The following is a 72,089-nucleotide window of genomic DNA, read 5'->3' as shown; positions in this document are numbered from 1 at the left end:
TTGGATAAGACATTTGGGGAGGCTCACATCGATGTTGAGATGATCTGAAGACATGACCAGCAATACAGGACAAGCATCAATATCCATTCCGCTCTGTCAGAATAAGTGTCACTGTATATTCTCACTGCTCCCTCACACTCACTGTATGTCTCTTATAGCACCTACCCTTCGACCAAGGCTCACACTCTAAATCCAATAAGGTTCAAGCACGACCACTCTCACTGTTGAATTCAGCACCTTCCCTCCCCCAGATTTTCTGTCCCTGACGTAATAGTCCCACACACTAATAGCACAACATGGATACAACACTATGGACAGACTCCCTCCGGCCACCTCACCATGTCACACCTCACCTAGTCCAGCACTAACAGCAGGACCATCCACTTCCACCCACACTCCTTCCTTCCCTTTCTCCCATTCCAGGAGAACCAGCCTGGAATAGGACAGAACGGGCCAAGCCGGGTGGTGGAGTGCCAGATATCCGTTCCCTCATATCCCTACCCTGATATGTGGGGAGGAACCTGGAGAGAGCCGGAGAGGACCAGGAGGCCTTGTGTGGAGATTCGGAAACATCCACGTCCCACCAACCGAATAAGGAGCAGTGTTCAGTAAAGAGCAATTCTCAATTCAAACCTACTGTCAGTTCCAACCTCATCTCTCTCACTCGTAGAAGAACAGATACCCCATTGCACAGAGATGCAGGCATTGAAATACACAGACGCATTGTTAAATACCCCAATATAATAACATGCACAATACATACAAGGAGATAAGCATGCACACACGGAGAAGCACACAAAGACATAAACAGTCACACACAATTGGACACAAACACAGATAGAAACACACAGGCTGATACAAAGACAGACAGACATAGTCACACAAATACAAAAGTAACAAGCACATGGACACACACACACACACACACACACATAAATACACATTAAGACACAGACGCGAGTGTCATTAAGACTCAAATAAATAAGTTTTTGATTTATAAGGAGATCAAGGATTCTAGGGAGAAGGTAGGAGAATGATGTTGAGGAACATATTAGAAATGACTGAATGGTATATCAGACTCGATGAACCAAATGGTCTAATTCTGCTCCTTTTTTTAATGCCCATGTGGTGTTATGCTATCAGGTATTCTCTTCCTGAGACAGCAGCAGCAACATATTTGATTGGAAACAGTCAGTGATAACGTGGGTAAAGATTGGAGGGCAGAATGGTTAATGTCTATTCCTAGTTAATGTACCACTTTATCCGAAAAGGGGCAGTGATTTGATATGAGGTTAACACGGTTTTTTAAAAAAACTGTGTCCCACAATGAAAGAAGGATGTCCCTTTACCTTTACTGTTGTGCTGTCAGTGGTGCCCTCATCCTCAGGGAGCAGTGGAGACTCGGTTAATTTAGGTATTTTAGTTTGAGCTTGACTGATCTTTGCCGGGCAGGAGACACAATGTTTATTGGGAACTGACGGGAGACGGATGGTCAGACACACCCGGATCAGCCATGAGCATTCTGGATGGTGCCGCTAAATGGCCAACTGCTGCCACTTTCCAATCTGTTGTTCCCTCAATCCACGCTCACGGCCGTTACAGAGATATACTGCTGACCATACCCCATGTGTTGTTCCCTCAATCCACCACTGAGTGCGATTACAGGGTAGAGGACCATCCCATTCAGCCTGAATGGATCATTACAATGAGACGGGAGGAGACCATTCTGCTCCTCCAAAGAATTACACAGGAATATAGGATGAAGTAATTCAGCTCGTTGAGTATATTACACAGCCCAGGATGAGGCCATTCAACCCGCGTGAACTGCTGCACAGGAACAGGGAAGCTGTCGCTAACAGGAAATAGTAGAGATATATGATTTTTAAAAATAAAACTGTAACTAGTTTTGACTCAGAGATCACTGTAGGGTCATCAATGATCAATAATCTATGGAAAATATCTGAATGAAGGGACTGAATGGATCAAAGCTGAACTATCTTGTACACCAAAATGATCATTCAATAGATCTTCAAATGGAGGGAGTGAATCTGCATTATGATGTCGACAGGGAAGGTTAGTGAGCAAACCCTCAGCAGAAATAATATAATGTGAGTTGTTTATTGCAGTCGGGAGCAATTTAAATGCAGAGAGATTGCAGAACTCTTTGATGCAGATGTTTTTCATATTCTTGTTACATGACTGATACGAAGTCTGTCTGCAGATGCAGCAAGTGATTCGGAAGGTAAGTGGAATGATGCTGTTTTTAGCAACGGGTATTGGGTTTAATTAGGAATATTTCACTGTATCTGTACAGGGCATTGCTGAGACGACATCAGATACTCTGGGTGAAGTTCTGATCCTCTAAACTAAAAATACAACCGGATATAATTCCTTTAAAAAATGTTCAAAGATGTTTCCCTTTACTCATTCCTGAAATGAAGGCCTTTTATTATCAGGGATTATCTGTTTTGATCTTAAATGAGAAATCTTATTAAACCACGATTTTCAGAGAAGTTTTTCAGCTGGATACACATTTTCCCTTGTTAAGAAGACTAAAGATCGATAATAATTTTTTGAATGAGATGCATTGGTATTAACACAAATACTATGAAAATATCAACCCATTTTTTAAAAATTACGCAGATGTATATAAACATCTCATCAAATCATAAAACGGGCACATTACTTTCTTTGTAGAGACGCTGATAGGGGAGGAGAGGGAAATATATCCCTGGTGGTGGGGTCCGTTTGGAGGTGGCGGAAATGGCGGCGGATCATATGCTGTACATGGAGGTTGGTGGGGTGGTCGGTGCGGACATTATTTTCTTTTGCTAATGAACAAACATTGTGCACAACAACAGCAATGATGCTGCATACAGCATACAGTCTATTATCATCCATTCCAGAGAATGTACATGGAGAGCGCACATGGTCCAGTTTTGTTTTCAGTTGACATTCTTGTATTTTTCCACACAAAGACGGAGAAAAATATTATTTGCTTCAGAAGCAGCAGCCAATTGGTCTCTATCTCTTACTTTGTTCTGCCTGAAAACAAGGTGTAAGAGCAGAAAAATCCTGAGTCATCTTTACCATTCGTGGAGGATTCCTGATGAGGATTCATAAGAATCTCTGTACAGCTCGAAACAAAGGGAATTCAGCCAAATCCAACTGTTCCGGGAAGAAATCCGCATTCCCAGACATTTGTGTGAGCAGAATAAGTTGAAAGTCAGAAAAAAACACTTGGGACACTATCATTTTACCATTTGTTCACAGTTCAACTTTCTGTGTCTCAGATTTTTGAAGAAAAATTACCCAGTCCGATACCTATATCATTGGACACAGCACTCAACTGGTTACATTTAAAATTTGCTTTCACCAATAGAGGAGTGGGAAAAGACATGTGTGACCCTCCAACACTGGTCAGAACACGAACAAGAGATTCTCATAGGGTTGTCAAGGTGTGAATTCCCTTCCACAGAGGATTGTGATATTTCCTAGATATTTCCATTTGTTCAAAATTGTCTATGTAAGACATTTGAAAGACAAATGAATGTAGGAAAATGGTACACTGACAGAAAAGTGCTGCTGAGACCTTAATCAGATCATAGTGCATGGTAGAGCCTCACTCAGAGATGACTCAAAAGTGCTTTGCTCTCTCTGATTGCAACATGCAATAACAGTACATCCAGGAAAATTACAGCCATTTACTTTGAAATTACAGAAAATGAAAACATAAGGAACAGGAATAGGTAATTCGGACGGTCAAGCCATTGTATACGATCATAGCTAATCTACTGTTCGCATTAACTCCTCCTTAATGCCCAGTTATTCAAACTCCTCAGCTCTCTGACAGGTCAACGATTCATGTACCACCCCATTAAATACTTTCAGTGATGTAGCTCCCCTAACGTTCTAGTCCAGATAATTCCTGACATTGATTACCCTCTGTGAGAGGAAAACACTCTCTACACATACACCGTCACCGTGTTGATGTGAACAAGAGGTGAACACAGGGGCTCAGGAAAGAGTGAATGGCCTTGATTTCAAGGCAGTAGTTGACTGAGGATGTCATCAAGACCACCTACTTATCTGAGCTTAATGAGAGTCAGGTCTAACGTCCTCACTGGTTGGGGTCTTTCAGAGCACAAAGGAAGGTGTTTGTGGTCGTTGGCTGACAATCCTCTCAGTCCCAGGACATCACTTCAGGACATCCTCAGATTAACTTCCTCAGCACAAACATCTTCAGCTCATTCGTCATCGTCTATGTGCCCCCATTCCCGGCGCCCCCCATCTATCCCAAGATCAGAAGCGGAGTGATCACTGAAGATCACACAATATTCAGAACATTTTGTCCCCACTCAGCTCCTGAACCGGTATGTGTCCATATTCAGCAAGACCCAAACAACATTCACATTTGTGCTGTTAAAGTGTCGGTAACATTGATGTAACAGAACGGCCAGGCACTGCACATTTCCACAATTAAAAGAGAAACTCATTCAGCACCTCAAGCTGGTTACACCCGGATATGTGGAAACTATTCAGCCCATCGAAATGACTGAACAAGAAGAGGGACAACCCATTCAATCATTCTGCCTGTTCCACAGGAAGAGGAGGCGTCTGGTCAGTACATTGAACTGTTAAACAGGAACAGGCAGAGTTCAGTAAGACCCCTAAACCTGTTCTATGGAACCAAGAAGAGACCATTCACCTCTCGTGACACTTACACAGGAATAGGAGGGTGTCATTGATTCTCCAAACTGGAAAACGAATGGAGCAGAGACTGCACTTATAGACTGCTCACAATGTTCCTCGTGGCTCCATTGCCTGTGGAACAGATGATTCTTTAACGTGTTTTGCTGGCAATGAGGAAGGAATCAAGTGTTTTGTGCCAAGCCTCAAGGAGGCATCTTCCATCTCCAAGAAGACAGACCCATGTTCTCCGTGGGGGATAGAAGCTGGTGGGAATAGTTAACTGTTTTAGAATGAAGGTGTTGTGGCTCCTGTCACGATGGAGGATAACGTGAAGTTATATGTATGATCACACACCAAATGCACTGGATTAATGTTGGAAGAGTTTATCGAAATGGGGAGTGGCGTGGACTTAGAGGGACATTCTCAGAGTCTTTTAAGCCATTGAGAATTATGTAAACCATGTTAAACAAACATGGAATTTATCACCGTATTAGTTCTGTTTGGGATATAATGAGTGACTGTCCATCATCTTAAGTTTCAATGCAATCACCTCTTATTCTTCAAAGCGCCACAGATCCTCATACACTCCCGATGGTACAATCATCCCAATAATTAGTCTGGTGAAACTCCTTTATACTGTTTCTGCCAAGAGGATTATTCCTTATAAAGGAGAGAAAATCTGCGCACAATACTCCAAATACTATCTCAACAACACTCTAGGGTTGATCACAATAATTCTGTTCCCTCACTTAGCTGTCTCAGCTTCTTTCCTGTGGTATAAAAAGCCATTCCTTCTCTCTACCCTGCGAATGATGTGGAATTTTGAAGTTTCTTACATATGTGCGTCAGTCATCACCAGAGGTGTCGATGGAGATGAATATCACGTTCAGAGGGAGACTCAATCAGAAAGAATTCACTTGAAAAAGGGAATGGTCACCTACCTGAATGGAAATGACTTGCAGGAAAATGGAAATCAGGCAGAGAAAGGGAGCTATCTTTCCTTTTGTTCTTCCCTCACGGGATGTGTGCAGCCCTGGTCAGGCCAGCATGTTATGCTGATCTTGAACTGAGTGGCTGATTCAGCTGTTGTACAGGATAATAAAGAGTAAACACCATTGCTTTGAGTTTACAGTCACACAGAGACCTGAACATGAAAGGATAACCCATTGCCTTCTCTAAAGGACATGAGGCAAACAGATATGGTCCTGTTTAAAACTAGTGGTGATGATTTCATTTTCATTCCATCAACTTCTTTCATGAGACACCAAAAGATTATTATTCTGTGCCACTTGATTATGAGTAAACGACTTGACCACCATGCACTGTCTGTCCAAGCTGACAGATTCTGTGGAGAGGACAAATTAACCAGCTCAAGTGATGTAAGCATAGTTTGAAGGGACTTGAAACGGTTATATCTGGATCTACCAAAGGCACAAACGATGGATTATTCAGCAGCTGCATTGAGGCTGAGAAGGTGACTGAAATATCTTGATAGTGGTCTTGGGCAGGATTGGTGAGGGGAGAATAAGTATAAATGTAAATATGAATGAAGAAAAAAGATAATGGAAATTAAGAACAGTCTGGTTTCTCCTCGTGTATTGTTGAGTAAGCTGTGAATAGTAGTTTGCTAGTTATAATCAGTAAGGAATAAAATTCTTGACTGGACCTGAAAATGATGACTTGCAAATTTTAAAATTTGAATATGAACAACAATTCAGTACAACTCAGCTTAATGGTCTGATGGAATGACTTACCAGGAACAGCAAATATAGCGAGGATAGGATAGTAACCACCTTGAATAATCCAAAGGATATCTTCGATCCGTGAGGCTAATGATATCCAAGGCTGAGAAAGGTAGTAAAGACCCTCGGATAAACTCCTGTCTGTTGTAATATTCCAGTCTAAGGTTCTCAGATTCTGATCCATTAAGGGAACATCCCAGTCTAATGTTCTCAGATTCTGATCTCTCCTCCCCCTGTCTCTCAAGCTACTGATCCCTGTTCGTCCAGTCATTGATGCTCCTGCCCATACTGGGATAACACATTGAACCGAGTCCTTAATTAATAGAAGAGGCAAACCCTCCAGTGACACATCTCGGATCCACGGAGACTGACATCAATCACAGTCACTGAACAAATAGCTCCAGCCAACGCCTTTCAATTCAATATTGTTTTATTCATATTCAAAACAATGATTCAAACTGTCATTTTCTGGATGGGCTATGTGAGGGTGACTGATGGAACAAACTTGAGGACGGTTGATCAATTGAGTGTAACCATTCAATCTGTCTTGGATGCAGGAGTAATGCCATAAGTTTATCAGAACGTAAACACGTGTCTCTGATTATAAATGGAAACATCCATCCTGGAACTATTGATCAAGCATCATAATTTCAATTAAACATTGAGACAATTTTTATAATTCATGATCTGAGGTGAATGCGTGTCTGAGAAACGTGGGGTTGTCACAGACAAGTAGCATGGATATGTTAACAGAGAATTGAACGTGGCGAATACAATTCAGATTGTTTTTCTAGGTTTAGAGAGAGGCAGATGAGGCCTGTGCTATTGATGTTATCGATGTTAGTGAACTGTGATGAAATGTTATTTACTGGACTTCAATTACAGTGTGATTATGGCATTGTGGAGGAGACAGGAAACAGAGAGAATTGTGAGACATGGCAGTTCAGACTGGAGGGAGGGACAATAATATTCCCCAGTCATCAGCATTGGAATGTTACTCTTTATAACTCATATGAAGAACAGATTCAAGGATATATCTAAAGTGAGGAATGAGGAGTAAAATCTGTTTATTGAACACAAAGTACGGGGACAAAATAATTTTCTGTCCGTGCTAAACTATGGGTAGTACAAAGAAATAAGATACACTCATGATATTGAGCTTCATAAATTGAAATGTGCATTACAAAACCACAGAAGTGGTGTGTAATCTTTGTCAATCATTTTTTGGCCCACAGCTGAGATGCTGATTTCCCTCTGTCAGTGATCCCCCTCATTGAGATTCGCTGGCGCAGTATCTCAGTATCGAGCACGATTCTCAGTTCCTGCTGCTGTTTATCCAGTCTATTTAAATTAAATCACCTTCTCACTGTAGAGAAAAAAAAAACACTTTGCCTTTTGGACTCTGCTAACTGTCAGCAACTCAGCTCTGTGATATTATTGGCGATAAATGCTCTGGGACCACAGCCAGTATCCGCACAATGCTCAAACCGTATGGCAATAGATAAAGACCTTGCCATCCGTGAGAATTTCTAAATAAAACTTCCATTTTCTGTCCGTTCCTGTCTATCACCCCTCATGCTGTCTTCTGATCTATCCAACTCACCCTCTTTTAGCATCCCTCCAATCACTCCCTGTTTCCAAATTGTGCAGTTGAACAACTTGATGTTTTGGCCATTTTGGAGAAATGGATAGAGCAGGGAAAGGACTGATCGTTGGAGGGTCCGGGGTTTAGATGCTTCAATAAGAACAAGGAAGGTACTAAAAGTGGGGCGGGGGTGGGGGTTGGGGTGGGGGAGGGTGAGGTGTCATTGAAAATCAAAGACAGCATTACGTTGGTAGAAAGGATGTTGATAAGGACTCGTCTACTGAGGATGTATGGGAAGAGGTTAGATACAAACACGGAGAGGTCACTCTGCTGAAAGTTCTCTATTGCCATCTGAAAAGTTCCAGAGATGTAGAGGAAAGGATTACAAAGATGATACTGGATAGGAGCGAAAATAACAGAGTAGTTGTCATGGAAGAGTTTAACTTTCCAAATATTGACTCGAAATGCTGCAGTTCAATTACTTCATATGGATCAGTTTTTGTCCAATGTGCGCAGAATGGTTTACTGACACAGTATGTAGATCGGCCAACAAGGGCCGAGGCCAAATTGGGTTTGGTACTGAGTAATGAACCAGACCAGGTGTTAGATTTTGAGGTAGGTGAACACTTTGCTGATAGTGACCACAATTTAGTTATGTTTACCTTAGCAATGGAAAGGGACAGGTGTATACCGCAGGACAAGAGTTATAGCTGGGGGGAAAGGCAATTATGATGCAATTAGGAAAGGATTTCGGATGCATAGGATGGGGAAGGAAATTGCAGAGGATGGGTACAATTTAAGAGTGGAGCTTTTTCAAACAACAGCTACTGAGTGTCCTTGGTAAGTTTATACCTGTCAGGAAAGGGAAAAGTGGTCGAGTGAGGCCGCTGTGGTTTACTGAAGCAGTAGGATCTCTTGTCAAGAGGAAGAAGGAGTCTTATTTTAAGATGAAACGTGAAGGCTCAGTTCAGATGCTTGAGAGTTACAAGTCAGCCTGGAAGGTCTTAAAGAAAGAGCTAAGAATAGCCAGGAGATAACATGAGAAGTCTTTGGCAAGTAGGATCGCGGAAAACCCTCAACCTTTCTATCAGTACGTCATGAATAATAGAATGAACAAATGAAGATTAATGGCAATCAAGGACAGTAGTGTTAAGTTGTGTGTGGAGTCTGAAGAGATAGGACAGGCTGTAAATTAATATTTGAATCAGTATTCACAATGGAAAAAGAAAATGCTGTCGAGGCCAATACTGAGATACAGGCTATTAGACTAGACAGGATTGAAGTTTGTAATTGATGTTAGCTGTTCTGGAGAGTGTGAAAATAGATAAGTCCCCTGGGCCAGATGGGATTTATCCTAGGATTCTCTGAGAGGAGTTTACACAACCATCTGTTCGGATTTTTACACCGCCATTATCTACAGGAATAGTGCCAGAAGACTGGAGGACAGCAAACGTTGTCCCCTTGCTCAAGAAATGGAGAAGAGACAACCCTGGTAATTAGATGCCTGTCTTACTTTGGTTGTGGGTAAGGTGTTGGAAAGGATTATAAGAGATAGGATTTACTATCATCTAGAAAGGAATCATTTGATTAGGAATAGTCAACAAGGTTTTGTGAAGGGTATGTCATGCCTCACAAATCTTACCGAGTTCATTGAGAAGGTGACCAAACAGGTGGATGAGGGTAAAGTCAGTTATGTGGATTTCATTTAAGCGTTTGATAAGGTCCCTCATGGTAGGCTATTGAAGAAAATATGGAGAGTGTGGTGTTGGAAAAGCAGAACAGATGAGGCAGCGTCCAAGATGCATGCACGTTGATGATTCTCTTGTAAGCCTTTCATCAGGAATCAGTTTTCTGGTCTGCAGCATCTGCAGTCTTCATTTTCTCCTCGTTCCTCGGATGCTGCCTGACCTGCTGTGCGTTTCCAGCGCCACACTCTCGACTCTGATCTCAAACATTTGCAGTCTTTACTTTCTCCAAGAAAATATGGAGACATGGAATTGTGGGTGATTTAGCGTTTGGATCACAAATCGGCTGGCTGAAAGCAGACAGAAGGTGGTAGTTGATGGGGAATGTTCATCCTGGAGTTTAGTTACTCGTGGTATACTGCAAGGATCTGCTTTGGAGTGACTGTTGTTTGTCCTTTTGAAAATGACCTTAATGAGGGTATAGAAGGATGAGTTAGTAAATTTACGGTTGACAGTAAGGTCGGTGGATCTGTCGGCAGTGCTGAAGAATGTTGTAGGTACTGAGCAGTAATGTTCTGTGTGCATGGACCTACAATGGGCTAAGTAGCGTTCTTTTCTGATGTAACGATTCTGAGGTACTCTGGCCCACAATAAAAGCTTTAGGTGCCTGGAGAGACAAGCTTGTCCAGTAAAGGACACACACTGCACAATCATCCATCATCTCTTCCTGTTCTCTGATATACAGCGGCCTCAAAATATCAGTCCAAACAAAATAGATTGATTCAAATTCAAACAGTCAGCAGGACGTTCACCCGAGGGGATTACCGTCAGAGGATTCAATGAATTTTAAGGTTTCAGAATAACTCAAAAAATAAAACAATATCACAGCAGCATAATAATTGGCAGCAGAGTGAAACTTATAGTTCCAAATATTTCCCAGTTCAGCATTGTGTTCAGTTTTGGTCACCTTGCTATGGGAAGGATGGTATTAAACTGAAACTTTACGTGGATTTTGCCAGGATTCAAGGGTCTGAGTCATAGGGAGACGTTGGATAAGCTGGGACATTCCTCTTTAGAGCGCAGGAGACTGAGGGAGGCATGAAGTTCTTCGAGAAGCTCGTCATGGCCCACATCAGTTCCAGTCTCCCAGCCTGCCTCGATCCCCTACAATTTTCCTACCAGTGGAATGGGTACATAGCGGGTGCCATATCCCTGGAACATCTGGACAACAAGGACACCCACATCAGATTCCTGCTCATTGACTATAGGTTCACCTTCAACACCATTATTCCTTCAGACTGATCACCAAACTCCCTGACCTTAGTCTTGGCTCCGCCCTCTGAATTTGGATCCTCATCTTTCTGACCTACAGTACACAGTGAGTGAAAATAGGTAAGGGTGTCTCTTCCATGAAAACATTCTATACTGAAATCCCAAAGGATGTGTCCTCAGCCCCCTAGTATACTCCCTTTTCACCCACGATTGTATTGCCAAATTTTGAACAAATGCCATCTACGTGTTCACTGGTGACACCATCATAGTAGGACAGGTATGTAATGATGGCAAGTCAAAATACAGAACGGAAATAGAGGACATGGTGATGTGCTGCACTAAGGCAAATCTCTCTTTCAACGTCGGCAGAACTAACCAACTGATCAATGACTTCAGAAAGAAATGAGGAGAACATGCCCCCATCTGCATCAATGGAACTGAAGTTGAAAGAGTGGAAAGCATTAAGTTGCTTGGAGTGACGATAACCGACCTCCCATGTAGATGTGACAGCCGAGATGGCACAACAACGCCTCTTCTTTCTCTGGCTGCTCATGACATTTGACATGTCCACAAGGACCCTCACCAAGTTCTACAAATGAACCACTGACAGCAATCTATCTGTGTGCATAATGACCTGGTGTGGCCACAGCCCTGCCCAGGACAGTAAGAGAAATGACAGAAGGTTGTGTACACAGCCCATGCCATCACGGAAACCAACGTCCTATCCATTGTCTCCATTTACACAGCTCACTGCCGTGGAAAGGCTGACAACATTATCAAAGACCCATCGAACCCTGGATCTCCTACAATCTCTTCCATCATGGAGACAATACAGAAGCTTGAACACACAAACCAGCAGCTCCTGAACAGCCTCTTCCGAGCCATTATTCAACTAATGAATGGACTCTCTAACTTCAAATTATGGTGATCTTGCTCACATTGATGTTGCCTATTGCATGTCCTTTCTGGTGTAGCCTGTATGCCTCAGTCTATGTTTTTCCTTTACCCTATGATCTGTATGTCCTTGCTTATTGTAGGAGGGAGATTCCCCAGCTAGGGACAAAGACTCTGGAGGCAGACAGGGCACAGGCACGGAATGGACTTTAATTCAAGCAAAACCTGGCTAATGCTGGGAGAATCCCAAAGGATCTTCCTCGAATCTGACTTTGACATGAGAAGACAATCGTTTCCTTAATCTTTAGCTCAGATCAGACGGCAAATCAATGACACACTTCGAGTTTCCAGTAAAAGGACAGTATTTTTATACTTTCTATGTTGCAATGATCATACACAACTTTGTCAGTGTACACTCCACTCCCCTTCTGCAGAACCAATCTTGTAAAACAACTGATCAATGATGGACACTCCCAGGGACAGCTCGAGGTTCTTATTTGTTTCGGAAGTTTAACAATTGTTATCTCTAGGCCTTGGGATCTTTCTATAATGCATTCCAAAGTTAGTGGCTGTGCTCTTTTTAGTCATAGCCCTCATTGTTTATCTTGAAGGATTGCATAAATTCTATTCTCCAATGGGCAGGCTATCTCTTATCAAATTCCGAGATCACATTTTACATTAAAAAGTTGATTCTGTTACAAAATTCGTATTGTTATTATTATTTCTACTGTTAACTTTTTTCTTAGTGAATTAGACAAGACATGCCAGGCATCTCTTTAAGCTTTTAGAATTACGTTGAAATCTGTGTCCATGATTATTTACCAAATATTTAACTCGGACCTATTACTATTGTAAACAGTTTCAAAGGCACAGCGAGCTTCTGAAAGATAACTTGAGTTGCTGTTTTTGTGGATGAAAAGAATCCTTACTGAGATCAGAATAAGTTACCTTTTGTAATGATTCTTCAAAATTTTTGTTCTACAATTTCATTATTTCATCTGTGTTCTGTTAAAAATAATCGATTCTTTAAAAAAGAACTTTCTTTATCACTATGTTGGCATGTTTCAGAATCTTACGAATCAGATTATCCTTTATTTTGCTTTGGAATAATTCCCTTCTCAAAGGCCCTTTTTTCACTAATGCTGAAGCAATCTATTTTAATTTCTGGCTATTTTGTGGCTCTTCAAAAACAGACAGTTGAAGTAGACTTTTAAATTTTGGCCACTCCATGTCTCTAAAAAAAGGTCAGCTCCAACTCTCCCTATAATCTGCCAGAACTGTGTACAAACAAAGAGTTTCACTCCACTTAGATACATACGACAATGACTCCTATCAAATCAAATGAACCCAAATCTAATGATAGAGAGAGCGAAATTGTCACAAGGTCAATACACCCAGATCGAACTCTGCAGTCTGCCACATCCGGCCAAAAATCGTGATAGACGATTAAACAACTGACTGATGGAAAGGGCTCCACAATTATCCCCATTCTATCAATGGATCAGCTCTGCACATCAGTGTAAAAAACAAGGAAATAATATCTGTACCATCCTAGCCAGGGGTGTTGAGTCGATGATTCAACTCACCGTCATCATGATGCCCACAGAATCACAGATCAGTCTTCAACCAATTCGATTTGCTGCACGTGACATGAAGAAACAGCTGAACACAGTAGAGACGGCAAAGGCAATGGGCCCTGACCCCATTCCTGCAATAGGACTGAAGACTTGTGCTGTACAACAAGCCGTGCCCCTGGGGAAGCGGTTTCCTTCCAGCTCCAACTCTGACATCTCCCTGGCAATGTGGAAAATTACTCAGTGTCGGGGAATAATTACAATCTGACAAATTACAACCCTCTCAGTCTCATCACGATAGTCAAATTGGGAGTTCGTTTTGACAGAGCTGTCAAGCAGCACAGATATAAACTTGATCAGTGTGGTTTCCGATCGTTCCCCTGTGGAGATGGTGCTGTTTTGGAAAAGATACTGGATGAATAACCCAGACCAGGCTAATGCTCTGGCAGCGGGTGGAAGTTAAAAACAATTAATAAAATATCGAGGTCTCAAATCTGGTGTCAGTAACAGTGGCCTTGAAGTCAATGTCGATTGTAAACACCAATTTATTTTTCCAATGAACTTTCAGGAAGTGATTCTCCCGTGCTTTCCTGGTTTGGCTTAAATCTGACTCCAGACACACAGACACGTATCAACTCTTCAATGGTCTCTGAAAAAGCCAAGCAAGACATTCTATTGTATCAAACTGCTCCAAGGTCTTAAAGGATAAAACCGGACAGAACACCCAGCCTCAGCCTCAGTATGGGAAAGGGAACTGGAAAGAAGGTCCTGTTGACCCTGCAGAGACCCCCTTCCTAACATCTGCGAACTTGTGACAACATTTACAGACCTTTCCTCCAGACCGCACAGAAACATCGGGAGTGGAATAGGCCATACAGCACATTGAGCCTGCCCCATTCCAGTTAATGTCTGAACATCTCCTCAATGCACTTTCCCCACACACTGTACACATGCCTTAATGTGATTAACCTTGTGGAGCTATAAAATAGGAACTGCATTGTCCCCTTGGTCTGTCGAGTTTGCTATCCAATTCAATATAATGATGGCTGACCCTTTATTTCTACGACATACTCCTGCTCTCTCCCCCATCCTTTCGGTGTCTAGACATCCTTATTAGTCTTTAGTGCCTTGTCTTCCACAGCCTTATGTGAGAGAGAATTCCCAGGTTCACCAGTCTCTGAGTGCAGACATTTATTTGTATCTAAATGCAATGTGACCCATCTGTATTTAATACCGTGGCCTCTTGTTTTAGGCTTCCCAGCCAAGGGAATTATCATCACTGCTTCCAATCTACCTAACCCTGTCAGTTTTTTTTATATATCTCACTGAGATCTCCACTCATTTTCCTAAACCCCATGGAATACAGGCTCAGTTGTCCCAAACTCTGCTCCACAAAAAGTCTGCCATCCCAGAGATCAGTCTGTTCATCCTTCACTGCTCTACCTCAATGTCAGGTTTGTCCTTTATTAGGTACGGACACCAAAACTGCACACAATACTGCACAATGTTCGAGTTGAGGTCTAACCAAGGGCCTTTACAGCTGCACTGAGACACCCTTACTCCTGGACTCAAGCCCACCTGAAATAAGGGTCAACACCCCATTTATCTTCCTGACTGCTTTCTGCTCCTGCAATATTGCTTTCAGTGACTGGTGTACAGGGAAATCCCAGATTATTTTCAATGTTAAAGCTCCCCACATAATGGGTCTGTGTAAACTGGTCTGTGTGCCAATGTATTCCCTGTATTGGCTTCCGTCTTCAGAACTCACTGCCCTGCATGGAACTCAGATGTCTGTCCAAACAATAACAGAAGAAAAGTGCAATCCCCTTCATAGATGGACATTTCTCAACCACTCCCTTTTCCAATGGTTGGCTGGAATTTAAGTGTTTCCCAACAAAGTAGACAACATCACATCTATCCACACTGGTCTTCATCTGCCACATGTTTACTCATTCACTCCATTTGTTTCAATCACCTTTAAGTTTTTTTCACATCCTCCTCACTTTCAAAATCCTAGTTCCGTCAGCAGACTTGGAAACTTGGCATTTGATTCCCTCAACGAGATGTTTGAGATGTATTGTGAATATCTGGTGCCCCGGCACCAATCATTACGATGCCTCATGAGCCTTCCAAACTGAAACCCATCCATTTATTCCTCCTCATTGTTTCCTGTCCACACTCCCATTTTAACATCATGTTCATATATTACACGCCATCCCATGTGCTTTTACTTTGCACACGAGGCTTGGGACTCTATTAAAATTCTTGCTGAAAATCCAAGTTCAATGCCTCTATTGTATTTTCTGTAATTGATCTACCTGTCAGTTTCTCAAATATGTTTCCCATTTCATCAATCTGTGTTGGTTTTTTTTCTATGCCCATTATTTTCAGTTCCAATAATTTCTCCAAATTAGTTTATTTACTAGTTTCATTCCACATCATTTTCTCATCAGACTCAGGTTTTCTCCTATTGCTGGGAAGGCTTTGTTTATGTCTTTTTCTGTGAAGGCAGAAGTGAAGTAGCTGTGTCATGTTTCTCTGTTCTCCATTCTCCATTCCCTGGTTTCACTCTGTAAGGAAGCTGAAACTTTGACTAAAAAGAACAGCTGTTGTCTATTCACCCTGTCCATGCCCCTTGTAATCTTAAACCTGAATGACTTATCCGCTCAACTTCCTCTGCTCCAAAATAAATAACTCGAGCTTACCCGGCCTCTCTCCACAGCTCATATGGTCCATCCCAGGGAGCATCCTGGTGAATCTCTTCTTCACCTCATCCAGTACAATCACATCCTTCCTGTAATGCGGCTCCCAGAACTGCACACAATATTTCATTTGGCCTTACCGAAGTGCTATATAAAACTCGGATAATCTTTGGGTCAATGAATAAAGGCTTTACCTACAGTCATGCTGAACTCATCAATTATCATATCCAGTCACATTCAGGAATGTGTGGAGAAGCACGCTCTGAGCTTCCTAGTGTGATGCCATTCTTTGGGTACTCCCCTTGTCTGGTTCGTTCTTCCAAACTTTATCCCCTATTTATCAGGGATACATTCCATCTGCCATTTTTCTGTCCATCTGACCATTCTATCTGTATCTTCCTGTAACATAAGACCTCCCTCCTCACTGCCAACCACCCGGCCAATCTTTGTGTCAAACACAAACGTACGTATCACACTCCCCCTACCCACTTCACATTTACATCACTTATGAATACCACAAATAATACGGAACACAGCACTGATCTCTACCGGGTGCACTGGGGAAATTGGGCTCCAGTCACACAAACACCCTTTTACCATGAAGTTGAGTTTGGATACAACTTGCCAAGTCACTAATAGGCCCTACATGTTCCCTGGTTGTTCTGTTCCACCTGATATACGTGAAGAATATCTGGGATTCTCCTTAATCTTGCCCTGCCAACAGGCTTCCACGCCCCTGTGTTCGTCAGTCCCCTCCAAGGGAAGAATGTCCTCCTTATTACGGTCTTAAATGGCAAATCCCTTATCCTGTCATTATTTGCCTTAAATATAGAGTAGACAGCTAGAGAAACATCCTGTTTATTTCCACCACATCACATGAATCATAGATTTTTGAAATTTCACTGCGATCACCTCTCATGCTTTGAAACTGGAGAGGTCGCAAGGCAACTGTCCCCATCAGAAACTCTTGTCATCTCAGGAATTAATCTGGAGAATGTCCATTGCACGTCCTCTGTGATCAGTGTAATCTTTCTTAGATTAGATCACCAACGCTGCACTCAATACCTCAGGTACACTCTCATCAACATTCTATGCCACTGCTTCATGATGTCTTTACCTCTATATTTCAATTCCCTTGAACAATCTCCAACCTAACTTTAACTTTCCAATTACATGTATTCCTCCAAATACCATTCACGCTATTTGCATTTACGAACACACTGTATGAGTTAAAAAGGCATAGAGATGTACAGCATGGAAACAGACTCTTCAGTCCAACCCGTCCATGTCGAGCAGATATCCCAACCCTATCTAGTCTCACCTGCCTGCACCCGGACCATATCCCTCCAAACCCTTCCTATTCATATAACCATCCAAACGTCTTTTAAATGCTGCAATTGTACCAGCCTCCACCACATCCTCTGGCAGCTCATTCCATACACGTACCACTGTGTGTGTGAAAAAGTTGCCCCTTAGGTCCTTTACGTTTAATTACTTACAGTGTGGGAACAAGTCCACAACAACCCGCCGAAGCACAACCCCCCCAGACCCATTCCCCTACATTCATCCCTTCACCTAACACCACAGGCAATTTAGTCTGGCCAATTCAACCAGCCTGCACATTTTTGGATTGTGGGAGGAAACCCACGCAGACACAGGGAGAATATGCAAACTCCACACAGAAAATCCACACGGCCTGAGGCAGGAATTGAACCTGAGTCTCTAGCATTATGCAGCAGCATTGCTAACCACTGTGCCACCGTGCCACCCAACGCCTTCTGCCTCTCAACCTAAACCTATGCCCTTTAGTTCTGGACTCCATGACCCCAGGGAAAAGACTTTGTCCATTTATCCTCTCCATACCCTTCATAATTTTATACATCTCTATCAGGTCACCCCTCAGCCTCCAGCGCTCAATGGAAAACAGCCCCAGCCTGTGCAGCCTCTCCCTGTAGCTCAAATGCTCCAAACCCATCAACGTTCTTGTAAATTTTTCCTGAACCCTTTCAATTTTCACAACATATTTCCAATAGGAAGGAGACCAGAACTCCATGCAATATTACAACAGTGGCCGAACCAGTGTCCCGTATAGCCCCAACATGACCTCCCAACTCCAATACTCAGTACTCTAACCAATAAAGGAAAGCATACCAAACGCCGCCTTAACTATCCTATCTACCTGCCACTCCACTTTCAAGGAGCTATAAACCTGCACTCCAAGCTCTCTTTATTTAGCAACACTCCCCAGGACATTGCCATTAAGTGTATAAGTCCTGCTAAAATTTGCTTTCCCAAAATGCAGCACCTCGCATTTATCTGAATTAAACTCCATGAAGTAAACTGAATTAAACTTCTCAGACCATTGGCCCATCTGATCAAGATCCTGTTGTACTCTGAGGTAACCTTCTTCGCTGTCCACTGCACGCCGATTTTGTTGTCATCTGCGAACTTACTAACGATACCTCTTAGGCTCGCATCCAAATCATTTATGTAAATGACAAAAAATAGAGGACCCAGCACTGATCCTTGTGGTACTCCACTGGTCACAGGCCTCCAGTCTGAAAAACAACCGAACACCTCCACCCTCTGTCTTCAACTTGGAGCCAGTTCTGTATCCAAATGGCTCGTTGTCCCCGTATTCCATGCGATCTAAACTTGCTAACCAGTCTCCCATAGATAATCTTGTCGAACACGTCCATATAGATCACATCTACCGTTCTGCCCTCTTCGTTACTTCTTCAAAACACTCTGGCAGGATTGTGAGATATGATTTCCATGCACAAAGCCATGTTGACTATCCCTAATCAGTTCTTGTCTTTCCAAATGCATGTACATCCTGTCCTTCAGGATTCTTTCCAATAACTTGCCCACCACCGACGTCAGGCTCACTGGCCTATAGTTCCATGGTTTGTCCGTACCACCCTTCTTAAACAGTGGCACCACATTAGCCAACCTCCAGTCTTCTGCCAGCGCACCTGTGACTATCGATGATACAAATATCTCAGCAAGAGGCCCATCAATCACATCTGTAGCTTTCCACAGAGTTCTCGGATGCACCTGATCAGGTCCTGGAGATTTGTCCACCTTTAACCATTTCAAGACATCCTACGCTTCCTCCTCTGTAATATGGACATTTTTCAACACGTAACCATCTATTTCCTGACATTCTATGTCTTCCATATCCTTTTCCACAGTAAATACTGATGCAAAATACTCGTTTAGTATCTCCCCCATTTTCTGCGGCTCCACAAAAACGCTGCCTTGCTGAGCTTTGCGGGGCCTTATTCTCTCCCTAGTTATGATTTTGTCCTTAATGTATTTGTAAAGAAAAACCCTTTGGATTCTCCTTAGTTCTACTTGGTAAAGCTATCTCATGTCCCCATTTTGCCCTCCTGACTTCCCTCTTAAGTATACTCCTACTGCCTTTATACCCTTCTAAGGATTCACTCGATCTATCCTGTCTATACCTGACAGATGCTTCATTCTTTTTATTAATCAACCCCCCTAGTTAGCCAGCAATCCCTATACCTAGCAGCCTTTCCTTTCATTCTAAGAGGAATATACTTTCTCTGGATTATTGTTATCTCATTTCTGAAGGCTTCCCATTTTCCAGCCGTCTGTGAATATCTGCCCCCAATCAGGTTTTGAACGTTCTTACCAAATACCGTCAAAATTGACCTTTCTCCAATTTAGAACTTGAACTTGTAGATCTGGTCTATCCTTTTCCATCATTATTTTAAATTTTATAGAATTACGGTAGCTGGCCCCATAGTGCATCTCCACTGACTTATTTCCCCAAAGTGGGTCAAGTTTTGCACCTTCTCTTGTAGGGTCATCCACATACTGAATCAGAAAATTTTCTTGTACACACTTAACAAATTCCTCTCCATCTAGACCCATAAAGCTATGGCAGCCCCAGTCTATGTTTGGAAAGTTAAAATCTCCGACCGAATCACCCTACTTTCTGACACCCTAGCTGAGATCTCCTTACAAGTTTGTTTCTCAATTTCCCTCTGACTATTAGGGGGTCTATAATACGAGCCCAATAAGGTGATCATCCCGTTCTTATTTCTCAGTTCTACCCAACTAACTTCCCTGGATGTATTTCCGGGAATATCCTCCCTCAGTACAGCTGTAATGCTATCCCTAATCAAAATCGCCACTCCCACTCCTCTCCTGCCTCCCTTTCTATCTTTACTGTATCATTTGTATCCTAGAACATGTGGCTGCCTGTCCTGCCCATCTCTGAGCCAAGTTTCTGCAATTGCTATGATATCCCAGTCCCATGTTCCTAACCATGCCCTGAGTTCATCTGCCTTCCCTGTTAGTTCCCTTACATTGAAATAAATGCAGTTTACTTTATTAGTCCTACCTTGTCCCTGTCTGCCCTGACTATTTGACTTGTTTCTTTTCTCAATTGTACCAATTTCAGATTGATCTGGTTCCTCACTATCTCTCTGCCCACTCCCCCCTCCCCCGCTTTACTAGTTTAAATCCACTCGAGCAGCTGGAGCAAATCTCCCTGCCAGTATATTCACCCCCTTCCAATTTAGATACAATCCGTCCTTCTGGTACAGGTCCCTTCCACCCCAAAAGAGATTCCAGTGATCCAAAAATGTGAATACTTCTCCCATACACCAGCTCCACAGCCATGCCTTCATCTGCTCTATCCCTCTATTCCGGTTCTCACTAGCTCGTAGCACCAAGAGTAATCCAGATATTACTACTCTCGAGAACATCCTTTTAATATTTCTGCCTAACACCCTGCAATCTCCGTCCAGAATCTCAAACTTTTCCCTTCCTATGTCGTTGGTTCCAATTTGGACAATGACCTCTTGCTGGCCCCTCTCCCCCGTGAGAACATTCTACACCCTTTCTGAGACATCATTGATCCTGACACCAGGTAAGCAACATACCATCCACCATTTTTTTCTCTGCTGGCCACAGAACCGTCTGTCTGTTCCTCAGACTAGGGAGTCCCCTAACACAATTGACCTCGTGGAATCCGACGTATCCCTTGTTGCAATAGAGCCAATCTCAATACCAGACACTTGCCTGTTCGTGCTACATTCCCCTGTGAATCCATCACCCGCTACATTTTCCAAAACAGCATATTTGTTTGAAATGGGGACAGTCGCAGAAGACTCCTGCACTACCTGCTTAACTGTTTTACCTTACTTGGAGTTAACCCATCTATGTGACTGTATCTGAGACCTCCCCCCTTCCTATAACTGCTATCCATCACATACTGTTGCTGTTACAAATTCTTCATTGTCTTTAACTGTCTCTGAAAACGATACATTCTATCTGACAGAATTCTCAACCAGAAGCATTTATTGCAGATATAATCTGCAGTAAGCCTTAAATCCTCTTTAAACTCCCACATTTGACAAGAAGCGCATATGATTCTACTAAGGCCATTTGTGCTGTTTCACAATCTACTGACCCAGAAAAACAAAACTGTCTTATTCCTCTACAAAACACTGCTCAAAGTAAAATTAATATTTATGGCTTATATTTTAAGATTAATCAAGAGGCATATCTCAAAAACATATAATTAAGGAAGAACCCACTCGACTTACTTCTGCAGACTTTCTGTAGGACACAGATAAAACAATTCACTTATCTGGCAGGGAACCTTGCCCAAACAGTTCCTCCAAACCAGTTGTAAATTTCACTGTGTGTTAAATTTCCTAGACGCACTCCGATATCCAGTGATACATGAATGCAAATACAAAAGGCAGTAACTCAGCAGGTACGCTGTCCTATCAGTTTCTTCCCCACACCATGTGCTTCCTTTGTCTGTTCTTTTCCCTCTTAAAGCTGCTGTTGCTTTGACTTTTTTTTCCCAAAGTTCCAAAACAACGCAACAGCATACAAAACAGTAATTGCTGCTTCTGGAATTCGAGGAAATCAACTCCAACACCTAAAATACCTCAAAAAAGGAGCAGCTTTTACAGCTAGGAATTTTTCCTGCCCTGACTTCTGAAAATCCAAATACATTACTTCCACTGGCTGTCCGTGGTCTATGCTGCAAGAAAGAACTTCAAATAATTCCGAAGTTTGTCAGGCAAGATTTCTCTGACAGCAATGCATTGTGATTCTCTGCAATTTTGCTGTTCATTTCTACATACCCTATATCACTTCTTATATAATGGATTCCAACTGTTTCCCTACATATGTCAAATGAGTTGGTCTGCAGTCCTCCACATTATCTCTTCTTCCCTGTGTACATAGATGGATCATGTTTACTACCTTTCAGTTATCTACAATGTCTATGGCCTTTGCAGAGTCTGCAAGTAAATAAAATACAGTCACCGACAGTTCAATTAATATGCTGTTTTATTTTTGACATTTTGATATGAAGTATATTTGGCGCATCAGACTTAGCAATGATCAATCTCGCTCAATTTTCAAGTACTACCTTGTTGCTGATATGAATGGGCTTTCTGTCTTTAGTTCCACAAGTCCCATGTGATCACTTGCTTTACACATAGATTGCCTGGCGCTTTCTCCATGAAGACAGATGCAAAGTAGCTGGTTATTTTCTCTGCCATTTCCTTGTTCCCCATAAATAAATTCTTCTGTACCTTACAAATTTCTACATTTGACCTTGCTTTTGTTTTCTTTGATATATGGATTGTAGATGTAAGCAGTCTGTGTTTTTCCTGTTTGTTTGTTTTCATGTTCTTTTTGATTTCCTTAACACTTTCTTCATCCTTATTATCGGAAAAGTAAATCTCTCAGAATGTTCAGGTTTGTACAATATCTGGAATTCTTCTGAAGCTGCTTCCTTAGATTTAATGCAATCTTTGCTTTCTTACGTAAACCATTGATGAGTCACCTTCCCTTTCGTTGGTGTTTGTAACTTAGTGATATGTATGTATTTTTCAGACTTTACAGTATTTCTATCACTGAATGCCATTGTTTGTCTCACACTAAATGTCATATTGTATTTTTCCAATTCACTTGACCCTCTAGCATTCGGGTTTCCATGATATTTGAGTGTAATGTTCAAAAATTCTATATTGCTTGCAGGCGCCGTGTAAAATTCAACATATTAATGCGATTGCCCAAAAGCTACCTCAGAGCACGGTAAGTAATTAGTCCTTGTGACCACACAACACCACACCCGAAATAACCTGCTATCTACTTTGGTTCACAACACACTCTTCAACCTACCTCATATACACATGAAATAGATTTTTCACAGCATTAGCAATCATTTAGTTAACGCAGTTTAGATGCAAATTTAGATCATCCAGTATTACCGCATCACTCAAGATATTTACATATCTAATTTCCAGATAATCGGATGCGCAAAGTTGCACAACAGTTTTGGTTTAGATATGTAAGGCACCAATGAGTGTTCTTCCTTGTGTTTGCAAGATCCATGCAAACATATTCTGAAGAAGCTATGGGATGTGCTCTGTGCTGTTATTAGTGATAGACGTGGACAAGACATTGGGGAGGCTCACCCCGATGCTGAGATGATCTGAAGAAATGCCCATCAATACAGGACAAGCATCAATAACCTTCCCCGTTCAGCCAGGACAAAGGTCTTCCTATTCTCTCTACTCCCTCACACTCTCTGTATATCTGTTACAGCACCTACACCCGAACAAGGCTCTTGGTCCACTACTCTCACTATTGCATGCAACACTCTCTTTCCTTCACTCTCTCTGTCACTGAAAGCAAATCGAGATTAAATTTATTGTTTTGCCAACATTGAAACAGTGAGACAGTTTGATGCTGGGGACATAAAATGCAGACATTTTGAAAATTGGGGAGAGAACAGATGCCATCGACACGGAAGAAGCCTGGGATCAATCATCTTGCTCCGCAAGAAATTAGGAAATACTCACTGTCATATATATTTTTTCATATGAAACATATTCACAGTAAACAGAAATACAACGACCCAGGGAATTCATAGCCAGGAGAGTAACATCACAGAGGACGGCAGTGGCTGTGTGGTTTTGAAATTAAGTTGATGTAATCTTTATAAGTGTCTGATTGAAACAGCATATTGTTAGGGATTTGGGGGCAGTTATGGGGGGTGGGTTGGTTAAAGTTGTAAATAGTTGTGGCATGATGTTCACTTTTACAGTTAAAAATAAATTGACGTTATTTTCCTTAAATAGTGGAATTTGGGAGTTCTCTGTCACTCATATTCTAATAGATTACGAGGTGAGGTGAGCTCTCCTGGGGGTTTGGTTTCATTAACAGAGGCGTTCACCCCCACATCGTAACACTTGCAAAGACCAACAGAGAGAAAAAAAAATAATTAGTGAGAAAGTTAAATATGAGGATAAGCAAGCCAGTTATGTAAAGAAAGACTGTAAGAGCTTCTTTCCAGACATAAAGGGCAAAAGAGAGGCAAGATTGGGTATCTGATCGCTAGAAATTGACACAGGAGAGATAGTTATGTGGAACAAGGAAATGACTGAGGAGCTGAAAAATTATTTTGTGTCAGTCTTCACGGTTGAAAACACGAGTAATATCCCAAACATTGAAAAGACTTAGTGGACAGACCTGAGTAAGGTGCCCATCACCTAGGAGAAGGTGTTGGGAAAACTGAGTGGCCTGAAGGTAAGTAAATCACCTGGACCAGATGGACTCCACTCCAGATTTCTAAGGCAGATAGCTGATGAGACAGGGGAGGCGTTGGTGGAGATCTTTCAGGAATCTCTCGAATCAGGGAGATTCCCAGAGGACTGAAAAATCGCGAGCGTGATACCACCGTTTAAAAAAGTAAACAAAAAAACGGAAAATTACAAAGTGACTAATCTAAACTTGGCTGTACGTAAGATCCTGGAATCCATTGTGAAGGATGAAATTTCTGAATACTTGGATGTGGATGGTAAAGTAGGACAAAGTCAGCATGGTTTCATCAAGGGGAGGTCATGCCTGGAAAATCTGTTCGAAAACCTTGAGGATGTAACAATCAGCTTAGATCAAGGAGAGCCAATGGATGTCATCGACCAGAACTTCCAGAAGATCTTTGACAGGAGGCTACTGAGTAAGGCAACGGCCCATGGTGTTAGAGGCAAGGTGCTAACATGGATAGAAGTTTGGCTGTCTGGCAGGAAGAAAACAGTGTCGATAAAAGTGTCCCTCTCCGGTTGACAGTCGGTGACAAGTGGTGTACCATAAGGCTCAATGTTGGGATCATAACTTTTCACTTTCTACATTAACGATCCAGATGAAGGATCTGAAGGCATTCTATCTACGTTTGAAGATGAAGCAAAAATAGGTATAGGGACAGGTAACGTCGAAGAGGCAGGGAGGCTCACAAAGGATTTGTATAGGTTAGGATAATAAACAAAGAAATGGCAGATGGAGTACAACGTGGGAAATTGTGGGAACATGCACTTTGTTCGGAAGAATAAAAAACATGGACTACCGAGAAAATTCAGATGTCTGACGTGCAAAGGGACTTGGGAATTCTACTCCAGGATTGTCTCAATGTAAACTTGCAGGTTGTGTCAGTAGTTAGGAAGGCAAATGCAGTGATGGAATTTATTTTGAAAGGGTTTGAATGTAAAAGCAGGGACGTACTTCTGAGGCTCTATAAGGCTCTTGTCTGACTATATTTGGAGTAGTGTGCGTTGTTCTGAGCCCCATATCTCAGGAAGGATGTGCTGACCTTGGAATGGGTTCACAGGACGTACACGGGACTGTTCCCAGGAATGAAAAGCTTAACATATGAGAATGTTTGAGGACTCTGGGTCTGTTCTTGATGGAGTTCAGAGGGATGTGGGGGGATCTAATTGAAACATACAGAATACTAAATGGTCTGGACAGTGCGGATGGTGAGAAGACTTCCATTGGTAGGAGACTCTGTGACCCAAGGATACAGCCTTACAGTAAAGGGAAATCCTTTAAGAACGGAAGTAAGGAGAAACGTTTTCAGCCAGAGAGTGGAAAACGAATGGAATTCATTTTCACAGAAGGCAGTGGAGGTCAGTTCATTGTGTATATTTAAGATAGAGGTCGTTAGCTTCTTGAGTATCAAAGGGTTCAAGGGTTACAGGGAGAAGGCAGGAGAATGATTTTGAGAAACTTGTCAGCCGTAATTTAATAGTGGATCAGACTCGATGGGCTGAATGGCCTAATTTCTGTTCCTGTATCCGATGATCTTATGGTCGTTACCCACTGACTATTGCCCACTCTCTCTCACTTTGCCCCGTCTGACCGCAAAATGTGAGAGTAAAAATCCCTGAGTCATCTTCACAAAACTTGGCGCATTCCTGTTGAGGATTCAGGGGAATCGCTCCACTGATTGAAGGAAAGGAAATTCTGCCAAATCCAACTGTTCCAGGAAGAAGTCTCATACCAGCAGCTTGTTTGAGTAGAATACCGTTGGAGACAGTGTATCGGTTGGGACGCATTATCTCTTTTCCATTTGAAATGAGTTCAACTATTATGAAACTCTGGAAACCTTTTCCTATTCATTTTCGTCTTCAGACATGTGCGATTGTGTATGTGTCTGTACGTGTGTGACTCTGTGTATTCACATTTTTTGAGAGACTGGGCTAGGTTACACTTCAAACCTGTTGTAACCAGTGGAGAAGTGGGGCTGGAAAAGGACACAGTGACCCTCCAACATTTGTCGGAGCAGAACTGAGAAATTCGCACGGGCTGTTCAAATGGGAATTCTCTTCCCCAGATGATTCAGCTCAAGATGGCAGCTCAACACCACCACTTCCAGCGTAATTAGACATGGTCCATAAATGTTGGCCTATCAACAACACCCACATTCCATGAACAAATTTAAATTATAAACTGCAACAGCATTAATTGGTTGGGAACAAGACTGATAGATAAATGCCTGTTGCCTTCCAGAATTGTGCTGCCTGTGTACTTTGACTTTGTGCAGTTCCCTAGTATTGTGCCTGGATGCTTGCATTTATTCAAAGTTGTGTTTTGGAACATTTGACAGACATGTGAATGGAGGAAAATTGTGGACAGACAGAAAAGTGCTGCGCAGACCACTCTCAGATCAGCCATGATCTTACTGTCTGTTCGAGCAATGACGAAGTGCCTAATGACCCACTCCTGCTCTTCTGTTCTCTGTTCCTATGTTCCATTCAGTCCTTAAAACCACTTGTATAGGAGCAGATAGAGACCACTTGCTCCAAATACCTGGTTCGCAGTATTACAGGATATCATTCAGTCCCTCAACACTGTGTGGTTTGCTGTGAGTTGGAAAATGTGATGGGAAATCCAAGCTGTGTATGAAAGTGGTCTCCCACCGCTTTAAAGAGTGTCTCCTCTCTGCAAGTGGTGTTTCATTTGTTGGTCATGTTGTAGACCCAGATTCATGTGAATATCCAGCCCATACCTCTCCCAGAGACGGCTCATAAAATTCGTTTCTCTCATTGTCCTCAATATTCAATAGGAAAATTTCCAGGAAAATTAAAACCATTAACATTCCAAAGACAGAATATGAGAACATAAGAAACAGGAAGAGGTAATTTGGATGCTCAAACCATTGTATGCTATCATGGCTAACCTACTGTTGTCATTAACTCTTCTTTAATGCGCAATTCTTCACACCCCTCAGCTCTCTGACAGGTCAAAAATCCATCTACCTCCTTTTTAAATACTTGGAGTGATATAGCTCCCCTAACTTTCTAGACCGAGAATTCCTAACATTCACTACCCTCTATGAGAAGAAAATACTCTCCACACAGACACCATCACGTATTAACATTAACAAAAGTGTTTAACTGACCTGATCAGGTAAGAGGGATTGACCCTAATATCAAGGCTGGATATGACTGAAGATTTTATCGACAGAGGCGCTTAAATACCCAGAATCATGCATCCCGAGTAAAAATAAAAATACAAGCCATGGAATTCATCACCTTCTCAGTGTCTGTGTAGAATATAACGAGTGATTGTCCATCACAATCAAGTTTCAATGCAATGACCTGTTATTCGTTGACTGTGCTACAGATTAACCTTCACTCACTCGTCTTTTACCACCAGCCCAGGGATTAGTCTCATAAAATTCCTTTGGACAACCTCTATTGTAATGAGATAATTCCTTTTAAAGGAGAAAAATCTGTCCATAATACCCCGAATATGGCCTCAACTACACTCTCAGTGATGATCACAATACTTCCTTTCCCTCACTTACTGGTCTCCGTATCTTTATTATGACATAAAAACCCATTCCTTCTCTATGCACTGCCACTTTTGTGGAATTTAAAAGTTCCTTACATCTGTCTGTCAGCATCAGTAAAGCCAGCACCAGAGGTGCCCGTGGAAATGAACATCACTCTTGGGGAGAGACTCAGTCAGAAAGATTGCACTTGAAATAAGGAATGGTCACCTACCTGAATGGAAATGAAGTGTAGAAATAAGGAAAACAGGCAGAGGAAGGGAGCTAACTTTACTTTTGTTCGTCTCTCACGGGAGGTGTGCAGCCATGGTCAGGCCAGAATGTTATGCTGAGTTTGAATTGAGTGACTGGTTCAGCTGTTCCACAGGACAGTCAAGAGTAAAACATATTGCTGTGGGTTTGCCCAGACATGACTGGGGAAGGATAACGCTTTGGCTTCTCTGAAGGACATGAAGCAAGCAGATGGGCCTTTTCTCACAAATGAGGTTAGTTTCAGTCCAATAACATCAATTTCGTTCATGAGATATCAACAGATTATTATTCTGTGCCTCTAGATTATATGTCAATGACTTAAGCAGCATGCAGCATCTGCCCGTCTGACAGAATCTGTGCAGTAAACAAGTTCAACATACTCAAGAGCAATTATTCTGTAATTGACATGTGGTTAAAAAGGACTTGATAAATTGTATCCAGATTTAACAAAGGCACAATTGATGGTTTATTCAGAAGATGCACTGAGGCAGAGGAGGAGTCGCGGATATCATGATGGTGGTATTGGACAGGATTAGTGAGTGGGAGGATATAGAAATGTAGATCTGTACAGGGCTAGAAGGATTATGGAGTTTGAGAACAATCTGGTTCTCCTCACAATTTGGTGAGTAATTTGTCAAGATTAATTTGCTCTATACAATTTGTGAGGAATGGAATATTTCATTGGAATTGAAAATGTTGACATCCACCTTTCTAAATTTTAAATAATATGTGCAGCAATTCAGTCCAACCTGGCTTAATGAACAGATAGAATGAATTACCAGGAACACCAAATTAGCGAGGATGGGATAGAAACCAGCTTGAACAACCATCAGTACATCATAGATCCGCAAAACTAATGAGATCCAAGGCCGAGAAAGACAGTGAAGACCCTTGGATAAACTCCTGTCCATTGCTGGAACATTTCAGGCTCATGGTCTCAGATTCTGATCCATTGTTGGAACATTCCAGTCTAATGTTCTTAGATTCTGATCTCTCCTCCTCCTCTCTCTGGATCTGCTGATGCCTGTTACTGCTGTCGGTGATGCTCCCACTGATACTATGAGATAACACATTGAACCGAGTCCCTAATTAATAGAAGAGGAAAGTCCTCCAGTGACATATTTAGGATGCACGGGGACTGACATCAATCACAGTCACTGAACAAATACCTCCCGTTAACCCATTTCACATCAATGTCTTTTATTAAAATTCCAAATTATGATTAAAAATTTACATATTCTAGATGATATATCAGGGGGTGACTGAGGGAACAAATGTTGGGTCTGGTAGATCAATCATGTGTAAGCATTCAATCTGCCTTGGATATGGGAGCAATGCCAAAGGTTTATCAGAATATAAGCGTGCTTCTTCGTTTATGAATTGAAACATACGTTCTGTATCTACTGATCAGGCACTGCAATATCAGGAAGACATTGAGAGAACTTTTATTGTCCATGATCTGAGAAGAAAATATCCCTAAGACTACATGCGGTTATAACAGACTGCGACATGGCTATGTTAAAAGGGAATTGTACCTAAGAGATAATGGTGACTGCAGATATTGGATAATTCAGTGCAGGTAAAGCATGGCGGTGGAAAATGCACAGTAAGCCAGGCAACATCCGAGGAGCAAGAGAGTCGACGTTTCAGGCAGGACCTTTCTTCAGGACTGGGGAGGGAGAAGGGGCTAACAGAAAATGGGCGAGGGGGTGATGCTGGGGGAAAGATCAGTGATAGGTGAGTGAAGATAGGAGGTGATAGTGATAGATCGGTGGGGAGTGTGGAGCAGATGGTGGGAAGGAAGATGGACATTAAGTCTCCTCGAGAGGGCAGATGTGAGTCCGGGGGTTGGATCTAGGATCTGGGTTGGCCAGGAGGGATTTGTAAACCAGTGAATCCAATGTTCATGCCGTGTTTTTGGGGCTTCCGAGGCAGAAGATGAGGTGTTACTGGTAACATCCTGGTAATCTCTTCTCAACCATCTCCGGCTTAATAATCTCCTTCCTATAACAGAACTGCACACAGTACTTCAGAAGAGGCTGTATCAATATCCTGCACAATCACAGCATGACTTCCCAACTTCTAACCTCAAAGGTATGAGCAATGAAGTAACCTTAAACACCCTACGCCACAACTTCAAAGGATTATACCTGCGCCCCTGGGTCCCTCTTGTCTATGTAACTACCAAAGCCCAGCATTAATTGTATAAGTCCTCCCCTTGTTTGTTTTTTCAAAATGCAATGTCTCACATGTATCCATTTTAAACTCCATCTGCCACACCTCAGCCCAGTGAGGGATATTACTGCCCCCTCACACTCCCCCTTTGGATTAAACGACAATCCCCTCTCCAGAAGGCCGACAGACACCAACCTTGAGTTTCCCAAAGACCCAGTGCTTGGTTTGCCTTGTACAGGCAGAGCGAGGAGTCCATAACCAAAATCTGGAAAGGAAACAGTTGCCTTGTATCAATGAATGATTTTAGGACGAGGGAAGCCACATGATTGAGATTTGAAATAGTGACAAGTATTTTGGGAACAGAATTGTGCTCCTTTCTCCTCTCTGGTGTTCAGTATTGATATCTACTCACGATCATTAATAGTGCAGAGTGTATCTGCAGGATTTCTTTCCCTAATATAGCAGACTACTGGCAATAACCATTTAAACCAGAAATCATAGCCAAGCAATTGAAGATGTTCATTCGTTATCTCAATGACACAGCGAATGCACTCAACATCCTTTAGTTGAGGCTAATAACTTGTACTTTTTTTTTCAATTAGAAATGTCTCCTGTATAATTTGGTAATGTTAACCAGAATTTAATAAATCCACACACTTCAAATATGACCCGAAATCTGGGCATGATTTAGGCCTTGTTTAATGGATGGTGCCCAAGTTTCTGCGCCGGAGCTCTGGATACGATTCCAGTCCATGAATGTCTGATAGTGCCCCTATCTCTGGAGAAGGTGGAGTGCATTCATGTCGTGTGGAGTTGTGTCACAGCTTGTTACAACAGGCTGATCAACAAACACACAGTCGCATCATGTTGCAGCTTTAGGGGCTAATGCTGAATGATGGTAGTGTCCCTATCACTGCGCCGAAAAATCTAGTTCCAACTCCCACAGAGCTGTTTCATAATATATCTGAACAAGTTGATGAAACGTTTTTGGAATCGTGCCTTGATGGAGAAGGAAGAGGTACCACGACTGAATTTGAGACGATAGACCCAGGATGACTGAAAGCACAGCCAACCCTCTTGATTGGAGTCACATTTACACTTTCTAGAGGTTTATAAAATTATGAAGGGCATGGATAGGGTGAGTGGTCAAGGTTCCTTCCCCCCAAGGTAGGAGAGTCTAAAACTAGAAGGCATAGGATTAAGGTGGGAAGAGAAATATTTGAAAGACAATGAAGAACAACTTTTTTTCCTGCAGAGGGTGGTGCTTCTATGGAATAAACTGGCAGAGAAACTGGTGGAGGCTGGAACAATTATAACATTTAAAAGGCAACTGGATGGCTTTATGATTAGTGGGACATGGGCCAAATGCTGGCAAATGTGAGTGGATCAATTTAGAATAATCGGATGGCATGAACAAGTTGAAGGGTCTGTTTCCCTGTTGTACATCTCTATGAATCATTGATTTAATTAGTGAAGGTCTCTTTTTAATCTTCAGCTGTTCACCATTATACAAACACTGTTCACTGTACACCAAAACTTGATGTCATTCGCAAATTTGCGAAATATACCTTCTATAACTCTCATCTAAATCATATATATAAATGACAAACAAAAGTGGACACAACAATTTTGCCTCTGGATCATCGCTGCCCACAGGCTTCCTGTTCAAAAACAACCATCCGCCACCACCCTGTCTCCTGCCATTAAACAGATATACACAGAAACACACACGCAATCACACACACATACAGAGACACCGACGCAACTATGTCTTTAAGACAAAGGTTAAATTAAAACAACGATCGAGAGATACAGTGAGAAGGCAGGAAAGATGTGTTGAGAAACACACCCGACAGGATCAAATAGCAAAGTAGACTTGATGGGCCAAATGGCCTAATTCCAATTTCATATGCTCTGTGGCCTTAAGGTGTCAGGATTATTTTCCAAGGGTGCAGTAGAAGCTAAGTTTGATAAATACTTGACTGAACAATCAATTTGACTGTGGGATAGGTTTGAGGGGCTGAATGGTATATGTTTGTTCCTATTTGTTGTGCCCTTGTTTCTGAAAAGAGTAGGTGACTTGCTGTGAGGTTAACACGCTTTAATATAAAAGGGGTCTCCCATTTCCATTTGAGATTACTTTGCTCCTTTCTCCTTTGGATTGTGCGATCTGTGGCGTTCTCATCCCCAGAGAACAGTGAAGTCTGGGTCATTGAGGATATTCAAGGTTGACCTTAACTGATCATTGATGGCCAGGAGGGTCAACATTTATTGGGAACAGACAGAAAAGGGGTATTCAGTTACAATCAGACCAGCCATGATGTTTCTAAACTGAGCAGCAAGTTGGAGAGGGGACGAATGGCCAACTGCTGCTCCTACCTCACCCGTTGTTCTGTCAATTCACCTCCAAGGCTGTTACAGAGGGAGAGAAAGATCCCATTCAGCCAGTCAGCATGGTAACAATACAGCAGGTGGAGGCCATAATGCACCTCTATGGGGTTAGACAGGAATAGAATGAAGTATTCAAATCATTTCAGTAAATTACACAGCACAGGAGGACGCCATATAACCATCCCAGGCTGTTACACAGGAGCAGGGGCGCCTTGGGCAGCATCAGGAAATACAGAGAAGAGATCATTACTGATTTTGTTTTTGGCAAGCTGTAACTAGTGGAATTCTTCAGGGATCTGTGTGAGGTCATCAACAAATTACAATCCACACCAATGAGTTGGATGGAGAGGATTTATCTCAGTTTGCTCATACATCAGGATAGTCAATCAATAAGATGTCAAAGGAAGACAGAGCGTCTCCAATGAAATACAGACAGGGAGGGCAGCACGTCGGCAATGGGATACAGACGGGGAAGGCATAGCATCTACAGTGGAATACAGACAGGGGGAGGGCAGACCGTCTGCAATAGGATACAATGGGGGAGCGGGGGGGTTCAGAGCGTCTGCAATGGGATAGAGACAGAGGAAGGGCAAAGCATCTGTAATGGGATACAGACAGGGGAGGGAAGAGCGTCTGCAATGGGATAGAGACAGGGGGAGGGACAGAGAATCAAGCGATGGGATACAGACAGGGGAGGGCAGAGCGTCTGCAATGGGATTCAGACAGGGGACAGTTTTGAGTAAACCTTCAGCAGAAAAAAGTACAACATTTCTGTGATGGGAATTTTCTGTTTTGGGGAAAAGACAAAACAGCAGAAAATTATTTAAATGCAAGGAGAATTCAGAATAGAGTGGTACAGAGGGATCTGTGTGTCTTAGTACATGAATCACATCAAATTACTCTGAAGATGCAGCTGGTGATTTGGAAGGTAAATGGAATTATTCTGTTCCGTGTAAGGGGTGTTGTGTTTGATCTTAGCGATGATTTTTGCATCAGTACAGGGCATTGTTGAGATCACATCTGATGTATTATGTGTCGTTATAATTGCCTTAACTGATAAAAACAAAATTGCTTTCGAAAGGTTTCAAAGATTTTTCTCTTTACTCATTCTTGGGATGAAGGCATTACGTTACAAAGAAGGAACAGTTCGACCTGAGAATGAGAGATATTTTATTGACCGTATAACATCTTGAGAAGAGTGTAGTTGGTAAATACCGGATGGATAGTTTTTCTTATTTGGGAGAATAAAATTGGGGAAATAATTTTAGAATAAGTCAGGTTCAAAGGAAAGGTCATTGGACCGAACAATTGAACTCTGATTTCTCTTCATATCTGATGCCAGACAGGCTGAGCTTTTCCAGCAATTTCTGTATTTGTTTAAGAATAAAACATATTCATCTTAACACAGATATTGTGAAGTCATCAAACGCTTATGTTTACACTATGCAGGCACATATCAACACATCTTCAAAACAAGTCGGGCCATTTGTTGTTAATGAATTGATTCGGTGTATGACAACAGCAATGATGCACTGACCTGGAGTCGAGAATGTGATGGAGTCATATAGTTCAGACAATATTCAAGGAGAGCTCACATGGTCCCGTTTGGGGCCTGATAACATTACTGATTTAACTTACAGATGGAAAAATGTAGCCTATCTGTGAAGGAACAGTCTATTGCTCCTTTTCTCTTTCCCTGCTGCTCAACACAGCACTGTGTGGGAATGAAAACAAGCCTCGTCGTCTTCCCACTCATGGAGGATTCCTGATGATGATTCATTGGAATCTTCCCACTGCCAGAAGCAAAGCAATTCAGCCAATCCAACTGTTTCAGGAAGAAATCCCATTGTCAGAAGGTTATGCGAGACGAATAACTTCAGAAGTAATTATTCAGACTCGATATGTGAGGGGATCAGACAAGGGATTCTATGGCTGCAAATGGGAATCCAAGATGATGTATAGTCTCCTATGTGCCAGGGTCCAGGATATCTCAGAGCGGCTGCAGAACGTTCTCACCGGGGTGAGGGAGCAGCCAGAAGTCATTGTGCACATTGGTACAAATGACACAGATAGAAGTAATGATGAGGTCATGCAGAGTGATTATAGAGAGCGAGGAAAAAGGGTAAAAGACAGGACCACGACAGTGGTAATATCCGGTTTACTTCCAGTGTTCCGTGCTAGTGAGGGTAAGAACAGGCGGACATGGCAGAGGAATGCGTGGCTTAATAATTGGTACAGGAGGGAGGGATTCAGAGTTTTAGATCACTTGGATCATTTGTGGGGCAGAGGTGACGTGTTCGGGAAGGACGGGTCGTACCTGAATTGGAAGGGGACTAATATCCTGGCTGGCAGGTTTGCTAGTGCTACAAGGGAATGTTTCAACTAGACAGGCTGGCGTGGGGACGGTGTGGGATCCTCAACAGCAGGGTTGCAAGTGCGAGGCTGGAAGGAGATACCGTAATCACAAACAGTAAAGTGCAGAGATAGGTTAGGTAGGAACACGACCGGGAGCAAGGAATGCCTGTTGGATTAAATTGCATCTGTCTCAATGTAAGGTGGCTGACAGGTAAGGCCGATGAACTCAGTGCGTGGAGAGGTTCGTGGGACTGCGATATTATAGCCATGACAGAAACATGGCTAAGGGAGGGACAGGACTGGCAGCTTCATGTACCAAGGTACAGGTGCTTTATGCAAGACAGAGATGGTGGAAGGACGTGTGGGGGGTTTCATTTTTGATTAAGGCGAGTACCACAGCAGTAATCAGAGATAAAATAATTAATGGATCATCCAGTGAGGTTTTGTGGGGGAAGCTAAGAAATAAAAAAAGGATTGATGATATTATTTGGGTTGTACTATAGCCCCCCTAATAGTAAAAGGGAATTAGAATAATTAAAATATGTACAGAGATTGGGGAGACTTGCAGGGCCAATAGGATTGCCATAGTCGGAGATTTTAATTTTCCTAACATTGACTGAAAATTACATAGAATTAAGGACTGAGAATGGGTGTATCTATTAAGTGTGTTCAGAAACGTTTCCTCAAGCAGTTTGTAGAGGGTGCAATTCGGGAAGGGGTAAAACTTCACCTACTCTAAGAAATAGGGCAGGACAGGTGACTGAGGTGACAGTGGGGGATCACGCTGGGACCAGTGACCATAGATTTAAAATACTTATGGAGAAAGACAAAACTGGCCCGCATGTTCAATTTCTAAATTGGGGGAAAGCGAATTTTGATGGAATTAGAGAGGAACTTGTAGGGGTTGGTTGGAGGAGTTTGTTTGCAGGCGAGGGGACCTCCGGTTATTGGGAGGCCTTGAAAAGTGAAATGGCGGGAGTTCAAGGTCTGTATGTTCCTGTGAGCGTAAAAGGCAAGGTTGGCAGGAAGAGGGAACCCTGGAAGTCAGGAGATATTGTGGCTTTGACAGGCAAAAAGGAGGAGTGGCTGAGATCCATGCAGCTGGGATCAAGGAAATCCCTGGCGGCGTACAGGGAATACAGGAGTTTACCGAAGAAGGAAATCAGAACGGCGAAAAGGGCGCACACGATAGCATTGTCTGAGAAGATTAGGGTGAATGCAAAGAGGTTCTTTAAGTATATTAAAGTTAAATGAATAACTACATGAGAATATGACCCCTCAAGGTCCAAAGTGGACATGCATGTATAGAACCATAGGAGATGTGTGAGATTCTCAATGAATATTTCTCCTTTGTCTTTACTGTAGAGAAATAAATGAAGACTTGGGAGGTTAACAAAGGTAGTGATGATATCTTGGGGTTAGTCGATATCACAGGAGAGGACGTGTTGGATGCATTAGAATGTATAAAGGTGGATAAATCTCCTGGTCCTAAACAGATGCATCCAAGAATACTGCAAGAGGCTTTGGAAGAAACTACGGGAACCTGGGTGATATTTTTGCATCATCGTTAGCCGCAGGTTAGGTTGCAGAATATTGAAGTGTTGCAAACGTTGTGCCATTATTCAGGAAGGGAAGCAAAGAAAAATCTGGGAACTATTGACCGGGAAGCCTAACATCTGGAGTCGGTAGGTTACTTGACAAGATTCTGAGGGATAAGATATACACACGTTTGGAAAGACAGGGTTTGATTAGAAATAGTTTATTGTTTTTCAATTTCCTACAGTATAGAAACAGGCCATTTGGCCCAACAAGGCCACACCGACCCTCTGAATAGCAACCCACCCAGTCCCATGCCCGTAATCTATATTTACCCCTAACTAATGCACATAAAGCAGTGGCCAATTCACCTAACCTGTACATCTTTGGATTGTGTAAGGAAAATGAAGCTCCCAGAGGAAACCCACACAAACACAGGGAGAATGTGCAAACTCCAAAAGAGAGTCACCCGAGGCTGAAATCAAACGCGGATCTGTGGCACTATGAGGAAGCAGTGCAAACCACTGAGCCACCATGCCACCCTTGCCTTTTTCCAACACAGTTCAAGGACACAGGTACAAAATCTATTCTGTGTTGCTGGAAAAGCGCAGCAGGTCAGGCAGCATCAAAGGAGCAGGAGAATCGACGTTTTGGGCATGAGCCCTTCTTCAGGAATCATCCTGAAGCCCTCCCTGAAGATGGGCTCATGCCCGAAACGTCGATTCTCCAGCTCCGTGGATGCTGCCTGACCTGCTGCGCTTTTCCAGCAACATATTTTCAGCTCTGAACTCCAGCATTGCAGTCCTCACTTTCTCCACAAAATCTATTCTGCCCTTCACCAATGATGCACGTTCCAATGCCACAAACCATGGATAATTTATTGTCCATTGCAAATGTCATCTTACAATTATTTATTATTGTTTGTTGTTATTTATTTTAACAATTATTATTAATAGTTGTTTTTAGACTGGAACGATTGCATGACTTTGTGAGTGGGAGATCATGCCTCACAAATTTTAAGTTCTTTGATGAAGTGACCAGGAATGTTGATGAGGATAGCGCAGTAGACATAGTCTGTATGGTTTTCAGTAAGGCCTTGGACAAGATTACTCTTGATAGGTTGGTCTGGAAGGTTAGATTCGCATGTAATCCAGAGGGAGCTGACAAATTGGATGCACAATTGGCTTGATGGTAGTAAACAGAGGGTTATAGTGGAAGGATGCTCTCGGTGTGGAGGCCTGTAACACAAGAAATGCCTCAAGGGTCAGTGCTGGGTCCATTGTTGTTTATTATCTATTTCAATGATATTCTTCAGAATGTATAAGGCATGATTAGTAAAATTGAAGGTGACACTAAAATTGGTGGTTTTGTGGACCAACAGCGCATTTTCAATTCCCCACACAGACAGAGGTTGCCACGAAGGGCACACCCTCTCAACATCATCCTGTCACCCGAAGTGTGATGACCCTTAAGATAAACCATAATTTGTGGTCTCACTAATGAGAAAGTGGTCCTTTGGGACTCTATTCTATCCATGTTAATATTTTATTTTTTTCAAAAATATTTTTATTCAGAGAAAATCTTTTTAATGCTTCGATGAACCAATAAGTACCCAACTCAAAAAACAATGCAAATTGAACACAATTACACCCATGTGCAGGTACATAATGAAAAGGTAAATCAACGGACCGAAGAAAAATAAAAAAATAATAAAAATGAATAGTAGAACTCAGTGTAACAAAACTATAGCTCTCAACCTTCAAGAGCATTAACTAATACACGTTCATTTGTTCGTAATTCCTCCTCTCTGGCCATTAGATTCATTAGTCAAGTTCGTCATAGCTATATAAAAGTCCTTATTAGAATGGCAGATCAGCCTGTACCTTGGTAATTCAAAAAGGGCTGCCATTTCTTATAAAAATCCTCTATTTTATGGTGCAACATACCTTTAAAAAAGTCCAAAGGGCTATGCTCCATGACGAGGTTATGACAAACCAATAGACCCAGGGGGTTTTCAGACACCGAATGCAACAGAACTTTTTTTTCTGAAATCAGAGAGTGAGGGTATTGAAGTATTTTTTCATATGCACATCACAGTAAGATAGACTGGGCAGGCCCAGGAAAAGGGATACCTGATCCATCTCCAATTCGTTCCGCAAGATCCTCTCCATCCCAGCGAGCACACCGCTCCTATAGCGCCGGTGGAAGGTCAACAAGCAATGAGTAAGAGTGTCCATAGTCATTTTGTATTTAAGACATACTCCATCTTGAATTTTGCGAGCGTGTCTGGGGCCAGATAGACTCTATGAAGAATCTTCAACTGCATGGCAAGAGTCTTCTTGCAGATTGAAATCCTTCTTGCATTTACACAAATATCCTCCCCTATGTCCAAAGAGATCTAAATCCCCAACTCTCTTTGTAGACCTCAGAAAGTCACAATGTCTCGTCTGAGAGGTCAGTCTCCAACAAATGATAAAGGGTACTGACAGAGAGTGTGTTCTTAGGAATAAGCACCCTCTTCTCTTTATTGGATCTGTACGGGTCTGTTAAAAGCGTGGTTCTTTTCTGAATAACATCTCTGATCTGATAAAAAGAAAACAGAAGAGATCTCTACTCGGTAGTCTATAGTTACGACTTATTTGATCAAAGGACATCCTTGTTTCTCCCTCAGATAAACTATCAAAGCAAGATACACGCACGAGTTGTCCATAGTTTAAGCATGGAATCCAGTATTCCCCGTCGGAAACATGGAACATCACGCTTTGGGGTAAGAAATGAGGTTTGGCTATGTTGCCCTCGATCGGACACATTGCCCTCCCTACTTTAAAGTTGTCGATATTTATTGGGAAATGGTAATACTTCCTAACTGTCCTCATTTTGTCTATGAATAGCAGACTAATAAGGGAGCACTTTGCCTGAGAAGCTTCAATATCTAACCATATTGACACCGAGGCCTCACTAACATCGGGTAAAGAAGAGCTTAATTGATAGCTTTTCACACCCTGGAGATCTACTCCCCACAAACTGTGGGGTTGTTCTAATTTGGTTAACTTGATAAGGGGTCGCTTATGGTGACAAATCAGAGCTACATCATCCATTTAATCTCCTAAATGTCTGTCTGGGAAACATCAAAGAAAGCATTCACACGGGGTATAGCAAATAAGGAAGGGAATTCATGTTAATAAGAGCTATCTGACCCAGCCAGGATATTGGAAGTATTCAAAGATCTTGTTTAATTTTGTCAAACAAATGGACAAATCACACATTAAATATAAGTCCAAAGATAGGATTAATGAATATACCTAAATAGGGAACATCCCCATTACCTCCGGACCATTGAAAAGGAAATCAGGATTCTCCCACGGCATCAGGTGTTTCCCTGAGTTTGCCCAGAGGCATGGCCTCTAACTTTGTAAAATCAATATTACAGCCGGAAAAGGCACCAAACGAACTGATGCATTGCATGAGGTGAGGTACCAAAACTGTGGGATTTAACAAAAATTTAAGACCATCATCTGCAGACAATGTAATCTTACGTGACTTCTATCCCACTTCTGTGGCAGATATGTTTGGGTCCCTGCAGATGGCCTTCACCAGTGGCTCCATCACCATCGTAAACAACACTGGTGTAAACAACCTTGTTGACTGTGTCTAGAAATATTAATTTTACAGAATCGCACACAGAGGGCCATTTTCAAGGACTCTCAGCCACTTGATAAAAACTTTGCCGAGACCAAATCTCTGCATCTAAAGAGATCATTAATACCTGCATAATTTGCTGTTGACACGCTTGGATCATATTGAGTAATCTCCTAACATTGTTGGAATATCTGCAGCCTTTTATAAGCTGGTATGGTATACTTTGACAATGGAAGGATAAATAGTTTCCATCCTCAATGTTATGGACTCAGACAGAATTTTGAAATCAACATTTAGAAGTGAGATGGGCCGATAGGAAGCACAATCTTTCCGTGTCGTCCTTTTCTTAAGAATAAGAGAGATATGAGCCTCTCTTAAGGATAGTGGGATGCAGTCGTGACTGTGTGAGTGACGAACATAGTAAACATCGGATCTGCCAACAGGTTTATAAATTCCTCATAAAACTCACGTGGACATCCGTCAGGACCGGGTGCCTTTCCGCCTGGAAGCTGCTTTACACCCTCCAGCACCGACAATGGTGAATGCAGGCAAGACGCTTATGTGGGGGTTACCCCTGGAAGGTCAAAATTCTTGAAGAAAGATTCCATCTAAATCCATCTATCCCCATAATGCTTAGTCTGATATAATTCGGAGTAAAATCTCCGAAATGCTGCTTTAATCTTTATGGGATCACAGGAAAGGGTCCCAGAACCTTCCCTAGTTGAGGTAATGGCTTTGGGGTTCTCTTTTTCATGAGAAGATAGGCTAACTACTTGCCCGGTTTATCACGATGCTCAAACAGCCTTTGCTTTGCAAAAGTAAGTACCTTCTTGACTGTCTGTGTGAGCGTGGAATTCACTGCAGACCGTAGCGTTGTGATCCTCTGCAGCCTAGCCACCGAGGGTCTATCAAAGTATGCCCTCTCGGCTGCCTTCAACCGTGCCTGGAGCAAGCGTTCCTGCTCCAGCTTCTGCCGCACCCTTCGGAATAATTATTCCTTTGGCATAAGCCTTAGCAATTTTCCATAGAATGGATGGGTTACTGCTTGAATCTAAATTAATGGCTAAGAAAGATCTGAATTCATTACAGAAATACTCAATGTACTTACTATCCTTAAGAATAAAGGGATTCGCCAGTGTCTCGAACCTGCTATATTGCCCTTAATCTTAACCAATAAATATACTGCTGCATGGTCACAAATGGTAATATTCCCAATTGTACAGAACACCACTGAATCGAAGACTGCTGCAAGGTGTGGAAGAGATCAACTCTAGTGTGGCATTTCTGCGGGTTAAAGAAGAAATTAAAATCCCTATTTATGAGGTGGATCTGCCTCCAAACATCCACCACCCCCAGTTCCACACAAAAATCCACGAATTGCTGAGATTGGAAAGATGGTACAGGGAGCCTTTGGGCATGCTGTCCACCGTGGGTGCAAAATACAATTGAAATCTCCTCCTACGATAATGTGCTACGAAGAAAGATTGCTTAATTTGGAAAATGCATCTGTCAGGAATTTATGGCAGTGAGCCAGGGAGCAATAAACATTCAAACTACTGCTTTCTTCCCGATATATCTTTGAGGGTTATGATCCTCCCGTGGGTGTCTAACACAAACTACAAATTTAAATGAAAGATTCTTCCTCACCAGTATGGCTTCTCTCCTATTCCTAGTGTTAAAAGACGAGAAATAAACCTGATCAAATCCACCTTGCTCTAATGTCTTTTGTTCCTTGTTATCAAAGTGCATCTCTGCAATACGACAATATCCACCCTCTCCTTTTTCTTAACTGGCGAATGGCTCCCCTTAATGTTCCAGATACACCATTTAAGCACGACATTAGCCATGACACACTGAAACAATATTTGAAATCCAGAGAGGAAGAGCTCGAATTACAAATTACTGAGCACCAATGAAAAAAGAATCATAGAGCTTAAGAAAACATACAAACTAATGCTACTACAACTAACAAGCTCTCAAAACGTTCCAAAACTAAATACATTCTAAAACAAAAAAAATACAAAGTGCCAGTGGCACTCAGGAGGGGCATTTACCCCCTGCCGACTGGGGGCATTTGCATGTCACAAATCTCTATCTTCTGCCCTATTATCAATAATGCATCCAGGGCAATTAATCACAAACATCGGGACAGAACTGCCCTTAGGTAGGTATTCAGTCATCACAATCACCTTCATAACTCTCTCCAGCTTGAGCCGAACCCGACACACAAACTAATCAAGAGAAAAATGAGTAGTATTACTAATGAAGAAGTTAAAAGTGTGTACTCTACCCACCCCCGACTATAATTTAACACTGCTTAATACCAGAAACGGTCAACAAACTTTCTTATAAAAAAGGGAAACAAGGTTATCGCTTTCCATTAATGCATCCAGCCTACTTTAAAGTGTCCACAAAGTTTTCGCATCCTCTGGAGAGTTGGTGGATCTATTGAAAGATCCACTAGAGCATACGGAGCACCGCTGAGTCCATTAAGGAATACTGAATCTCAAGTTCCCTTAATCTTCTCTTGATATCATCAAAAGATTTTCTTTTCTGAATCACTGCCGCTGAAAAGACATGAAAGAACATACTCCTGGAGCCCTGTTCGGGTCTCTTCCCTGTGTTCTGGAAGCTTCCCTAAATCTTTGTTTGTCTCTGCAACAACGTAATAGCACAAGGACAGGGTGAGGGCCTTGGTCTGAGCCTGACCTGCGCACCCTAACCCGATGAACTGTCTCACTCTTCACCCGTCCCTCTTCAGCTTCGAAGTGACGGAATCTCTGCAGCCAGTTCTCTCAAATAAAAACTCACTGGCTGATCACCTTATGTCCGGTCCAGCAGATGGAGTATATGAACACTCTTCATCCTTCCCCTGCTCTCGAGGTCGTCACCTTGTTTAGTTAAGGTACGGACCTGTTTTTCAAGGGTGAGGATCCGCTCCTTACAGGAATCGATCACAGTCTCCGCCCCTGCAGTTTGTCTCTCGACCTCATCTGTTCTGTTTCCAAGGCTTTCAAGTTGCTGTTCATGTTTTTGGAGCACTGCTGAGAGTGGTTCTATCTTCCTGCTGATTGTTTCTTCAATCATGGTTTCAATCATTTCCCGCAACTTGGTGAACTCGGTGACCAAGTCCTGGTGAGTAACTCGGTCTATTGAACGAGCAGAGGGTGTTGCAGGTGCGGCCACAGGCATGCTGAAAGCTTCTGACGGGTGTACTGCGTGTTGGGACTTACTCGATCCTTTCCAATGTTTTGTCATTTCCACTTGACAAAATGGCATTAGTAAGGATTCGGTAGCTCTTTTAGTGTTCAGTTGTAAGTAAGTGACTGTGGTGGGGTGGGGTAGAGCATTATTGTGATAGAGATGAGCAAAGCTAACCTTTCAGATCGCTGCCATCTTGTTTCCCCTATAAAACTTTATCGATGTTATCATTTCGTTTAATTCCTAGATATTCTGGAGCCGTATCATTCAGTACCACTGACTACATTTTCCCCAACAGTGCACATTGCTGCACACTCCTCGATAATCCTTGACTCATCTGTGATTCGTGAACCTTGCCTCAAAAATATTCAATATCTCTGCCTCGAATGGTCTGCAGGGAAGAGTGTTCCAAAGACTCACTACACCCTGAATAAACAAAAATAAACAGACTAATCGGTAATTTACCATTGCCAATCAAACTAAGCTGCACATCTTTGAACTGTGGGAGGAAACTAGAAAACTGGGAAGAAACACACACAGACACGGGAAGAATGTTCAAACTCCACATAGAGTGTGGGACGAAGTTGGAATTGAGCTTAGCTCTTTGCTGATATGAGGCAGCAGTGCTTACCACAAATCTAACATGCTGCTCCATTAGCCCTATTAGTTACGTGCGGCTGACGAAAGAAATCTGCCTGACTTGTTCCTGTCACTGAACCTGACCCCGTCTGAGACCTTTATCATCGGTCATATCACCGACCCGGTTACATTTAAAACTTGTTGTGAGCAGTGGAGGAGTGGAACTAGAAAATGAAACAGTGACACCCTCCAACCTCAGTCAGAACCGGAGTGAGGAAAAATTCACAAAGTCGGATTTCACTCAAGTGAAATTCCCTTCCCCAGAAGTTTGAGAAAGCTGAATCTTTATATTATATCGAGGCTGGCTTCGTCTGATTTTCCATGTGCAGGTGAATCAGGGATAATGGTGCAAGGAGAGAAAAGTGCAGCTGGGACCACAATGAGATGAGCCATGACCTTATTTACTGGTGGAATAGTGTCAAAGGGCCGTTTAGCCCACTCGCATCCCTCAGCCCTATGTTCTGCTGTTCCAATCAGCCCTTCAGACCTGCTACAAACAGGGAGATTGAAGCCACGCCGATGGTTAGGTGTAGTTTCGGAAATGCATTTGTAAATTCCAGGCTTCCCCATTCTGTAACTTCTGCTCTGGAATTGCTTTGAATGCAGATCTCATATCCCATTCAGGATTAACTCAGGCAAATTTTCTCCTCTCCTGAATGCAATATTGTACAACACGACTTCCAGGAAAATAACCAATTACTTTCCAAAAGCATGACATAAAAAACTAAGAATTAGGAACATGAGACGGCTATTTGGCCCCTCAAGACTGAATTCTCATTCAATAAGAACATGGCTGATCTATTTCCGGGCTCAACTCCACTTTCCTACCCAATTCCTTGTATCCCTCCACAACTCCCTGGGTTAGGGAATTCCAGACATTCACTACCTTCTGAGAGAGTTCATCATTTTTCACCTCAGATTGAAATCGATGTCCCTTATTCAGTATCTACCACCTCGAGTTCGAGACTCAGGGGAAACACCTTCTCAGCATCTACCTTGTCAAGCCCCCTCTGTATCTTGTACATTTCAGTAATATCACTCTCATTCATTTCAACCACAATGAATAATCTCCTCACCATTTTAAATGTATTCAGTAATTCAACCCTTCCATCTCAGGAAGCCGCCTCATGAGCCAAACTAGTTAATTGCTGCATCAGCATGCAGACGTTACATTTCATACTCAGGAACACTCCAATCTCTCCTGTTTTGGGATTCCTCTTCATTAAATAGCAGCCCGTATTTTGGTTCTCAAAGTCATCCACAAACTCCAATGTATATTGCACTCAGCTCCAGCTATCAGGCTATCAGTATAGATTGTACATAACTGATGCCATCGGCCTGATATTTGTGGTAATCCAGTAGATACATCTTTATCATAAAGATCCATTAATCCTGACTCTCCGATTTCTATGTGTTAAGCAACCATTATCCCATGCAAATATATTATTTATCATACTACAAGCCTCTGTCTTGTGTCAGAACATTTATTTTGTGATACCTTGTGAAAACTTTCTGGAAAGCCTCATGTTGACCAGTGCCCTTTATCAAATCTGCTTGTCACTTTCTCAGGGATTCCTGATGAAGTGCTCCTGCCCGAAACATTGATTTTTTTCCTGCTCCTCGGATGCTGCCTGACATGCTGTACTTTTAGAGCATGACTCTAATCTTGACATTCTCAGGGATCTCCAAAACAGAATTTGTATGATTTTACAGAGCAAAAATAGTATCCCCTTTACAAAACCATGCCAACTCTGCGTTAAGCTTTTCTAAGTGCCCTGCAATGCCTTCCTTAATAACAGGCTCTAGCAGATTCCCAGCAATAATGGTTAGGCTAAATTATTCCTGCGTTCTGTCTCATTCCTTTCTTGAAGACAGGCGCCACATTGGACGTTCTCCAGTTTCACTGGAACACTCCTGTAATCCAAAGAGTTATGGAATATTTCACACAATGCCGCTAGTCTCTCTGTGACCACTTCTTTTAAAATTAACTGTGAATTACTGCTGACCTGCCTCCCCTTATTCTCATCTGTTAGATAAATACCTTGTTCCTTTTGTTAGAGACAGTTCAATAACTTCCCTCCTGTTAACACTTTGTTTATACCATTGACATGCTTACACTACTTTCCTCATGAGGAGTGATTTAAAATACTAGTGTAAATTACCTGCCTGTTCCCTGTTGCCAGTTCTCCAGTCACACCCTCCTAATGGCCTCAATGTACTTTCCTCACTTCACTTCCCTCTCAGCTCACACACACATCTTCAAGCTTTTTTATGTTGACAGAAAAGCTCATGATGCTTGTTTTAATATTTCTTACCAATTTATTACATCATCTCTTTTCGTACATTTTCCTTAATTTCTACATCCATCCAGTCATATAGCGCTCAAACAGACCCTTTGGTCCAACTTGTCCATGCTGACCAGGTTTTCTAAATTATACTAATCCCAGCTGCTTGCACTTGGCCCAAATGCCTCTAAACTTTTCCCATTCATATGTTGGTCCAAATGTCTTTGAAATATTGTCGCTGTACTTGCATCTCCCACTGTTCCTATGGCAACTCATTCCATAATACATCACACTCTGTGTAAAAATCTTTGTCCCTTTGTCCCTTTTCAGTTTCCCCCCTTCCACCTTAATGCTATGCATCTGTGTTTGAACTCCCCGATCCTACAGAAAGAACCTTCGCTATTCACTCTATCCATGCCTCCCATGATATTATAAACTTCTAGAATGCCACCCTTCAAACTCGTACACTCCATCTGATACTAACTTCAAGATCAAATGTTTAACGATAAGCACTGCAAATCTGAAAGAATATTAAAAATGACAGGTGTACAAAACAGCCCAAACTTCATACTGTTAGTTTTGCTCTATGTTACAAAACTAAGGCAGCATGAAACTCATACTAGTGCCAATAAGAGGTCAAGCACGGGAATTCCATCGTGTGAAGGCAGTGATGATGTGTACTGTGAAAACGTATAGATCTAGATCTATATAATACCACATTGTCGACATTCTCTCTCCTGTTCTCCCTATGGCCTTGTGTGGTTGTGTCTTCTTTATCTTACACTCAACGGGAGTGAACCCCTTTCCCCCATTCACACCTTAATTTAAACCCATTTTGCATCATATTCTCGTTCACCACTGATAATAGCCCGATTATCTTTTGCCACGCCCTCCTTTCCAAATCACCCATCCCCCATCTCCGGCAAGGGATTAAAAAGCCAACCCTTTTCAGTTCAGAACAAGTCACATTGGACTTGTTACGCTAACTCTGTTTCTCTGTCTCTGCAGATGTTGCCAGATCTGCTGAGGTTCTTCAGAAACGAATAGGCACAGCACAAATTTTCAATGAAACAAATAACTATGGATACTGGAAATAAATACAAAATAAATACAAAAATTGCTGAAGAAACTGCGGGCTTTGTAGAGGTCCACTGGACTCGAAAGATTAACTCTACATTCTCTCCAGAAGATGCCGCCAGAGCTGCTTTATTTCTTCAGGAATTTCTGTTTTTGAACAAGTTCCAATGACGTGTTTGAAAGCTGCTCAAACGCCCTGTCCAACACGGAGTGCCCTACACTGGGAACTGAAGTGCACACATTCATTCGCTCAGAAACTGCATAAGGCTGACATCACTGACACCACAGAGCCCTTAATCATGGTCAGGGAGAAAACCAGAAGGAAACACATTTAATTCAAACGCAAATGGCACGACAAGCAAGGAAAAGATTCAGATGAACATGTTAAAGGGTTTGAGTAATATAACAAATTGGAAGCATGGCACCAAGGAGAACCATCAGCAGAATGAGAATATGAAAATGGAAATATTACTGCATCATAAACCAGGTGCGGTCACTGAGTACACGGCTGATCGGTGACTGGGTCTCGATGTGAACTGGGGGACAGTCAGTAGAATTGAATTACAGATATTGCAGCTCAAACTGGGCTTTCATGTGATGCTGTAGACAACAGTAGCAACAGAAGCAGGATTGTATTCAAACATAATCTGTATCATTTTCCCCAGGATATTCCATCAGTCTACCATTACCATTAAGCCGAGCGATGGTTCAGTGACGAGTGTGGGTGAACATGCCACGGTCAGAACCATGTGTACCTAAAGCTGATGACAAACCATCAAAGCTACGGTACTTGAGTGGTTTCATTCCAAAGAGCAGAACTAACATCTGATAGAGAGGACGAAATGATCCCAAGACCAACAGATCAGATTTAAGCTCTGCAGTGCTGCCACATCCAGACATAAATGTCGATGTACTATTAAAAAACTTACTGGAGGAGGGGACACCAGAAATATCCCCATCCTAAATAATGGAACAGCCCTGCACATCAGTGAAAAAGACAAGGATGTAGTATCTGCACCATCCTCAGCCAGAGGTGTTGAAAGGATGATCCACCTCATCCTCGCCATGATATCCACAGAATCACAGATGGCAGTGTTCACCCAATTCGATTCGCTGCATGTGACATGAAGAAACCGCTGAACACAGTAGATACGAAAAAGGCAATGGACCCTGACCCCATTCCTGCAATAGGATTGAAGACTTGTGCTGCACAACAGGGCCGTGTCCCTGGGGAAGCTGTTTCATTCCAGCTCCAACTCTGACAACTCCATGGCAATGTGGAAAATTATCGAGGAGAAAGTGAGGACTGCAGATGCTGGAGATCAGAGCTGAAAATGTGTTGTTGGAAAAGCGCAGCAGGTCAGGCAGCATCCAAGGAACAGGAGAAGGGTTCATGCCTGAAACGTCGATTCTCCTGCTCCTTGGATGCTGCCTGACTGCTGCGCTTTTCCAGCAACACATTTTCAGCAATGTGGAAAATTACTCAACTATGTCTGGTCCCCTAATAGGTGAATAATTACATTCTGACCATTTACCACCCCCTCAGTCCCTTCACGATAATCAAATTGGTCGGAGTTCTTTTTGACAGAGCTGTCAAGCAGTCCAGAAATAACTCGCTCATTGTGGTTTCCGATAGTGGCGATGGTGCTGTTGTGGAAATGTCACTGGATTACTAATCCAATACAGGATAATGCTCTGGCAGCTGGTGGTAGTTAAAAACAATTAATAAAATATCAAGATCTAGAATCTGGTGATTGTAACAGTGACCTTGCATCCAATGTTGATTGTAAACTTCGATCTCATTCCCCAATGTACTTTCAGGAAGTGAACCTCCCGTGCTTTCTTTGTATGGCCTAAAAGTGACTCCAGACACAAAGACATGTGATAAACTCTTCAATGGTCCCTGAAATGGCCAAGCAAGACACTCAATTGCATCACACTGCTCCGAGGTCTTAAAGGAAATAAACAGAGAGAATACCCGGCACCAACCTCGATATCAGAAAAGGGAACGGGAATCACAGTCCTGTTGACCCTGCAGAGTCCTCCTTCCTAACATCTGAGAGCTTGTGACAACATTTACAGAGCTTTCCCACAGGCTGCACGAAAACATCGGGAAAGGAGTATGTCATTCAACACATTGAGCCTTCCCCATTCTTGTTCATTGAGAAAATCTCAATGCAGTTTTCCCGACACAGTGTTCATATGTATTAATATGTTTAAACATTGTGAAATATAAAATAAGTACTGTTGTAGACCTTCAGTCGATCAATCTTGCTCCTCGATTCAATATACAGTCAGTTCTCTGATAACACGTGCTTATTAAACGTGATTTGTCTGCAATGCGATTCGTGAATTGCGCACCTTTTTTCTATAAATTTTACTCCCGCTCACTGTGACGCGATTCCTTGCCAGGCACCAGCTGAAGAACAAAACCCAGCTTCAGGATCCTCTGTCTGCCAAATGCACCCTGTGAATGTTCAGCTAAAACAGGAATGAAATCCGCTCTGCAAGCTTTGAACCTGAGCTTGAAACGGGGAATTGCTCTATCCAATTAGAAGGAACTTTATTTCAAACAGGGGGAGAATCTTCAGGAGAACTGGAATTCCATGTTGGCATCACGTGGTCAGTCATTCCTGCGCACTTTCTGGTGAAGAGCTTGGTGAAAGGTGCAGGGATATAGCTAGTGACGGCATTGTCATTATTAGCACTATTTCATTACAAAATATGATTTAAAGGTTTAATTAGACCGTGCTAGTGTGTGTCAGACTAACTTTAATTTTTGTTTTTTACTGATATTTTGCAGTTCGCCCATTATCCTCTTTTTCCCACAGACCACATCATTAATATTGCATGATTTTCTGCAACACAGTGATGCACAGGAACACACCACCACGTTATTGGACAACAACGTGTGATGGTATCTGATCCTCTATCTTCATACCATACCCTGCTGTCTCCCTATCCCTTTAGTTTCCAGAAATCCAAAGATAGTGGAGTCAAGGGGTATGGAGATAAGGCTGGAACAGGATACTGATTAGGAATGATCAGCCATGATCATATTGAATGGCGGTGCAGGCTCGAAGGGCAGAATGGCCTACTCCTGCATCTATTGTCTATTCTCTATTGCCCTACACTGACTTCGGAGGGCTGCACAGAAGGAAACAAAAATGCAGCTTAAGTTCCTTTACAGATCAACATTTTTCAAACAATCCCTTTTCAAATGATAGGCTCGCGTTCTGTTTTTACCATCAAAGGTCACAATATCACATATCCCCCATAGACCATACCCCCCACCCCTCATTGCTCTCCATCTGCCATGTATTTACCCAGACACTCCACTTGTCGCAATCACCTTGCAGTTTTTTGGACATCCTGCTCACCCACTCACAATCCGATATTGTTTAGTGCCATCAACAAACTTGGAAATATTGAATTTGATCCATTCAACAAAATATATGTTGTGTATTGGGAATAGCTGGAGCCCAAACCCCGATCCTCACTATATCCTCCAAGCCTTCCTTTCAAATAAACACATTGTTTTAGTCCTACTCACTGCTTCCTGCCCGCTCTCCCATTCTAAAACCATATTAGTCCCAGTCCCAGAGGATTTAATTTGCATTATAGGCTTGGGGCTTTATCATCTGTTCTAGCACCTCCCCCAGAAAATCCTCATGCTCTATCTCCAAATAAGGCTCAGGCACTACCACTCTCACGATTGAATTCAGCAACTTCCTTTCCAGAATTTCTCTATCACCTACGCAATACGCCCACACATTAATAATACTATATGGATTCAAAACTGTCGACTGCCTCATTCCGGACACCTCACAATTCCTCCCAGATCAACCTCCACCAGCACTAACAGCAAGGCCATCCACTCCTGCCCTCACTCCATCCATCCCTTTCTTCTATTCCAAGAGTAACAGCCTGAAATAGGACAGAAATGGCCAAGCTGGGTGGTGGAGTGCCCAATATCCATTCCCTCACCAGCCCCCCCCCCCCCCCCCCCCCACACCCGCCATGTGGGGCGGAACCTAGTACAAGATGAAGCGGACTGGGATGCCTCGCATGAAATTTGTGGGACGTCCATATCCACTGACCGATTCAGGAGCAGTGCTCAGTGAAAGACAATTCTCACTGTAAACACACTGGCATTTCGAACGACAGTCATTTAACTCCCCCCCCCACCCCCCACCAAATACAGTTACCTCACTGCACAGAGATGTAGACACAGAAATGCACAGAATTATTGGTATCAACACAATATACGAACAAACACAAAATATACAAGGGAAGAGGCATACAAACATACAAACGCAGACATATAGAGTCACACACAAATAGACACAAACATAGATAGAAACACACAGGCTGATACACAGAAAGATAAACATAGATGCACAAATACACAGATGACAAGCAGATGGACAAACATACGCACACGTAGACAATGATACAAATTGATAAGTTTTTTGTTTTATAACGGGATCAAGGATTCTTGGGGTAAGGCAGGAGAATGAGGTTGAGGAACATTCAAGAAATTATTGAATGGCATATCAGACTCGATGGGCTGAATGGCCTCATTCTGCTCCTTTTTTCATGTGGTGCTATGATAACAGGTATTCTCTTCCTGAGACAACAGCAGAGGCTGGGTTTGATATATATTCGATTGGAAATGTTCAATGGGAATGTGGGACAGGTTTGGAGTCCGGAATGGTTTATGTTTATTCCTAATTATTCTGTCCTTATATCTGCAAAGAGGTGGTGATTTGATGTTCAGTTAACATAGCTTTAAAATAACAGGTCCCACAAAGAATTAAGGACGTACCTTTCACTTTAGTGTTGAGCTAAATGTGGTGTCCTCATCTTCAGGGAGTAGTAAACACTCGTGTATAGAGTCATAGAGATGTACAGCATGGAAACAGACCTTTCAGTCCAACCCGTTCATGCCGACCAGATAACTCAACCCAATCTAGTCCCCCCTGCTGGCAACTGCCCATATACCTCCAAAACCTTCCAATTCGGATACCCATATCAAAATGCCTCTCAAATGTTGCAATTGTACCAGTCTCCACCACTTCCTCTGGCAGCTCATTCCATACAAGTACACCCTCTGGGTGAAAAACGTTGCCCCTTAGGTCTCTTTTGTATCTTTCCCCTCTCATCCTAAACCTATGCCCTCTAGTTCTGGACTCCCCGACACCAGGGAAAAGACTTTGCCTATTTACACTATCCATGCCCCTCAAAATTTTGTAAACCTCGATAAAGTCACCCCTCAGCCTCCGATGCTCCAGGTAAAACAGACCCAGCCTGTTCAGCCTCTCGCTTTAGCTCAAATCCTTGAACCCTGGTAAAATCTTTGTAAATCTTTTCTGAACTCGTTCAAGCTTCACAACATCTTTCCGATAGGAGCGAGACCAGAATTGCACGCAATATTCCAACAATGGCCTCACCAATGTCCTGTACACCAGCAACATGACCTCCCAACTCCTGTACTCAATACTCTGACCAACAAAGGAAAGCATACAAAACGCCTTCTTCACTATCCTATCTACCTGCGACTCCTCTTTCAAAGAGCTATGAACTACTCTCCAAGGTTTCTTTGTTCAGCTACACTCCCGAGGACCTTGCCATTAAGTGTATAAGTCTGCGCTCGACTGATCTGTGTTGAACAGGAGAGTCAATGTTTCTTGGGAACAGACAGGAGACGGATGGACAGACACACTCGGATCAGCCATGAACATTCTGAATGGTGCAGCCAAATGACCAACCATTGTCCCTACCCCGTGTGTTGTTCCCTCATTCCACCCTCGAGGCTATTACATGGTAGGGGACCACCCCATTCAATCAGACAGGATCGATACAATGAGACAGGAGGAGACCATTCTGTCACTGTAAGGAATTGCACAGCAATATAGAATGAAGTCATTGAGCTCGTTGAGTACATTACACAACCCAGCAGGAGGCCATTCAACACGCCTGAACGGCTACCCAGGAGCAGGGAACATTGACTCTCCTGTCCAGCAAAGATCAGTCGCTAACAGGAAACCGAGAGTAGAGACAAATGTTTATTTTCAGGCTGCAAAGCTGTAACTGATGGAGTGCCTCAGAGATCACTGTGGGGTCATCAATTATCAACAATTTGTCTCCAAGATCTGGAGGAAGGGGAGGGAATTGTTTGGAAGTCAATTAGCTCGTAAACCAAGATGGTTATTTAATGTGTCATCAAATGAAGGTAGTGAGTCTGCAATGTGTAACAGACAGGGAAGGTTAGTGAGCAAACCTTCAGCAGAAATAGCATAAGGTAGGTTGTGTATTTTGGCATGAAGAATAAAACAATGGTAAACAATGTAAATGCAGAGAGATTGCAGAACTCTGTGATTCAGGCGGTTTCCATGTTCCTGGGACATGAATCATATGATGTAGGTCTGCAGATGCAGCAAGTGATTTGGAAGGTAAGTGGAATGATGCTGTTTTTGGCAAAACGTATCAGGTTTAATCGCAGGAATGTTTAACTGCATCGGTACGAGGGCATTGCTGTGACCACATTTGATGCACTGTGTGCTGTTTTGATCAACGAAACTAAAATGAAAGGATTTAATTCTTTTCGAAGATTTTCAAAGAGGATTCCCTTTACTCATTCCTGGAAGGCCGGCCTTTTGTTATCGGGGATTATCAGTTTTGATCTTCGCTGAGAAATAGTATTGAACCATCCATGACTTTCTGAAGAGTGTATCAACTGGATGCATATTATCTCTTGTTAGGGAGACTAAAGCTAGAAAATAAATTTTAAGAAAAAGCTGCATTTATATTAACACACATACTATGAAGACACCTACCAATATTTACAAATTACACAGACACATGTAAGCATGTCTTCAAATTATGAAGTGGGGACTTTTTTGCGATTGAAACGAATGCACTTGCATATAATATACAATCGGGTTTTCCAGACAATGTTCCAGAAGAGCACACCTGGTCCAGTTTGGTGTTCAGTTGACATTATCGTATGTTTCAACACAGAGAGGGAGAAAACTGTCCCCTGCCTGAGAAGCAGCAGCCTATTGATCTCTCTCTCTTACGTTGTTCCATCCGATAGCAAAGTGTGAGACCATAAAATCCCTGTGTTATCTTTACCACTTGTGAAGGATGTCTGGTGAGAATTCACTGGAATCTCTCCACTGCCTGAAACAAAGGGAATTCAGCCAAATCCAACTGTTCCAGAGTGAAACCCCACTACCAGTAGCTTGTATGAGCAGAATAACTTCAAACGCAGAATAACGTTTGGGGCACTCTATCATTTTACCATTTGTTATGAGTTCAACTTTCTGTGTCTCACTCTTTTCTAGAAAATGACCTACTCTGAGACCTACATCATTGGTCATATCACAAAACTGGTTGCATTTAGGATTGGTGTAACCAGTGGAGGAGTGGGACTGGAAAAGGACGGAGTGACCTTCCAACATTGGTTGAGACACAAATGAGACATTTTCAAAGGACTGTTCAAGTGGAAATTCCCTTCCCCAGAAGTTTGTGGTGCTGGATGCTTGCATTTATTCAAAATTATATTTGGTGACATTTGACAGACAAGTGAATGCAGGAAAATGGCATACAGACAGAAAAATGCTTTTGAGACCACATGCACATCACCCATGGAATTTGTGAGTTTTGGAGCGGTGACAAAGTGTCTAATAGCCCACTCCTGCTGCTCAGCCCTATGGCCCTATGTTCTATTCAGCTCCTCACAGCTCCTGATGTAAGCAGATGGAGGCCACCTGGTCCAAATACCTGGTCCACCGGAACACAGGATATCATCCTCAAGACTGATCACCTACCTGAATAGAAATGAGCTATAAGAATACGGGAAACAGGCAGAGGAAGGGAGCTATCTTTACTTCTGTACTTCTCTCACAGGATGTATGCAGCCCTGGTCACGGCAGCATGTTATGCCGATCTTGAACTGAGTGTTTGTTTCAGCTGTTCCACAGGACAGTGAAGAGAAAAGCACATTCCTGTGGGATTGTAGTGTTACAACACAGGATACATTCTCCTGCTTAATGTAAAACCAACAACAGGGAAAAGATTTATACACTGCAGTAATCCATGATAATTCTAGAGTCCAAAACTATTTGAAGTAAAAATTAACAACTTTATTTTTAAAGCATAACAGGGGATAATAGATGAACGAATATTTACAGCTTCTTCCTCTGAGCTATATTTTATCTCCCCCCACCCCCTCCACTATACTAGTTCGATTAGACTCCTAATTAAGATTTACAAAACAAAACTTCTAATCTCAAAACCGAGAAGCTGTCGGTTCTTCTCCATATTCCTGTCTTCTTTTCTTCTTTGAGATTCTGCTTTTCCAAATTACTAATCAATAAAGTTACCGAGAGGAGAACTATTTTTCAGGCAGTCTTTGCATGCTGGTAACGTGGCAGTTCTCCTCTCAACTGTCAATTTCCCGCGGTCTTGTGCCCCCAAACCATTGGACTGTGTCATTGGCTTTTAAGATTATCAATACACTAAATTCAAACTAGATTAGAGGTGGGCACTTTGGGTTATAACTTAAACTGTTTGGCTGAATTTGTTTTTGTCTTGAGAAAATAAGCCACTCGACCAAATGTTACATTAAATCTATTTTTCGAAGACTTGGTGCTGTCAGGTAGTTATTGCTGGCTTTTAATTCTGTTAAAGGTGCAGAACACCCACATGTTCCTCACAGAAGTCACGCTGAAACCTGACTAGAGAAGAATGACCCATTGACTTCTCTTAAGGACTTGGGGCAAGCAGATGGGCTTTTATGGCAAATGAAAATTGTTGCTTTTAATTACCCTCATGAGATAGCAACAGACTATTATTCTGTGGCTCTAGAGAATGAGTCTTGAACACCATAAACTGCCGTCCCGTATGTACAGAGAACAAGTTAAATATCCTCAGAGCAATTTTTTTAGTGATGGACATATGGTTAGAAGGAACTTGAAACTGTTAAACAAAGGCACAAATTATGGTTTATTCAGAAGTTGCAATGAGACTGAGACGTGACTGGGGTATCATGACGGTGGTATTGGACAGGATTGGTGCGTGGGGAGGAGATGGAGATGTAAATTTGTGAAGGACAAAATGGATTATGGAGTTTGAGAACAGTCTGGTTCCTTCTTGCATATCAGTGAGTAATTTATAAATAGTAGTTTGACACTGATTAATATAAGGAAAGGTTTTATTTGTAACTGAAGACATTGTCTTGCACTCTCCAAATTTTATATATCATGAGCAGAAATTCAGTTCAACCCAGTTTAGTAGACAAATATAATGACTTACCAGGTACACCAACTATAGCGAGGATGGGATAGTAACCACGTTGAATAATCCAGAGGATATCCTGGATCCGTGATGCTAATGATAACCAAGGTTGAGGAAGATAATAAAGACCCGAGGATAAACTCCTGACTGTTATTGTAATATTCCAGTCTAATATTCTCAGATTCTGATAGATTGTTGAACCATTCCAGTCTAATGATCTCAGATTCTGATCCATTGTTGTACCATTCCAGTTTACTCATCTTAGATTCTGATCCACTATTAGAACAATCCAATCCAAGGTCCTCACATTCTGAACCATTTGTCTAACGTTCCAGTCTAATGTTCTCAGATTCTGATTTCTACTCCCCCTCTCTCTCGAGCTGATGATCCATGTAAGTGCTGTCAGTGATGCTCCTATTCATACTACGGGATAAGACACTGAAAAGAGCCCACTTATCATTCAACGATGAAAACTCTCCACTGGGATAATTAGGATCCACGGAGATTGACACTAATCACAGTCACTGAAAAAAATAGCTCCATTTCACCCCTTTCAATTTAACATTGATTTTATGAAAATTCTAAAGAACGTTTAAAATTTATACATTTGGCATGAGATATGTGGGAGTGACTGAGGGACGGAATATTGGGGATGGTAGATTGATTGCGTGCAATCATTTAATCTGCCTTGGATACGTTAATAATGACAAAGGATTGTCAGAACATAAACAAGCTTCGACGTTTATAAATGGAAACATACAATCTGCAACTACTGTTGAGGGATTATAATGTCACTAAAATATGGAGAGAACTTTTCTCGTCCAGAATCTGACAGGAAAATGTGCCTATGATAACATGAGTGATAAAGGACAACTGACATGACTATGTCAACAGAGAATATGACGTGACACACAATTCAGATGATTAATCGAGAATCAGAGAGGGCAGGTGAGGGTCATGCTGTTAATGTTATCGATGTCAATCAACTGTGATTATTTACCATTGGATTTCAATTGCAGTGTGATTATGATATTGGGGACATGGCTGCTGAGACTGGAGGGAGGGAACATGATACTTCCCACTCATCAGTAGGGAAACGTTACTCTTTGTAAATCATTTGAAGATCAAATTTCAGGATACAGCTCCAATGAGGAATGAGGAGAGCCAATATTAAACATACGGCCAGAAGACATTGGAGCAGAAATTTGGCCATTATGCCCATTGAGCCTGCTCCGCCATTCAATGATGGCTGTTAAGCTTCTCAACCCCATTCTCCCGCTTTCTACCTGTAACCCTTGATCCCCTTTACAGTCAAGAACCTATCTGTCTCACTCTTAAATATACTCAATGATCTGGACTCGACAGCCCTCTCTGGCAGTGAATTCCATAGATTCACCGCTCTCTGGCTGGAGAGGTCTCTCTTTATCTATGTTTGAAAAGATCTTCTCTTTACTCTGTCCCTTCTGGTACTAGTCTCTCCTACCATTGGATATGTCTTCCCAAAATCCACTCTGTCCCGCGGCATGCAGTATTCTGTAAGTTTCAATTAGACCTCCTAACATCTTTCTGAACTCTATCAAATACAGACCCAGAGCCCTCAAATATTCTTCATATGTTAAGCTTTTCATTCCTGGCACCATTCTTGTGAATCTCCTCTGAAAACGCTCCAAGACCAGTACATCCTTCCTGAGATATGGGACCCAAAGCTGCGCACAATAATCCAAATGTAGCCTGACCAAAGCCTTGTAGAGCCTTAGAAGTACATCCCGGTTTTATATTGAAGCCTTCTTGACATAAATGCCATCATTGTATTTGCCTGCCTAACTACTGATAAACTGCAAGTTTACCTTTCAAGACCCCTGGACTAGAAAGCCCTAGTCTTTTTCCACATCAGATTTCTGAATGTGCTTGCTATTTATAAAATAGGCTATGCCTCTATTCATCCTGGTAAAATGCTTTTCCACACTTTTCCACATTGTACTACATCTGCCACTTCTTTGTTCACTCTCTGAACCTGTAAAAATCCTTCAGCAGGTGAAAGTGAGGACTGAAGATGCTGGAGATCAGAGTCAAAAAGTGTGGTCATAGAAAAATACAGCCTGGCAGGAAGCATCCGAGGAGCAGGAGATTCGACGTTTCAGGCATAAAGCCTTCATCAGGAATGTGGGGTGGGCGGAAGGTGCCAGAGAGATAAATGAGAGGGGCTGGTGCTGGGAGGAAGGTCGCTTGGAAGGCGACAGCTAGACAAAGGTGGGTGGTGATAGTGATAGGTCAGAGTGGAAGGTGGAGTGGCTAGATGGGAAGGAAGATGGACAGGTAGGGCAGTTCAAGACGGCGGTTCTGAGTTGCAGGGTTTGATCTTGGATAAGGTGGAGGGAGGGCAGATGAGGAAACTGGTAAAATTGTCCATGATACCGTGTGTTTGAAGGGTCCCAAGGCAGAAGATGGTGCGTTCTTCCTTCAGACGTCAGGTGGTTAGAATGTGACAGTGGATGAGGCCACAAACCTGCAAAGCCTTGGCGGAGTCGGAGGGGGAGTTGAAGTATTCAGCCACAGGGCAGTGTGGGGTTGTTGGGTGTGTGTGTCTGAGAGTGTTCCCTGAACTGTTCTACAAGTTGACGTCTTGTCTCGCCAATGTAGTGGAGACCAGGTGCAATGAACAGACTAGAAGAGGTATTTGGATGCATGGGATGTTATCTGACTGATGTGGAAGGATCCTTTGGGGCCTTGGGTGGAGGTGAGCAGGGAGGTGTTGGCACAGGTTTCATACTGTTGTCGTGGCAAGGGAAAGTGCCGGGAGTGGAAGGTGGCTTGTTAGGGTTGCGTGGACTTGATGAGGGAGCTGTAAGGGAATGGTCACAGCAGTATGACGATAGGGGTAGGGAGGGAAGTATATCTCTGGTGGTGGGGTCTGACTGTTGGTGGCAGAAATGGCGGAGGATGATGCGTTGTATACTGAGGTTGGTGGGATGGAAGGCGAACACCAGAGAGGTTCTAACTTGTTGTAGTTGGAAGGGTGAAGCTCAAGGCCGGAGTTTTGGGCAGTTGAGGAGATGCGCCAGAGCACCCTCCTGCAGCCAAACCACCTCTTCAATGCTACCTGTCCCTCTATCTATCTTTGCACAGTTTGAAAGCTTGGCCAGAATGCCCTCAGTTCCTTCATATCGATCATGAATGCACAAAGTGAAAAGTTGTGGTCCCAAAACTCAGTCTTGTGGAACACCACTTGTCACTGGCTGCCATCCTGAGAAGGACACTTTAATCCACATTCTCTGCTTTCTGTCAGACAGCCAAACTTCAACTTCCACCTTGTCTCTAACACCATGGACCCATATCTTTCTCAATAGTCTCATGCATGGCACCTTGTCAAAGGATTCTTGAGGTGCAGATGGATAACATCTATTGGTTCTCCTTGATCAAATCTGCACATTACTCCCTCAATGTATTCTAGCAGGTTTGTCAGGCATGACCTCCCCTTGATGAAACCATGCTGACTCTGTCCTATTTTACCAAAGACCTTCAAGTATTCAGAAATCCCATTCTTCACGATGAATTCCATGATGTTACCCACAACCAAGTCTGCTAATCAGTCTGCAGTTTTCCATCTTCTGCCTAACTCCCTTATTAAACCGGGTGTCATGTTTGCAATTATACAGCCACTTGGCCCTTTCCTGATTTTAGTCATTCCTGAAAGATTACCACTTTCGCTTGCACTAACTCTTCAGCGATCTCCCTTACAAGGCTGGGGTGTAGTCCATCTGGTCCAGGTGACTTATCCACATTCAGGCCATTCCATTTTCTAACATGTTCTTCTTGGTGATGGCCACTGTATTTAGGACTACCCTCTCACTCTCTTCAATTCTTGGGAAATTACTCGTGTATGCCACCGTGAAGACTGATGCAAAATTCCTCAGCCATTTCTTTGCTTCCCACTACTGTCTCTCCAGCATCATTTCCCAGTGGTCCATATTCACATTTACATCTCTTTTGCATTTTATATATCTAAAGAATCTCTTACAGTTTCCTTTATATTACTGGTTAGCTTACCCCCATACTTAATGTTCTCCCTCCTTATTTATTTTTTCTTGCCTTCTGTTGGCCTCAAATCTCCAGTTCCACACTGCCCTTCACTCTGCTTACTCTTTTGCTTATATGCAATCCCTGACTTCCCTTGTCAGCCCTGGTTACCTCATCCTCCCTGTACCATACCTCTATTACTCAGCACACATCTCTGCAGTGTCTTTTAAATTATCATGGAATCTCCAGCCATTGCTGTTACCCTGTCTTTCCGGCTAGACGCCTGTCCCGGTCAATTCTACCCAGCTTCTCCCTTATGCCTCTCCAGTTGCCTTTATTCAGCTGAAATACTGTCAACTCTAATTCTATCTTCTCTCTCAAATTTCAGAATAAATTCAACCATGTTCTGATCACTGCTTCTGAAGTTATCCTTCACCTTAAGCTCCCTTGTCTAGCCTGCGTCATTAAATCCAGTGTCATCTGTTCCCGAGTGGGCTCCACCACATGATGCTCCAAAAAGCCATCCCGTAGATATTCCTCAAATTCCTTTCCTTGCGATTCACTACCAAACTGGTTTCCCATTCCACTTGCATATTGAAATCCCCCCCATGATCACTGGAACGTTGTCTTTCCTACAGATCTTTTCTATCTCCTGGTGTATCTTGTGCCCCAGCTCCTGACGACTCTTTGGAGGCCTGTGCAAGTCTCCAACTGTGGTTGTCTTACCTTTGTGGTTCCTCAATTCTACCATGCAGATTCTACACCATCTGACCTTACTTCCTTTCTTATTGTTGATTAAATTTCATTTCTTATTAATAATGTAAATCCACTGTCTCGATCTTTTCGATACGATATATGTCCTTGAATATCCTGATCCCCTTGCAGCCACTTCTCTGTGATGCCCATTACGTCATACCTACCAATTTCAATCTATGCCACAAGCTCATTTACCCTATTCCTTATACTGCTCGCGTTCAGATATAACCCTTCAATCTTGTGTTAACGTTTCCTCTTCTATGCCATTTGTTTGTTCAGTGTGATTGAAGTTTGATTGCTGAGACTTTCCATACACTCTGTTCTATTTGCGTCTATGCTGAAGATTTTAATAACCTCTCTTGAGCTCTGTGCTCTTACCTCCTCTTTTCTCATTAAACTCTGTAACGAAACCCCTACCCCGCGCGCACACACACACACTCCTAATCAGTTTAAAGCTCTGTCGACATCCTTGGTTAGGATTCACTTGGACTCTGGTCCCAGCACGGTTCACACGAAGACTGTCCCATCAGAACAGGTTATTTCTTCCTCAGTAATAAAATGTGTTTAAAGTTTGTGAGAAGACTTGTAGCTCGGGTGCTCATTGTTGTGGTTCTGTTCGCCGAGCTGGGAATTTGTGTTGCAGACGTTTCGTCCCCTGTCTAGGTGACATCCTCCGTGTTTGGGAGCCTCCTGTGAAGCGCTTCTGTGATGTTTCTGCAGTGTGTTGTGGCCCTTTTGAATAGTGTCTTGATGCAACTTCTTTTGTGTGTGTTGGGGTGGTTGCTTTCGTAGTTCAGGATTTGGTCTGTGTGTGTGGCTTTCCTGTAAACCTTTGTGGTGAATTCTCCGTTCGGTGTTCTCTGTACCATCACGTTGAGGAATGGGAGTTGGTTGTCCTTTTCTTCCTCTCTCGTGAATCGGATTCCTGAGAGTGTGGCGTTGATGATTCGGTGCAATTTCAACAACAGATGCCTAAGGGAAAGACAACGGAACGAGGACATTCCGCAACCCAAAGGACTAGCCACACTACCATATATAAAAAACATTTCTGAACAGACAGCCAGACTACTGCGACCACTAGGACTCATAACAGCACCAAACCAACAGGCACTCTCAGACAACTCACCAGGACGAAGGACCCGATACCCAGCATGAGCAAAAGCAATGTAGTGTACAAAACCCCATGCAAGGATTGCACAAAACACTACATAGGACAAACAGGAAGACAGCTAAAGATCCGCATCCATGAACACCAACTCGCCACGAAACCACACGACCAGCTATCCTTAGTGGCCACACACGCAGATGACAAGCAATATGAATTCGACTGGGACAACACTACTATTATTGGACAAGCCAAACAGAGAACAGCCAGAGAATTCCTAGAGGAATGGCACTCATCCACCGATTCAAACAATAAGCACATCGACCTGGACCCAATATACCGACCACTGCAATGGACAGCTGGAACTGACAACCGGAAGCGGCAGATTCAAATCACTATAAATGCCGGAGGATAAATCACAGAAGCGCTTCACAGGAGGCTCCCAAGCACTGAGGATATCACCTAGACAGGGGATAAAACGTCTGCAACATAAATTCCCAGCTCGGCGAACAGAACCACAACAATAAAATGTGTTTATTCAACACAAAATACTGGGACAAAAAACAAGCGTTTCAGCACATACCAAAACATGAAAAATACAAAGAGACAAGTCTGTTAAAATTCACTTACGATGTGGAGCTATATGAATTGAAATGTGAATTACAAAACCACGGACGAGGTATTCAAGCTTTATTGGTCATTATTTGACCCACAGCTGAAGTACTGATTTTCCCCCAGTCAGTGATCCCCCTCACTGAGACTCTCTCGCCCTGTCTCACACATTGTCTAGAGGGACTACAAGTTCCTGTTGGCCCAGAATTTTTTAATTAATTCACCTTCTCCCTGGAACCAATCTATTGTTATTTTGGAAGTTGTTCAGCAGTCAGCAACCCGGTTCTGTGAAATTATTGGCGATAAATGATCTGGGATGGCAGCATAGTGCTCACAGGGTACGGCACCAGACAAAGGGCTTGCAGTCTGTCGGAATTTCTAAATAAAATTTCTGTATGTTTGTCCTCATGCTGTCTTCTGATCTAACTTCACACTCGTCTGACACCCCTTGTTCTCACTCACTCTGTCGCTCCATTTTCCCTCCATTCCTTTTATCTCTCTTCACTTCCTTTTTCTCTGTTAATTTTTCTCTCTCTCACGCGCACACACACACAGTTCTCTCTGTTTTCAAATTGTGATGTTGGAGAGCTCATCGTTGTACAATTGGCTAAACGGCTTCGTTCAGTGCTCTATTAATTCTGAAGCTCTCTGAACCACTATGAAGACTTCAGCAGAATGAAGACATCAGGTGCCTGGAGAGACAAGCTGGTCCTGCGAAGGACACAGTGCAGAATCATCCTTTATCTCTTCCTGTTGCCTGTTATGCAGTGGCCTTGAAATATCTGTTCAAACAAAATAGATTGAAATTCGTGCAGGCGGGCGGACGATCACCAGATGATTGTGCTGTCAGGATTTAACAAGCAGTTCCCACATACAAATTGTGGATTTCCCTGATAGCAGCTCCTCCCAATTGACACGGCCTAGCTCTGCCTGATGCTCACGGAATTTGCCTTACGCCAATTCAGTAGCTTAACACAAGGTCCTGACTTATCCATGTTCGTAACTATCTTAAATCTGAAGGAGCTGTGACCACTGTTTCTAAAATTATGTCCCACTGAAAGGTCAGTGACCTGGCCAGGATCATTAGCCAATACGAGATCCAGTATGGTTCTTCCTCTGGTTGGACAATCCACATACTGCTGCAGTTAATAAATTCTGCCCCGTCGAAGACTCTTGCTCCAAGGGACTCCCAGTCATTACTGGAGATCTTAAAGTCACTCACTATGACCACTCTGTTTTTAATACACCTTTCCTTCATCGACGTAAATATCTGTTCCTCAATCCCTCCGTGGCTGTTGTGGGGGATTATAGCAACGCAGTGCTTGCAGCCATCTTATTTTTGAGCTTTAACCATATTGCTGCAGTGGATAGTCCCTCCTGTATGTCCTAACTTCAAGTACAGATGTAGCATTCTCCCGATTATTAAAACACCTCGTCCACCTCTTTTATCTTTCTCTCCATCTCGCATAAAACAATGAAACCCTGGAATGTTAAATGGCCAGTCCTTTCCCTCTCTCAACCAAGTCTCTGTAAAGCTGCAACATCATAGTCCCATGCACGGATTCAGGCTGTCAGTTCATCGGTCTTAACCATAATAATTCTTCCATTGAAATAAATACACTTCAGCCCAACTCCATCAGATCCTGACCTGATACTTGGTTTGAGTTTCCCTGATGTAAATTCTCCTCGTCTATTCTCTGGTAATAGGAGATTAGAAAAGACTGTCAGTAAAGCAGAAAGTATTGCAAACAGACAATTTCTGTTTCCTCCATTGTCCCTTCTATCTGTACATTTCATCACACACTGTCCAATTCCAATAAACTGCTGGATAATTATTATGCTTCAAACAACAGTCTCCAGCCTCTCAATGCACATTCTTCAACTCTCTCTGGACCCATTGGATTGACAGTTTTCTGATCCCTCTCTCAAACAAATCTCTGTAATATTTATATCATAGTTATATCTACTCATTCAAACTCCAAGCTCATCTGTCTTGCCTGTCATACTGCTCACATTAAAATCAGCATACTCCGACTGCCAGTCCCATTGTGTTCACTCCCCTCTGCCAGTTTGTTGTTGGTCTGAGCTGTACTGGGATTAGTCTCGAACTACTCTTCAGTCATGTGCTTGTGGACGTACTGCTCTGGCTCCCCCCCTACACCCCACCCCCCCCCACCACCACCACACGAGTTTAAACCCTCCTGAGTGACAATAACAAACCTGCCTGCCAGGAGATTGCTGCCGGTTCATGTCCATCCCATCCTTCTTGTGTATTTCAAACTGACCCAGGAGTCCCAATGACCCACATATCGGAGATTGCTGCCAGTTCAGATGCATCCAGTCCTTCTTGTGTATATCCTACCGATCCGGGAATCCCAATGATCCACATATTGCAAGTGCTGCCTATCCTACCAGCTGTTTGGCCAGGTTTTTCACTATACTGCCTTCCTATTCCTAACTTCACTGGCACATGGCATAATCTAGTCTCTTCAACATTCAAAAATCCTTTCAGCATAACTCCGGCACGATCTTTACTTTGAAATGGATAGACTTGACAATAAAAACTTCGTGTGATCTCATTAACTATGAAAGTAGAGCCCAACGAATCAGTCGCAATGACCATAGGATCTAATATCTATCACCTTCACCAAACCTGTGTGACAAGTTATACATATGGAGTATATATTTGTAGATGGACGTGGATAAACAGAAATTAATCCAAAAGTCCTGAAAATGTCACAACAGATGGCTGTCATTCAGCCTGTTTACTCTGCTTTTCTGTTCAATTGGATTTTAGCTATTCTGTTCCTTTTAATGGCTGGGGCTTTAACCCGGATCCCCAGCGTGTCAGAAAGTGCCCAGTGTCTTTGTGCGCTCCTTGCGTAGGGAGCATCCAGTGCCAGGCGATGGGGTGTGGGGAACCCCGGAATGGCTCGGTGAAAGGATGCATGCAATAACGGATGGACTCAGGGATCTAGAGAGACGGAGTAGGTAATCAGAGACATGCACTCACATCAGTAGCTGGGCAAGATTCCCATGTACTCGGGGAGCCCGAGCACCAGTGCCACTTTTACAATAAACCCGTCATATTTGCAGCAATTCTCCATCAAATACAAGTATAATATACTGCAGATGGTGGAAACCTGAAACAAACATAGAAACATACTGTGAAGAGAGAAACGAGTTAATTCTCCCAATGCAGACACGGGGAGATTGTAAAAAACTCTACAAAAACAGGGTCCAGAGATTGGAATTATTCTTATTTGAATGAAAATAGTCTTATCAGTGATAGGCAACATGGTTTTGTGCAGAGAAGGTCATGTCTTACCAAATCAATAGATTTCTTTGAGGAAGTGACAAAGTTGATTGATGAAGGAGGCAATGTAGATGTCATGTACGTGGACTTCAGGAAGGCGTTTGGTATATTTCCCCATGGTCGAGGTATGTCGAAAGTGAAGTCACATGATGCACGAGCTGGTGGATAAAGAACTGGCTGGGCAACAGGAGGCAGAGAGTAGTAAGGGGAGGGAGTTTCTCAAAATGGAGAACTGTGACCAGTGATTTATTTTAAGATGTTTCTGGAAAGATACATGAATGGGCTGGGAACAAAGGGATACAGATCCTTAGAAAATAGGCGACAGGTTTAGATAGAGGATTTGGATCGGCGCAGGCTCGGACCACCGAATGGCCTGTTTCTGTGCTGGAATGTTCTTTGTTATAAGATTAGCAATGACCCATCAGACCCCAGTAATGGTCTCCTCCAACCTCTTCCCTCAGACTAAAAGGTACAAAAGCTTGAAAACACTGAGCAGCTGGTTCAGGAACAGCTTCTTCCTGACTGTTATTAGACTGATGAGTGGACTCCCTAATCTCAGATAATGCTGATCTTGTTCCTGCTGATCTCGCCTCGCACACGCCCTATGCATTGTAACCTGCATGGCTCTCAAACATATTTTATAGCCATTGTTCTGTACATCATTGTTTACTAAGCTTTGTCTGCATTTCTTGGTAAAGGTCAAAGTAAATCCTCACTTCCCTTCCCCCAGTTACTACAGTGCTCACTTCCACCTGTCTCTGGTCCACAGCCCCAGAACCTCCCATTCACCACCCCCAGCACACTGTGACCCCATCCCCACTCCCTGTGTGCTTTGTATCTCACTATTTCTCTCACACTGTCTGTTTCCTAGTATTTTCCTTTTATCTGTCTTCTGTTTCTTTCCCATAACTTACTATCTCCCCTTCTCCCTGTTCTTGTGAATGTTTGTTTCTTGTTTTGTTTCCTTTCTCTGTTTTACTGACTGCCCTTCTGTTTGCCTCGCTGTGTTCTCTCTCTCCTTCTACATGTCCATCTCTTTCTCTCTCGTTGTGATGGTGATGGCTTCTCTATTCTTTTGAAGCATGTGATGGCTCTTTGGTTGGATGTTGGCAATACAATAAATTCAATTATGTTTTGGTATCTTAAACATAATTTAAATTTATTGGTTAAATTTCAATTGTTGTCAAAACAGCAACCAGAATGTAGATATCCATTTAACAACCAATTGTTACATCTAAATATTTTGGAACTGCCTTCTCCCAGTGCTCTGCATACTGGCAACTGAAAGCATTCTATTCACGTGCATAATAGTGTGACGGTAACTGCTCTTATCAGGACCATAAGAAACTACAGACGGTTTTGTGCACAGCCCATACTATCATGGAGGACAACCTTCCATCCATTTATACTTCCCATTGTCAGCGAAAGTCTGGCAACATCAAATATCTCTCCCAAACTGGTAATGATCTCCCACAACCTCTTCCAAAAGGGAGGAGATACAGAGACTTGAAAACATGGACCAGTATGCTCAGGAACACCTTCTTCCCTACCGTAATTAGACTGACGAATTGAAATCTCTAACTTTTCAAATAATATTAATCTTGCTAAATTCGATCTTGAATCGCACTGCTCCTGTGTTGCTGTCACCTTGTGTGCCTCACTCTGTGTAAGTGCCCTGTGAGGCTCAAGGTCTTCTCAAGGGCGATCAAAACAGTGAACTAATACTGGCCCACCCAGCGATACCTATATCCCATTAATAAATATAAGAACATGACGACACTCAGGGAACACAGACAGGTGGGATCAAATTGCTTTAAACATGATCTTAGATAGATAGAGATTTCCCTCGGTATCTGAAAGTAGAGTGTTCCTACAAAGCCTTTCATAAGCTGATATGGCATAAAGTGAGGTATCATTAATTTATGTGGGGAAAATTTACTTTTCTTGTTAAAAGTGAAAATCCTCTTCGGATTTCTTTTGATTAGTGAAAACAGGACGTAATGGAGGTTTTTCGGAAAGGGAAATTGCAAAATGCGATTTTTTTAAAAGCGGGGGACACGTGTAGCAGCATGGGCGTGATATTCAGGAAGATTTGAAAAGTTAAAAATAAATGAGGTGATTCTCACATTTTATTTCCACCCCAGCTGATCATCATTCCCTTTGTTTGCTCTTTGTTTTCTATCTCTCTCTTTCTCTATCGATTCAACTCACTCCTCCTGCCCTTCAAAGCAGACTTCCCTGTCACGAGCATTGTTCACACTATTTTCCAGCTGCTTTCAGTTCAGAAAAGTTTCCCAGCACTTTCTGATCTTTTCCTTGCATTATTTATGCGATTTCAGATCTCCAGCATCTTTCAAATTTGTTTAACCTTCAAATTTGTTATTCCATGGGAAGTCGGCATCTCTGCCCAGGGCAACATTTGTTAAGCATCACTAATTGTCCTGACTCTGACGACATTCCACAAGCCAATAGAAAGTCAAGCACATTGATATGGGTCTGAAGTCACACTTAACCCAGAACGGGTAGTAACATTAGATTTCTTTACCGAAGGTCATCAGTGAAACAGGAAAATGTTCAGACAAAATGTGGTTTTATAGTTGTTTTTCGTGAAATTCACTTTTATTCCAATTCTTATCATTTTTATTTAGTTCTGCCATCATACCCGGAATCTCTGCCCCTCCACAAAATAAAGAAACACAGTCAGGATGTTGTTACTGTGCTTATCTCTCCTTCACGGGAACAAACCCCAGCTAACAGACTGTCACTGGGCACAATTGCCCTGAACTTAGACAGGAAGTGTGGACTTCTCTGAATGGTCCTCTCACTGCTCTAATAAAGAAACGTTGGACCTTCCATATAGAATATGCTTCAGTAATTAATTTATACAAATTGACAAACATCTTAATGCAGTTTTATTTGCTGTAAAGCAATCATTTTTCACCTTTTTTCCCCTCAGCCCAAAACCAAAAGTGAACTTATTCATTAAGACTTATGAATTAATAAGTCAGATTTACCTAGTGGATAGGGCGGAATGGGGATAGTGGCTGTGGAGACTGCATGGGGAGTACAATGATATTCCCCAGTCATCATCACTCTTAACGTCAGATACAATTAAATATAGTTCACAACAAGGAACGAGCCAACGTTTGGGATATGTAATGCTCAATGACAATGTGAACTGAAACGGATAATTTTAAATGTGACAAAGTGAACTATATTTTATATACACACCATTTAATCATTGGGAATACAGATTGAGTAGGGTCACCGCATCTGAAGCATTAACATTGATTTCTCTTCACAGATACAGCCAGACCTGCTGAGCTTTCCCTCCAACGTCTGTTTTTGTTTGAGATTGATCATGTTGTTCATATCTGGCAGGATGCTTACAATTAAAAGCAGATGCTAATAACAAAATGTACAGGGGTGTGGTGACAATACAAGAGAATGACAGTAGAAATATCGCTCATTCCAAACTGGAAAAGACAATGGGCTGAGTTTTCACCACCTTTGCTGTAATAATTCTATGTTATGCATTGAAAGCTTTTGGAGATTGGGGAGACAAGCTTGTTCAATGAAGGACACAAGTGTTCCATCATCAAAAATCTATTGCTATTATTTCATGAAGTTCAGCTGCCTCTAAAATGTATTGTCAAACAAAATAGATTTCCTGAGATTTACAAGATGTTGAGATTTTCTTTTTACTTTCGATCTTAAAGAAGAGACAGATTTCGGCTGTAATTCAAGTATCACAGACACACCAACAGTAATAGAAACATGAAAGTACCACATTGTCCAAACATTACCAAGGTCAACATGTAGACCTGTCAAGAAACATGCAATAATGTGATAATGGAAACATGAAATGCAAACAGAAAATGCTGGATAAACAAAAAACGTGAGGATGTGTCTGCAGAGAGCAGCAGAATTAACATATGTAATATGATGTGACACTGTTCTGAAAAGTCCTATTAGAATCAAAGCTTAATTTTTTGCATCTCTGTTCAGATGTTGCCAGATTTACTGAGTTTCCCTCCAGCTCTTTTGATTTCTTTCTTCTTTCTGAACTGTGACAAAGTGTCTGATCTGAATGATAGCAGCAAAGCTGTTATCTTAGTTGAATCTCGAGTAATTTGTTATTGATTTTAAGTGAGAAATTACAAAGTTCCTATGTTTGACAGGGCTCTAAATATCGATGACGTGTTGCATTGTGAGACCTTGCGATGAAAATGTTGAAACAAAACTGAAGTTGCTGTAATCGCTCAGCAGGTCTGGGAGCATCTGTGCAAAGAAATCAGAGTTAACGTTTCATTCCAGTGCCCCTTCCTCAGAACTGATAGTAACACGGAAAATGTTGGTTTATATGCAGAAGAGACTGGATAGCTCTTAATGGAGACTGTTAGTAGCTAACAATAGGGTGTGAGTAATGGAAGGCTATGTGACAACTCGGCCTGGTGTATGGATAGGGGGCTAGGACTTTGGGGATTTCAGGCCCAAAAATTATTGAACTTGATTTTGAGTCTAAAGGACTGCAGAGTCCGCACATGGAAAATGAGGTGTAGTTCTTTTAGCTTGCGTTGAATTTGCCTGGAACACTGCAGCAAGCCTGACACAGCGATATTGGTCAGGGAACAGGTTGGGCTGTTAAACTGGCAGGCAACTGAAAGCTCAGAGTCATCTGCAGCGGTCCAACTTGGATGTTCTGTGAAGCGGTCACCCAGTCTACCCTTCATTTCCCCAATGTAGAGGAGACCACATTGTGAGCAGCGCATGAGGTAGACTGGATTGTGGGAAATGTTGGTAAGGTGCTGCTTCACCTCGAAGGTATAGTTGGGCCCTTTGATACTGATGAGGAGGGAGGTAAATGGGCGGCACGGTGGCACAGTGGCTAGCACTGCTGCCTCACAGCACCAGAGACCCGGGTTCAATTCCCACCTCAGGCGACTGACTGTGTGGAGTTTGCACGTTCTCCCCGTGTCTGCGTGGGTTTTCTCCGGGTGCTCCGGTTTCCTCCCACAGTCCAATGATGTGCAGGTCAGGTGAATTGGCCATGCTAAATTGCCCGTAGTGTTAGGGTAGATATAGATGTGGATGTAGATGTAGATGTAGATAGCTTTGGCGGGGTGGTGTGGACTTGATTGGCCGAAGGGC

Source organism: Chiloscyllium punctatum, chromosome 28 (assembly GCF_047496795.1).
Source record: "Chiloscyllium punctatum isolate Juve2018m chromosome 28, sChiPun1.3, whole genome shotgun sequence".
In the NCBI taxonomy this organism is placed as follows: Eukaryota; Metazoa; Chordata; class Chondrichthyes; order Orectolobiformes; family Hemiscylliidae; genus Chiloscyllium; species Chiloscyllium punctatum.
This window is presented reverse-complemented; position numbering follows the sequence as displayed.